This window comes from Diabrotica undecimpunctata, chromosome 11 (assembly GCF_040954645.1).
Source record: "Diabrotica undecimpunctata isolate CICGRU chromosome 11, icDiaUnde3, whole genome shotgun sequence".
Classification (NCBI taxonomy): domain Eukaryota; kingdom Metazoa; phylum Arthropoda; class Insecta; order Coleoptera; family Chrysomelidae; genus Diabrotica; species Diabrotica undecimpunctata.
In genome coordinates this window covers 3,729,788-3,801,876 of record NC_092813.1, presented here as the reverse complement: position 1 = coordinate 3,801,876, position 72,089 = coordinate 3,729,788, and the positions used below count along the sequence as shown (strand labels likewise).

Sequence of the window (72,089 nt, the reverse complement as noted above, 5' to 3'; positions counted from 1 at the left end):
CCCATTTTTTCATTTCGATAACAAACAAATTTTTACCTATAATTATAAAATTTCCTAAAACTTATTTACAAATAATATTTTCTATAATTCTTAAAAACTAACAAAAACCTCTTTCTAAAATCTTTTCTATTTGTCTCTAATCACTGCATTAATGTATTTTGGAAAACCCGGTTCCATTGTCTTTGGATTTCACTTAAAATTATGCGGGTCACTCAAGTATAACAAACAAATAATTTATGCAAAGCTTACATTTTGTTTAGTACAGGTAATCCAAGAATTTAATAACTTTCCTTCTTCGAAATGTTTGTTGGATATTATCCTACTTATCTGAATTATCTTAATGTTTTTGAACTTTAAAATATTTTTAAACAAACCAATATTTTTCTCGATTTTACATATCATAACAATATATATATATATATATATATATATATATATATATATATATATATATATATATATATATATATATATATATATATATATATATATATATATATATATATATATATATATATATATATATATATATATATATATTTATAGAAGCACTTTGATTGCTTCGAGTGGGAGAGAATAAATTATTTTCATGAGTGTGAGAAAAATTATTTTCTTCATGCAGAAGTGTATTGTGCTTTTTTTTATTGCAAATTTTACATGTGTATTTAGAGAGGCATTTATCAGTTAAATGCTAAGTGCCAAAACAGTTTCTGCAAAGCTGTGCTTGCTTTACAAAATTAAACCTTTCTCGAGAATTAGTGTCTTTAAATAAGTTACACTGATATATTTTATGACCAATTTGTTCACAAAATATGCAATTTTCATATCTAGATTTATTATTATTTATAGTGGAAATATAAGCAGTTTTTTGAGTGACTTTATTATTAAACTTTGACTGAGTTTCAGCGTAATTAAGTTTCTCTAAAACATCACAACTTTTTTCTAGAAATTAAAAAAATTGTTTGAGTGTTGGAACATTCTTAGAACCTACTTCATATTCAAAAGCCTTGTGAGAAGCAAAATCTATTTTTTCTAAAAATATTTCTATTAAAAGGAGGTCCCAATGTTAAATTGGAACTTCGAGATTACTAAGAGCTTGAAGCGTTAGCTTCGTGTGTACAAGAAAATCTCTTAGTACCTGAGGAGTGGATTTGACTAGAGATTGAGACTTTAACAGCTTTTTATAAGAGTACTAATCACTCGTGATTTGTCATCATATCTTTCTTTTAGAATTTTTATAGCGATAGCAAAATTTGCATCTACTACTTCGATGCTGCTAATTAAGGTTCTCCTTTGAGGAAAGATTTTAAATATATAAACTTTTGTACATTATTTAAACTTGAATTGTTTGTGATCAGAGATTCAAATAGTTAAAAAAATTCATTGAATTCTGAGAAATTGCCGGTAAAGGTTTTCATGCTAATTTCAGGCAGATTCGCACTGAAAACAGCTTTATTATTTGAGCTAGGTGCTTTATTTTCTGTTAAATTTAATTCTATTATTTTTCTTTGCAAACCTTTGAGTGTGTTGAAGTGTTTTTCTTCAACATTTGCTCGATCAGCTGATTGTTGGTCGCTGTCATCAGTCTGTTCGATTTCTAATTGAATTTGTTCATATTGTGTGAAAAAATTAAAAAGTTTTTCTTTCCTATTTTCAAAATCAAGTATTTCGTTTTCTGTGTCTTTATTGGCTACAAACCATTCTGAGATACGTGTAATTGATGCTTTAAGTGATTTGCGCTTTTTCTTTAAAGCTTCCATTTTTTATTTAAAAGTGAATATATTTGCAAATATATATACTGAGCGAGAAATAAGAGTGAATGATTTTGTTTAGTGTAAATGTCTTTTTCAACTAAGACGCGATTTTAATTGTAATAGAGTATTTTTACTAGAGTGATAAACAAATATTTTTCGTGAGAGCCGGCTGTGAGACAATCTGTATAATAAATAATTGTCAGCTATCTTTAGCGATATTGAGAAGAAAGATCTGTTGTCAAATCAAAGCCATTAGTTAATATGAATATTATTGAACAAATAAAGGTCGAGACAAATATCTACCAAATATAAATTATGTGCATACAGTGATTATAGAAGATATAGAAAGAGTTTTAACCTCACCAAATGTTTTGCAAGTATCAAATTTAATTACCGCTATCGCTTAGCAACACTTTTCACAAAACACACGTGTCTAATCTTGAACGAAGGTCAACTTGTGCAATCTTTCTTCTAGGGACGAGAAACCATTATTCTTACTTCTTGTTGTTCTTCGGCGTGTGTAATCCTTTTCTTTCTTCAGTCCTGTGTTATCAAATAATCTGTTCTCGATAGGACCACGAAATGAGGGAGCCTTGTAACTGGCTACCTACATTCGAGGGTTGGAAATCTTTTGATTCTAAGCCTTACTTCAAAGGACTTGTGAATGGATGTATCTCCATAGGTTTGGTTCTTCAGTGACCGTTGAAGGATAAGGATTCTTAATATGAGCAAATATAGCTCCAGAGAAATAAAATCACTTTAAGTTTGACGATTTATAATTAAATCTTTTTAAAGTAGAGAGGCCCAACACGGCCGTAGCGTACTATACAATATCAAAAAAATTCTTTCTTTATCACTCGGTCAAAAATGACCGATTTCGGCGTAGAGAAATATTTTATACGTGAATTGAGAGTGTTTAAAAATTCTGTTGCCTCTACGGCGATGTGTGAGAATGAACTGATAAAACACTACTTGATGCGTGAAAGTGAAGATTACTCCACTTTTATTTAGGTGTGAAAACTATTTAAGAGGGTGAGACGACACCAGTCAGTCGGGGTCGCGATCAAACTTGATAAAGTGACTATTTTACTTATTCTACACTAAGACAAGTCTAAAGAATTACATTTTTATTTTATATTTTAAAAACAATATGTTCATTTCTGGAACACATGTATTGTTGAAATAGCTGTTATGAAATTATTTTTAGAAACATCGATTGATTTGTAGTATTTTTGTGTTAATAGGAACAATGACTTCTAAATCTATATTATATAAAATATATAAAATTGGACTTAAAATACTTCCCTGCGGCAGGCCTATATTGGACAGTCGAGGAGAAAAAATTTTGTCATTGATTTTTAAGTAAATCAATCTCTCTGAGTACAAAGTTTTCAAAAAGGATGTTATACCTATAGGTATCCCGACTGACAATAACTTTTTTTCAAGGAAATCCAAATTTATATTATCAAAAGCAGATGATACGTCCAGAAATGCAGCTGCAGTAGATGAGTTTTCCGTGAAATTGACTTGAACTGTTATTACGAGAGCAGTTATGGCATCTTGCGTGGATTTAAACTTGCGAAAACCAAATTGAGAGTGTGGGAGAATGTCATTAAATTCTAACCAATGCTATAATCTGTTTTTAATTAGTCTTTCCAGGGTTTTAAGAAGACAAGAAGCTAGAGATATTGGGCAATATGAATTGTAATCGTCACGTTTGCCAGGTTTTCTTATAGGTATTATAATATACTCCTTCCAGCTTTCTGGAATTGGTGCTTGTTTCTGACAAATATTATTTAGAATATGAACATCGTCCTTACCTGTAAACAATTCAACAATTCTTGCTAATGGCCAGTGTAGGGGTGGAACTTTATCTTCCTTTAATAGAACTAAGTCGTTAACTTCAAGGTTCTTCTGTGATGTTAACCACTTGGGGCGATTCTGATGTTGATTAATGTAATCAATTTTCCAGCGTTTGGCAAATGATTGCTGAATCTTCATGAAGTTTTGCCAAATTGTTAATTTATTGTTAGGTATTTCCGTCACTATCTCTTCAGGAAATGACGTAATTGGTTTTCCTATTAGGAAATGTCCTGGAGACAATGTGTTAAAGTCATTTGGATCATTTGACATAGCACAAAGAGGGCGTGAGTTTAGTACTGCTTCTATTTGTGCGAGAACTGTGCTAAAGGCTTCAAAAGTTAAAGTGGTATTGCCTAAAAGCCTTAAAATGTGATATTTAGCACTTTTTATGGCTGCCTTCCAAATTCCACCATGATGCAGAGAATGGGCTACAATGAATTTCCATTGGATTTCAGAAGAGGAGAGAAAATTGAATATGGACTCAGAGGCTTCCTTTTGTTTAAGAGATAGTGCAACTTCCCTCAACTGATTTCTAGCTCCTAGAAAATTAGTGGCGTTATCTGAGTAGATAATTTGTGGACAGCCTCTCCTACTAATGAATCTTTTTAAATCAAGTAAGAAACTTTCGGTAGAGAGACCTGTGACTAATTCGATGTGCACTGCACGAGTAACCATACATACGAACAACGCTATGTAGGATTTTATTTTTGGAGCCTTTCTTAAATTGGAGCTTTTTATAAGACATGGATCACCAAAGTCTAAACCAACATTGGTAAATGGAGGGGAGAAACATGAACGTTCTTGTGGTAAATCAGCCATTAACTGTGTGGCTGTCTTTGCTTTAAATTTAAAACAATCGTGACATTTGTTAATTATTCTTTTAGTTTCTTTGAGACCATTTAGACACCAATATCTTAAACGAAAATTGGAAAGAGTATTTTGAGGGCCTGCATGACATAATCTTATATGTTCTCTATGCAGCATTAATTTTACTACGTAATTATGAGAGGGTAGAAGTAATGTGTACTTCTGTTCATATGGGACGTCTGAGTACCTTAGACGACCACCTACACGAATCATTTGCTGATTATCTATGAATGGGTTGAGTTTTAAAATTGTTCTATTTGAAATTATCTCCTTATTTTAAAGACAAGAAAATTCTCGAAAAAAGTGTGCCTTTTGCAAAAGTTTTATTATTAAATTTTCAGCATTTTTTAATTCTGAAACAGAGAAGGGTCCAACATATTTTTCATTTGGAAACTTGAAATTGTGAATGTACCTGAGAATAAGTGCTATACTGCGTTGAAGTTTTCAAAAAGGATATTATACCTATAGGTATCCCGACTGACAATAACTTTTGTTCAAGGAAATCCAAATTTATATTATCAAAAGCAGATGATACGTCCAGAAATGCAGCTGCAGTAGATGAGTTTTCCGTGAAATTGACTTAAACTGTTGTTACGAGAGCAGTTATGGCATCTTGCGTGGATTTAAACTTGCGAAAACCAAATTGTGAGTATGGGAGAATGCCATTAACTTCTAACCAATGCTCTAATCTATTTTTAATTAGTCTTTCCAGGGTTTTAAGAAGACAAGAAGCTAGAGATATTGGGCAATATGAATTGTAATCGTCATCACGTTTGCCAGGTTTTCTTATAGGTATTATAATATACTCCTTCCAGCTTTCTGGAATTGGTGCTTGTTTCTGCCAAATATTATTTAGGATATGAAGTAGATGGATTTTATGTTCATTTGTCAGGTTAGAAATCATAGAATAAGATATATTGTCTTTACTAGGAGCAGTATTGTTATTTTGTTTGAGGACACTTCTTAGTTCCCATAGATAGAACGGACGATCTAAGCAAAGGTTATCTCTAGAAACAGTGGCTATGGAGTTGGTAATATCATTCGGAACCCAATCTGGTGAAATTTTTTTGGTAAAACTCTGTTTGTTATCCATGGTTCGTCCGGGTCAATAGGTAAATTATTGGATTGTTTGCGATTTTTGAAGCAATTTAATTTCTTCCATACCTCCTTAATAGGAGTATTTTGATTCAAACTTTCACAATACTCCTTCCAGTTTTTCCTTTTCTTCTCCTTAAAGGTTTTCTTCGCTAATGCGTTCATCTTTTTGTATTCTATTAGGTTCCTTATTGTGGGATTTTGCTTATATTTAATATAAGTTAATTTTCTGCGTCGGGCTGTTTCCTGGCACGTTTTGTCCCATCAAGGTTTTGGAATGTGATGTTTGTTGGTAATATTCGTGTATTGTTTTGACAGATTCTTAATTTTAATTCTTTGTCAGCAAAAATATAAGAAAATATCTCTAGGATAGGTAGTTCGATACTATTTTCGACACAATATATTTTTGATTTATCGAACTGATCTTTATTTGCAAAAATTACAAGAAACAGATGTGATATTACCCGTTCGGAATCAATCGGTAATGGTATAATAATATATTTTCGATCTTTTACAGTTTTGGCGTGTACAATATTAATTCTTCGGTTACTATATTCCATGTTTTCTTTAAATATGTCATTCATTATTTTCTCGTGGAGTTCTTTAATTTTATTTTGTTAAAAAAAATTTTGACAAACGTTGAAGTTGTGGAGTAAAAATTATGGTTTTATTGACAGCTACCAATAATTACACTAAAGATGATGGTTAGGTAATTTTCTACGATAGACTGCTCTCGAATAAGCTCAAATCCCCAATTTATTATCTCACAAATAATGTATAACTCAGCACAGAGGTCATTGCTTCTATCATACCAACAAACTTTGAACTATGAGCTTACAATACAATTTATTCTAGGTCGTAATTGCAACACTTGGAAGTTTAAGTGGAAAATATATTATTCCGCAATTTATTACGTTGTAGGTAAATGAACTAATTATTAAAATATTACACGATATGTTTTCACAATGTTTCAATTATACACGATGAAATAAAATATTAAGAAGTTAAGAATAATGTAAGATTACAAATTAAGAGATTATTTTTTGATTGAACAATCGTCGTCTTCGTTTTCTTGAGTTTCCGTATCATCTTCATTCGATGCATGTAATGAGATTTTTCATTTAAAGTTTGCACAATCTTTGAAATGGATAATCTTTATTCTTGAGAGGGCATCTGCATTTCTGTTTATTTTTCCTGTACGTTGTTCTATTTTATAATTGTATTCTGTAAGTATAATCGGCTTCGGGGATCTCTTATCGAGAAAAATCATGTAAGGGGTCGATGATCCGTAATAAGAGTGAATTTTCGGCCATAATTATATTGTCTAAAATGTTTAACTGCCCATACGATAGCCAATAATAATTCTCTCTCTATAGTGGAATATTTATTTATTTTATGTAAATCTGTTCCAATAGGGCCTTGCAATAGAACGGCTCCAATCGCGAATGCACTAGCGTCAGTTAATAGTAAAAATAGTTTCTCAAAATTCGGATATATAAGTATTGGCTCTGGTGTAAAAATATTTTTGAGTTCGTTAAAGGCTTCTTAATAGTCAGAATTAAAAATAAAAGGCACGTCTTTCTGAAGTAATTTCGTAAGTGGTTTAGAAATTTTGGCAAAATTTGGAATAAATCTTCTGTAGTAACCGACTAAACCTAAGAACTATTTTATTTATTTGGTGTTCTTTGGTTCCGAGAAGTTTTTGATGCAAGATATTTTAGATGGATTTGTTTTTACTCCATTTTCTGTTACTAGGCGGCCCAATTACGCTACTTCTTTTCTTAAAAATTCGCACTTGTCTGTCTGTATTTTTAAATTTCTTTCCTAACCTTTTAAAAACTCCTGTTAGTCGTGACATGTGATCATGAATAGATACACTAAGCATCTTTCGTTTTATATTCCTAAGAGGATGTTGTCCATTACTCTTTGGAAAGTAGATGGAGCATTAATTTCTGGATTTCAATCTGGTGAAATTCAGAAGCCAAATCTAGTGTTGTGAAGTATTGGCATCTTTATAGTTGGTCCAATAGTTCTGATATTTCTGGTAGAGAATAACGGTCTTGTACTGTGAGTTGGTTAAGCTTTCGATAATCAATAACAACTCGCCATTTTTGTTTTCCTGACGCATCTAATTTCTTCGGTATGACCCAGACTGGACTCGACCAGGGCGAGACGCTTTTCTAAATTATTCCTTCTTCTAACATTTTATTAATTTGCGTCTTTACGTCTTCCTTATGTATTTGGGGATATCTATAGGATTTAGTGAAGATAGGATTAGCGTTGTGTGTTTCAATTTTGTGCTTGATTTCGTTTGTGAAGGTCAGTTTGTCGCCTTCGACATAAAATATATCTACATATTCAGTATATAATCTAGAATTAGTTCTTGTTCTTCGTAATTTAGATGATCAATTCTTAGTTGTTCTTTAATTATCCGTCTTCTATCTACTGCCGGTTCTTTAGAATCGTTTTTGTTGTAGGATAAGATTGTTTCCGAATTTTTGAAAGGTGCGATTGAAATGTCTGAAAATTCGATTGTCTTCGGAATAGCATTAGCATTTAGGACGGAAGTTAGGAATTCTCCATTTTCGTCTACGGACTAATGCATGAGGTAATCTAACTTTTTCTATTTCTTGAGCTGATAATATGGCACCTGTATTTGATAAGTTGCATTTTAGTCTGCATATTTTTTCGGTCCTGCTGTGAATGGCAATTCTGTTTGGCAAAAATGTATCAATATAAAAATATATAATATATCAATAAAAATGTATCAAATATATCAAATAAAAATATATCAAGAGAAAATATACCAAAAATATAGGAAAATAAAAAAATATGTCAATATAGTATCAGTATAAAATAGTATGAAAGAAATATGTTAATATCAATAATTTTAAATATTAGATAATCAACTTGTAATTTTTTTATGTATCTTGATTAATTGACTTGCAGTATAGTCAATTTTGTAAATTATTATAACAAAATTATTAACGAGATGATTCAAAATCTACTTACATAAAGAAGAACATCGGGACGCCTTGTTCTCTTTCCTCAGCTACCAGGGGCTTTACTACCTGTTCTTTCCGTAGATTGCAGGAGTGAGGTTGTTCGGAGATGCTTTCTTATTTAAGGGTCGACTTGTTCTCTCTGCTCAGCCACCAGGGTCTTCACTAGGTGTTCCTTCCGTAGATCATAGGAGTAAGGACTTCCGTAGATTCTTTGTTCTGTTAAGGGATGAGAATCTGCCGCTGTCAGTCAGTATACACGTGTTCTAGCAACGTTAACCGGATCCTACTGACTGCGCCAATTGTTAGATCACTAATCAGATATTTGACTTTTAAAAAAAATATTTATTTGTTACACATTAAATAATAAATAATAGTAGAAAATTAAATTAATTTAAAATGACTACAATAACTGGACTGGTCGAAGTTGCAGCTAAGTGTGTTTCCGGCATCTGAAAATGGTAATTTATAGGTTTGGTATCAAGTCCTGAATCGCTGTTCCCATAAATATTGACCAATAATTCGTACAAAGTTCTTCTACTGCGTGCTCAGCGGTTTCTATTGGAATGGAATGATGAAATCTGAAGTCGGCGAACTTAAGCTAGTTCAAGGTTAATATTTTTTCATATAACAGCTCCCCTTATTAGTGAAAAGTCAATGTAATTACTTTGACTTTTACAGAGTAATTGGTGTTCTCTCAGAGTATATATATATATATATATATATATATATATATATATATATATATATATATATATATATATATATATATATGTACTTCTGACTCGTTTGGAAAAAATATATAAATGTTTTGGATGGGTTGAAGTCAATAAAAGAAGCTATTGGTTAACTATTTATTATCTCGAGCTTTCAATTGTGTGAAAAAATTTTTGGTTAACCCACCAAATAAAATTAGTTTGGTTAATAAAATTGCTGCTAATATATTTCAAAAGGAATTAATAGAAAAATGTCCTTATCTAATAAATGCTCCTCTAAAATTTTAATATAATTTTGAAAACATTTTCTTAACACAATAACAAATTGAATTAATAAATAAGTTAAAATAGCGACCAATTATAAATAAGCCTCAATGTCATAAATGACAAATTAAAATTTTTATTTTTGACAATTATATTGCCAAAAATAAAATTTTGTATGAAAATTGAAAAAGGTATGTGAAAAGGTATCTTTTCTTTACACGTTATTATAAGTTCATCCAAACCAAAGTTACATAGTATGAAGGATATTTTGCTGCCCATTGGAGTGCCAAAGATTTGTTTAAAGAAATTACCATTGAACAAAACGATGTTAGAGTCAAATATAAATGTTAAAATTCTTATGAAATCATCTAATTTTAACATTTATATTTGAGCCGAGTCGTGAATAAGGTTTCTTTATTTGAGGAACTGGGAAACTAACTACACCAAAAATAAATAAAAAAATACTTATGAGATTTTCTGGGCAACAAACACAAGAAGATTTCGAAACTATTTTATTTGGACGCCGTTTAAGAAAATCCTCTTGCTGGGTAGAAACAAGGCTTATTTCACATAACCAGTTATTACAAATAAAATTATCCAAATTTATCAATCAAAATATTCTAATTTTGATCAACATTCCTTACATTGAGTTTAACCTTTAAACAAAACAGAATTCAAAATTGTAGTTGTGTACCAAATAACAGAAAGGAATAATACTGACTCTCATATAATATGTGGGAATGAAATATCAAACTTATTTGAAATACACAATAATTATTAAAGTTAACTTTATTTAAAAGGAGACTTTATTTGTCATTTTTCAGTTTGTCATGAAAGCAAATCTTTGTATATTAATGAAAAATGCTTATTTTACTTAAAAAAATTTCAACAAAAAGTACCTTGTTTCACGGGCTGTGTATTTCCTTTAAGAAAGTTTATTACCTTGGAATTGGATACAAATCAAACACCCTATCCCACACAAACTGCAAATGATCTAGATGGACCCATGAAAACACAAAATGGACTTGCGGAGGTCAAACATTTAATTGGGCTTCAGATTATCCTGGATGATAACAAAATGTATTCTTCAAAACTAGGCTGCTTAATTCTTACTTAAAACCATGTGGACCTCTTAAGACGTTGGACACGCTATTTTTCACGTTTCTTACATAGTATACAGTACAACAAATCGGTGATGAACTAATTCACTGAACAAATACTGTCAAATAGCATTTTGAGTTTAAATTCATCTCTTAACTCATGAAATTAAGCAAAAAATTGCCGGTTTTGAAAACTGCATACCGAGATCTTATCTCTTCTGAACCGAATCTGCTTCTCCTAACTATTATTACACTTTACTTTACTTTATTGAATTCTCGAAGACAAATAACGAATAACAATAACGAATTTTAAGAAGAAAATCCGGACTCAAACAATAAAACCAACTGCTTTGGATGTCCATCGTATACTGATATTATTTTCTCAAAAGAATATCTTGCCCGCATCAGCGAAAAGATTCCTGTTTATTTGACGCGCAATATCTAATAGACGGAATCAATATCAAACAAAATATCAATTAGTGTTATTACACACAGACTAAAAATTTCTATATTATGAATCTCAGCGACGCAAAAAGATTGAGAAGATTTTTCTGTGTTTTAACATATACCAGGGGAAATAGAAATGCTACAATTTTGCCTTGTTTTGTCTTGTTGTCTTCCGTCATTTTTATTTTCTCTTTTGTCTTCTTTTTCGTTACTTTAGCATCATCCAGACTGCTCTCTGCATTGCGTAGTGAATGAGATCTTCTGTGTGTAGAAATCTTTAATCCCGTTTTGCTATCACTGCTATGGGAAATACCGGTGGTATGTATGGTATCACTTTCGGTCGCGATGTTGTCGAAATTTTCATTACTCACTACCTCACTAGACACTACCACACTAGATAACTGTTAGATTTATATGAAAATTTTCAGAACTAACTAATTTGTTAACATTTTCAATATTACTATGCGACTCTGAACTATCTCCAGAGTTTAATATTGTATTCTCGATAGGGAAATTTTAATTTGAATCATTGTCTGAATATGAATCCTTATTTTCAATATCATATTTATTTTCAAGTATATTTTCAATATTATATAATATTGAATAATTATATTTAATTATATTTATTTTCAATGTCAATGTGCATTCACTAATATTAAATCGAATAGTCCTATTCTGTATAGAATGTGCATTATACAATTAATTTGATGAACATTTTCTAAATTTTTCTACATTTTTCGATTTATATCAGATAATTCACTAACTGCTTCTAGTACTTGATCATAAGACCTTTATACTAAATAATCTTTGATTAAACTCCAGCAAAAAGTTTTGTGCTCTTAATAAAAACAAGCAACTTTATGAAGAGTATAAAGATTTCTTCTGGCTCAATATTTGTTTTGTCCTTGTATATCAGATATGTAAAAAACACATTCGTTGCAATTAAGTGGAACCTTGCCAGATAAGCATAATAATATTAACAATAATTGCCGCAGTAACGAGGCGATTCGTCACAGATTGATATAATACAAAAGTAGCTAGAAGAGTAGTCAAGGTCAATAACAATAGATCACTATTCAATCGTTAATTGTAATTAAACATATGTAATCTCAATTACTCGTAGTGAATAGTCACAACAGACGAATTTAAAGTTAACCTCCTATCATCGTCAACTAAGTCTGTTGTTAGTCAATAACCGTTAATCTGTAAATAGTGAGATATAGCAATAGATGTAAGAATGTAAGAACAGATTTATACATATATTTACAACGCTCCGTATTACGAAGACTAGAACCCCCAGAGATGCACGACCGGCTTATAGAGACAAGACAAGAATACCTACCTTATCTTATGGCGTTCCATGTACAGTTGTCACTTTATCATACGTTTTTCTCTCTATTTTTCATTTTCTGAAACATGATTCACTCTACCTATGTTGCAAAGATGTTTCCTCAAATGAAAGTGCCCATTTCTCATCTCTCTTATGCTATGATCAACTAGATTAGCCAAAAGTCTTTTGTCAATGTTGTTAATGATTTTCTTTAAATGGGTGTGCTTCTTTTTTGCACTCCATTTATTTTTATACTTTTTCAACCACCTTTTTGTTTTATTTCTAACAAATTGTGACACCGTAGAATCATTCTGAATCTTGAATTAGTTATTAGTAATTAAGTTAATATAGTATTAGTTGTTTGTTCTATATTTAATACCCGTTACTATAGGAGATTAGTTAGATGATGGTATTCATTTCTCCCATGCTCTGGTATTAGTTCAACTGAAAGAGGGGTTCCTCAAATAATGTGCCAGGGATATTTGTATGACTTCTACATGGGTCCCTTGTTGGGTCTTCACATATTGTAACCTCAGGATAGTTAAAAAAGCTAAAGTTTATTTCCTTGTATCCTTATTTATAGTATTTTTGTTAGATTCTTTCATCATCAATATTGTAATACGGTTTTATGCCTACAATTTTATCATTAAATAATAATATTTTTTAGCTCTTCTGAAAACGACAAGAAGACAAGAACACAAAAATCAAAAAACAAACCCGAAAAAATGTCTAATTTGAAAACAAACACATCTATTAATCCAATATTCTCTAAGCAGCCCTCGAAATCTCAGAAAAATGTTAAAGACAATAAATACGAAAAATTTAATAAATATGAACAAAAGAGATTGCTAGAAAGTAAGACATCTAGAAGTAGATCCAATTCAAGAGAAAGAGTTGGAAAAAGACCGAGGTCCGAATCGGAGGACGAGGAACTAGCTGAAATTAGAAAAAGAAGGCAAATATATGAAGCGGAGTTTGCTGAAATATCTAGAAAATTAAAATTAGGTAAGGTTGATTATTAAAAATAAACTGTAAACTTAAAGAAATAGAGAAAGAAAGAAAATTGTGTAAAGTTGGACAAAATAAATTTTACGCTACATTTATGTTCTCTTGTATAACACATTAGGTTTTATAAATAAAAAATTCATGCGTTAATGTAAAATTATACTCCACACTTCTCTTGTACTTTTAATTCTAATTTTCTTCCGAATCGATAAAAATGTCGATTTACTTAGTGGCACATACTTTTAAAGAGCATTTTTATACGATTCGATCGTATATCGCACTCGAAAATTTTACCGCGTCCTTCGAAATTTACATTCAAATTTTATTGAAGTAGTCGACTACCTATAAGCCATCCTGCAACTAAAAATATTTGGAAAGCGAGATGCAGTAAGAAGAAGAACATCCTGGTTGAAAATCTTCAGAACCTGGTTCAACACAACATATGTGCAGCTTTTTACCGCTGCTCAAGATAACACAAAGGTTGCCAGGATGATCGCCAACATTCATCACAGATAGGACACCAAGAAATACCTTCTGTTTCGAAGTTTTTGAAATATTAGCTACTAATACATCGTATCAAACCTACCGACATTGACATCTGTTATTTACCGTTATCAAAAACTAACTAGAGCTATAGGTGTGTCGGGAGTTCCCGGTCATCTAAGATTCGACTCACCGGCTCCAGCTCACTTTAGAGAACCGCATCACTTTGTGAGGCGACGGGAGTTATAGTCGTTGACCCCATAAGCCAATACCCTAAATCCGATGCGTCACCACCTGAACTATGATCGACCTGAATATAAAAGTGCAACTTGCGAATTATTGTTTTATTTTCCAATGTGTAATGTATTTCATTTTAATTAATTATTATTCAGTCTGATTTGAAACTTTGTACAGTGAAGTCTGATTTTAATATTGTAACTTTTAAGAACGCAATAAAGTTCTCTCGCATTTGTAAATTAAATAATTATTTTTTAAAAATTGTCCCTGAAGGGCAGAAACTATCAGTGGCGCAGTCTTAGTGGATTTTTCGTAGAATTCCATTGCGGATATTCGTGAGTTCTAACTCTTTGACGAAAAAAGAACCGGTTTCCGTTTTTCATAAACTTTTCGAACTGTCAGTGATTTTGGGCTCCATCAGGACATCCAGAATTTCCAGGGATATCAGAATAAACAAGCAGAAGTACATAAATGTGGTAAGCTAATAATTTTTATTCATATTCAGACTCCTCTTTGCCTATTAAATCCTTTTGTGAAAATAATAGTCAAGAGTACGTATTATTTACTTATTATTTTTGATAGATAAGAATATAATTAAGAAAGAAAAGTATTAAATAAAAATAAAATGACTTCACCAAGTACTTCAAATGCTACTATTATTGTACCTAAGTTAGATATCGCAAATTTAGCCATTATTCCTCGTTTTGATGGCAATATCAATAAACTTTATAGATTTATAAATGCTACCGAATCAATCTTACAACATTATTTTGATACAACTAATCCTAATAGCTTTCAAAATTGTTTATTATTGAACGGTATATTAAATAAATTAGAAGGAAGAGCTGAAGAAATAATTGCGATTAGCGGCAATACTGATTGGGATGGTATAAAAAATACATTAATTTTAAATTTTGCTGATCAAAGAGACGAAAATTGTCTAAATCAGGATCTAGTTAATCTTAAACAAAAGCCAAACGAAACACCTTATCAATTTCATGAAAAGGTGCTAGATTTATTAAATTCTATTTGTAGCTATATAGATTTACACCATCTTGGTCAGGAACGTACATATAAACGAGATTTCTTTAACAAACAAGCATTGAAAACATTTTTAGCAGGTTTAAGAGAACCTTTAGGACCCATAATTCGTGCAATGAGACCACAATCTATCGAGCAAGCTATACAATTCATTAAAGAAGAAGATAATATTAAATACTATCAAAAAAGTCAAAATTTTAATACTAATAATAATAATAATAATAGTAACTAATATTCTAGAAAACCAAACTATAACTTTCATTTAAATTCCCAAATAAATTCTCGCAATGATAGACATTTTCGATCAATAATAGTGATTACCAAAATACTCCTCAGACTTCTCATCAACAAACTTATGATATTGTTAACGAACAGCATCATCAAAATTTTCAAGACGGCATCTTTCAAAACCAACCGACTTAATAGAATTAAATTTTTCCACAAATAAAAGAGAACTGCCATATATTCAGATTCATGATCCTCCATTAAAGTTACTGGTAGATACAGGTTCCTCTAAATCTTTTTTAAACCCCGAAAAAGCTAACCTTTTCTACAAAAATTATATCTTATGAACCCTTTGTTGTTTCCGCAGTATTTCAAAGTACAAAGAAAGACTTTTGTGCAGAAATCCCCATTTTTTCAGAATTTAATCAGGAAGGTAAGATTAAGTTCCATCTTTTTGATTTTCATAGAAGTTTCGATGGTCTTTTAGAACTAGATAACATAAAATATCTTAATGCTAAGTTAGATTTCGTAAATTCCCAATTAACTACTCCATATTCTAGTATACCTATAACATACTATAAATCTGACCTAAAAATAATCTTTAAACAAAAATTGGACCCCTTATCTTGTAGTGTAGCTAAAATTCCAGTTTCTCAAAAATCAGGATGTATATTTATCCCTGACCAAACTATTCAAAAATGTGAAATCCCTGCATGTCTCTCGCACGCAATAGACGGTTTTGCTCTAGTCGAAATCTATAACCGAACCCAAGATGAAATTTTTATCACCTTAGATGCTCCAATTGATACTGTTCCTTTTGACGAAAATTGTCATGAATTATTCCATGCAGACATAGTGCCTGCAGACGAAATCGAAAAATTTAATATTGAAAATTTAATCCGTACATCTCATATGAACTCTGAAGAAAAACAAAATATTCTAAAAACTTGTAATAAATATTCTAATCTTTTTCATAGCGAGGATAAACCTCGCTATGAAAAAGATTAATTTACAAATAGAGTTAAGCATTTTATAAAAACTAAGGATGAACTACCTATTTCTAGTAAATCGTATAGATACCCTTTTGTTCATAAACCAGAAGTAAATAGTCAAATAAACAAAATGTTAGAACAAGGAATTATTAGACCAAGCAACTCACCTTGGTCCTCGCCTATCTGAGTAGTACCCAAAAAAGCAGATGCATCAGGAAAAAAGAAATGGAGAATTGTCGTAGATTATAGGAAACTGAACGAGAAAACAATTCCAGAAAAATACCCATTACCAAATATTATCGATACACTTGATAAATTAGGCAGATGCAACTATTTTAGTACACTTGATCTAGCTAGTGGTTTTCATCAGATTGAGATGCACCCAGACGATATTCCCAAGACAGCTTTCAATATTGAGAATGGACATTATGAATATGTTCGTATGCCATTTGGACTCAAGAATGCTCCTGCAACTTTTCAGAGAGTTATGGACGATATTCTGCGAGGTCTTCAAGATGACATCTGTCTTGTTTACTTAGACGATATAATTATTTTTTCTACCTCACTACAAGAGCATATTGTAAATTTAGAAAAAGTTTTTAAACGTTTACAAGCTAATAATTTTAAAATACAACTAGATAAGTGTGAATTTCTAAGAAAAGAAGTAGCGTATCTTGGTCATATTGTAACTACAGACGGTGTAAAACCAAACAAAGATAAGATTAATGCAATTGTCAAATATCCAATTCCTAAAACAGCACGCGAAATAAAAGGATTTTTAGGATTGTTAGGATATTACAGGAGATTTATAAAAGATTTTGCCAGATTAACTAAACCATTAACGAAATGTTTAAAAAAGGATGCTAAGATAGAACACACTCCAGAATTTGTAAAATGTTTCGAAGATTGCAAAAATTTATTAATTAATGAACCTATACTTCAGTATCCAGATTTTGATAAAGATTTTATATTAACTACTGATGCAAGTAATGTAGCAGTAGGAGCCGTATTATCTCAACTGGTAAATGGTCAAGACAAACCAGTAGCTTATGCCTCGAGAACATTAAACTAGTCCGAACAAAACTACAGTGTTATAGAAAAAGAACTTCTTGCGATAGTATGGGCAACTAAATATTTTAGGCCTTATCTATTTGGAAGACAGTTTAAAATTATGACAGACCATAAACCTTTACAGTGGCTTATGTCTCTAAAAGAACCAAATCACGATTAGTAAGATGGCGTTTAAAATTAGAGGAATTTGATTACATAATCGAATACAAGAAAGGAAGTTGCAATGCAAATGCAGACTCCCTATCTAGAATAGAGATTCATTGTAATGAATTTTTAAAATACATGGAAAAACAAAATAAGACTCCGACAAGGAACGATGATGACGCCGTTTCGATGGCTGTAAATATCGACGATGACATTAACGAAGAAAACATAGAACAAGGAAATGACCAAGATAATGACATTGAAGATAACAATGATGATGGAGAAACTGTACATACTAGTATAGAAGATCCAATACTAGGAATGCTCATTTCTGATAAACATCTCAATGTTTTTGATCACCAAATTGTAATTGATTTTGTTTTACACTCAGCTGCCAAACCAAAAATTGAAAAAATATTTCCCAACAGAAAAAGACTTTATATCCAAATTTCAAAAAATAATATTGTACAAGAAACTATTAATATATTTAAAAATTACATTGACCCAAAATACAAATATGCTGTGTACTTCAAAGAAGACACCTTTATACCAGAAATATTAGAAACGTAAAAACACATTTAAAAATTCTGCCTACAAGTTAATAAAATGTAACAGCATCTTAAAAGATTTAGTAGACAAAGATGAACAGCATGAAAAAATAAGGTTATTTCATGAAGGAAAAACCAATCACCGAGGCATTCTAGAAACAGAAACTAGAATTAAACGTACCTACTATTGGCTAGGAATAAAACAAGATGTAACAGATTTTATAAATAATTGTAATATTTGCCAAGTAAATAAATATGATCGTAATCCGCCAAATCAAAAATTAATGATTACACCCACAGCTACGAAACCGTTTGAAATAATATTTGCAGACACTTTTCAAAGTCAAGGCCAAAAATTTCTTACTATAATAGACACATTTTCTAAATACGGTCAAGCATACCCACTTTCAGCTTTGACAAGTACTGAAATTGTAAGAGCTTTTCTAACCTTCATGACACATCATCGAATTCCTGATCTCGTAACTATGGACCGAGGCACAGAATTAAAAAACTCTGTTGTACAAGAATTCTTCGACATACATAAAGTAAAAACTCATTATGTTACTACAAATAGTACCCAATCTAAAGGATCTATAGAGAGATTTCATTCTACTCTAATAGAACACCTACGAATAATTAGAAGTAAATCAGATGGAAAAATTCTTATCTTAAATCAAATGCCTTATGCTATTTTAGGATATAATAACTCAATACAATCCGTAACTCAACAAAAGCCTATAGATATTATAAATAGACACATTAACACTAAAGAAATATTTGATATGAACATAGACCAAAAACTGATTAATAATTATATGCAGAAACATAGAGATATGACCAAAGAGATCTATAAAGAACTTAATAAAAAATTGACCGAACAAAAAGAAAAATGTATTGAATATCACAATAAGGATCGACACGAACCACTTACATACGAAGAAGACAGGATGATGTGATGTGTTTCAGTGATGTTTACAGGAAAAACACTACACTTGTACGAAATAAACTTAACCCTAAATTTATGAAAGATAAAGTTGTTAAAGATACAAAAATTAAAGTTGCTACTCAAAAAAGACTTTTACATAAACAAAACTTAAGACGACCAAAAACTAACCGGAAAAACTCTTGCAGGTTCCTAATGACAACGATGATAGTCCTGGGCCTTCAACAAGCCGAGACTAAAGACTTAATAAACAAATTTTATTATCGACAGATATTGTAGAGAATTTTAATAATACTATTTCTCTCATAAAGAGCAACCAAAAAGTAATTTTCTCTGGTTTAGAATCTATTCGTTCAAACCTTAATAAATTTATTTTTAATTTTGAAGATTTCCTTATAACTTGAAATATTTTAGATCAATTAAGTATAAGTATAAATATTATAGGAAGAAGACGAAACTCCTGGCTAAAGAATCTACGGGAATGGTATAGCTGTAGCAGCAACGAATTGTTTCGGTCAGCAGTTTCGAAAATACGTATAGCCCTGATGATCGCCAACCTTCGGAACGAAGATGGCACTTGAAGAAGAAGATAAATATTATATTACAGTTGCTAACAGAAATAGAAAACTCTATAACATTTGCGAGACTATGTATTTTAAATAGTAGTATAGTAAAGATTAATGAACTAAAGTCAATATTAACTCAAATTATGAAATATCATTAAAGAAACGAACTAATTTATCCGAATATCACATCAGACATAAATAAATATTATAATATCTTAGAAACAGAAGCGTACTACTTGACAATTGTTTTCATTGTCCATGTTCCAATAGCTTATCCCGACGAATACTTCTACTATCATTTATACTCGATTCCTACTGTAAATCGAACTACCACCCCCTAACACCTATCTGATAATGAATGAAAATTTTTACCAATACACATCTGTACCATGCTCCAATCTGAAGCCAAAATTCTTCTGTCCCGAGAATCATCTGAAAAGTAAAAATGAAGAAGACTGTCTATTCCAACTCCTTAAACTGAAATCTAATCCTACGAGATGCCAAAGAATAGAAGTTCAGATTTCAAAAAATATGATCCAACAAGTAGATGAGTCCCACTACATCGCTGTTTTGGTAACCAAAACCAAAATCCAAATGAACTGTACCAACACAGATCTTCAATTAATTTCTGGAAATTGTCTCATCACAGTTCCCTTTCAATGCCAGTTTAGCACAGAAGACCAAACATTTAGCAATAATCGCCTCATTTCTGAAAGTCAGCCACTATTACTTCCGAATATAGTTATTCCTCATCCTCATTAAGAAGAGATTCCCAAAGTTCATATCGAAGATGTCCAACTGGACCAGATTCATTTAGTTAAGAAGAAACAAGAAGAAATTAAAACATTGATACTTAAAAACTCAGAAGCTACTAGTCCTTTTAACTTCTGGAACCTATCAATAATATTTTTGATTATAATAATTTTTGCATATTTTGGTATTAAATGTATAAGAAGAACGAATTCGCAAAGAAAAGATGATAGTCCCATGGAGAGTGTTCACATCCAAGATGATCCTAAAGAAAACCTACCACAAGCCCAACCTAGGTCATTTTTCAATTCCATGAAAAATTCCAGAAACTAAGGGTGGAGGAGTTATAGTCGTTGACCCCATAAGCCAATACCCTAAATTCGATGCGTCAGCACCTGAACTATGATCGACCTGAATATAAAAGTGCAACTTGCGAATTATTATTTTATTTTCCAATGTGTAATGTATTTCATTTTAATTAATTATTATTCAGTCTGATTTGAAACTTTGTACAGTGAAGTCTGATTTTAATATTGTAACTTTTAAGAACGCAATAAAGTTCTCTCGCATTTGTAAATTAAATAATTATTTTTTAAAAATCATCCCTGAATGGCAGAAACTATCAGTAGGGTCAGTCGGGTCAGCAGAGATCATATAAAAACCAAATATATAATTTTCTCAAGTGGTCAACTTTAAACCTTACAAGACATATGTGTTTAAAGCATCCAGATAGTCATGCTATAATTTAGTTCAGTACATTTTTTTCAGCCCATTTGCTTCCTACCAGCAATAAGCAAAATTACAGAGCGAGTTATCTTAGTTAGGTTAAAAGAGGAGTTCGAGATGATAGGGACAATAGCAGAAGCGCAGTTCGGATTCAAAAGTGCATGCATACAAACTACAATTATTGAGACTAGGTGAATACATCTTAAAAGAGTTAAGGGAGAGGAAATATATAGCAGCCATTTTCTTGATGACAGCAAAGCCTTTGACAGAGTCTGGTACGAAGGCTTGCTGTATGAAATACATGAAATACAAACTAATTTGGATATAGCGAAGCGATGACATATTTTCTCTCGTCTTACCTGGCCAACAAAAGGTTCTAAGTTTGCATAGAACCAACACTATTTAAGGTCGGAAACATAGAGGCCGGAGTGCCACAGGGAGCGTTGTTGTCGCCCTACCTATACACAATTTTCACGACCGATACCGAGCCTGTACTTTAACGACACTGCAATAGTAGCTAGTAGTAGCGATCTTGACCTGACAGCGAGATACTTACAAGCGACACTTAACCGTATGCAATTCTAGTGTATTAAGTAGAAAATCGCGATCAACCCGGACAACCCGGACTCAGGTTGTCATGTACAAAAAAGGTGCAACCTAACAATACTCCAATTGAATGGGCAAATAATTCCAAATACCTTGGTAATACGTTAGATAAAAAACTAACATTCACCGAGCATATCAACCAAACGGTACATAAGGCCAAGCTTCCTAGTAGTCTACTCCTACTCTCGTCACTAATAGGGTAAAAAAGTAGACTAAAGTTCAAAACAAAGATCAAAATTGCAAATGCTATAATTCTGCCAACCCTACATATGCCTCAGCGGCATGGGGTCACACGTGCAAGCCAAATCAGATGAAAATTCAAATCGTGCAAAACTTTATAATTAGGAAGGCTCTCAATCTTCGTAGATACGTACCTTTAAAGTTCTTATTTAGGGATTCTCAACAAAAGAGAGTCCTGAAAATGAGTGAAGAACGTGCACATGAAATCATTAACAACCTTAGTCACAATCCGATCCAAACACTAAGAGCGTTGACAGACTACGATCCAAACGTGAGGACAGTATACAGACGGCCAAACAATCGCTTGATAACCTGAGGTAACCACAAGCCACCCTAACAACGCAATAACAGAAGGACTAAAAAACACAAAAAAAAATTACAAAAAATACAAAAGATCACTGCTCATTAAAAAAATAACCTTTACCACTCAATACTCTTTTCTTTCTATTAATATTTTAACTTCACCTTAACTAATAACCTTCTGTTCTTCAACTTCAACAGACAAGTCGTTGATGGCTCTCTATCCGGAACACACATGTATTTAGGGACCAGAGTCAAGATATAAAATTAAATTCAGTCAATCATAGAGAGAAAAGCTCTCTTTGAGCTACTAAAATTAGGTGGTCTAAACACTACCAAGGAAAACAGAGGATGTTCGCTTACCCAGGGCATCCAAAGTAATATCCAGTAGATAAGCCCCCCCCCCATTCGTAAGTCACATGATGGAGAGGGGTGGTGAAATAGCTTGAGGGTCAGATAGGTATCCGGTGACCGATTTTTTCTTCGGACATGTCGGTCCCACTGTTCAATGGAACACATATTTCCCTCGAGGCTGGGTTGTGCGAGTATGTGTGTTTGTGTGTGTGTGTGTGTGTTTACACCATGAGTCGATGGTTAAGTAAAAATTAAAAATATTTATAACAAAACTATGACGATGATACAATTTGTAACTATTATTTATTCTTTTAATTTAAAAATAAGTGTATGTAACATTTAGCGCATTTTATTTGCAAAACCATCCTCTACAACCTGCTAATTTACATTTAGAAGCGAAGTCTTTTTCATGTTCCGGTAAATTATTCATTACATCCAATCGTAGTTAAGTAATTGGTCTAAATATGATATTTTGTGGGTTCAAGAACGCAATGAGTTTGGAGAATTATCCAGTGTAACGGAAAAATGCAGTAAATCCATTGCAGTTGATTGCTTTTTTTAATAACCCAATTGAGTAGCTCTATTTTTGTATTCTAATCAGACGTTTACTTAGGTTAAGTCTATAGCGTGTGTAAATATCCTGAGAGTCGTTTTCTTTAAGCGAATGAAAATAATATATACATATATATATATATATATATATATATATATATATATATATATATATATATATATATAATATATATGTATATATATATATATATATATATATATATATATATATATATTGAAATGATTTCAATATCTTAAAAAGGATACAACTTAAATGGATTTTTATATGAGTTTGTTGTTCATGAATTTCATGAAGCCATCACAATGTGGGTTCGACTCTGAAATAAAAGAGAGAAAAAGATTAGTAAATTGTTAAATAAATTAATTTTGACTTACCTGGTATAGTGTTAATAATTTCTGAATATTATAGTTGCCTAGTGTATAGGTGAATCGTCTAAACCTTAGAAAGAACAAAAAAGGAAGAATTCTTAAAAAATATTTAAACATAGAAATTTTAAAAAAACGTCAGAAAACAAACTGTCAAGCAAGTCTGTGGGAGCTAAATTAATAGGGGTTTTATTAAATAAGAAATTACAATGATGTGGAGATGAAAAGAATAAATTGTATTAGCATTGTAATAGAATAAGTTTTATATCTGAACATTTTTGTTTATAAATTCCCAAATTAGATGTGATTAAAGTGATTATGAGAAATTAATGTGGATTGACAAATGTGTCAGAACAGGACAGTTTTATGGTTTAAAAAAAATAGGAGACGAAAAGAAAAAGAACGTTGGTTGCTGTTAGCAACGGATAATAGGTTTTTTGGAGAGGCCGACGAGGATTTTTCGACGAAGGGGAGCCCTGAAACTGTGGAATAGGTCGGGAGTTTTTTTTTTTACCTCGTCTAATTAGAATTTTAGTTTTTCCACAGTTTCCACAGCAGAGATATCCAGAATTTGTTCCAGAGAGTAAATTCGTTGCAGACGAATTTTATAAACAATAAAATTCGTCTGCAACTTGGGTTGCCTTTAAAAAATTTACAAAAATAGGAATCGTATAAATCTTAATGTGGTTTAGTGTCGTGACAATAAAAATTTATTACAAAATGTGGAGACTCTTTACAAGTACCTAAAAACTAAATAAATATTGCAACTTTATAAAGTGTTTTAATGAACTATAAAGAAAGAGAAAATGAACACTTTATTCCGCTGACTTTTAACTTGCATTCAAATATAATCAAAATTTCAAATGATCCCCAAAATTATTATCCAACCTCACTTTAAAACAGTTCTGATTTATTTAAAGAAAACTAACTACTCGCAAAATAATCGGTGAAACTGGAATATCAATCCTCTCTTCGGAAGTTAAGGTACGTACTATTCTATTTTTAATTTAATGATCATTAATATTTTCTATTTTTTTAAGGCCTATCGCAATTATGTTAATTCATGAATTTTAATTTTCTCAATTTAAATGACATTTCTGTACTCCAATAATAATTTATAAGTCAAATTGTTTCTCTTACTCTCTGGAACAAATTCTGGATATCTCTGCTGTGGAAACTGTGGAAAAACTAAAATTCTAATTAGACGAGGTAAAAAAAAAACTCCCGACCTATTCCACAGTTTCAGGGCTCCCCTTCGTCGAAAAATCCTCGTCGGCCTCTCCAAAAAACCTATTATCCGTTGCTAACAGCAACCAACGTTCTTTTTCTTTTCGTCTCCTATTTTTTTAAACCATAAAACTGTCCTGTTCTGACACATTTGTCAATCCACATTAATTTCTCATAATCACTTTAATCACATCTAATTTGGGAATTTATAAACAAAAATGTTCAGATATAAAACTTATTCTATTACAATGCAAATACAATTTATTCTTTTCATCTCCACATCATTGTAATTTCTTATTTAATAAAACCCCTATTAATTTAGCTCCCACAGACTTGCTTGACAGTTTGTTTTCTGACGTTTTTTTAAAATTTCTATGTTTAAATATTTTTTAAGAATTCTTCCTTTTTTGTTCTTTCTAAGGTTTAGACGATTCACCTATACACTAGGCAACTATAATATTCAGAAATTATTAACACTATACCAGGTAAGTCAAAATTAATTTATTTAACAATTTACTAATCTTTTTCTCTCTTTTATTTCAGAGTCGAACCCACATTGTGATGGCTTCATGAAATTCATGAACAACAAACTCATATAAAAATCCATTTAAGTTGTATCCTTTTTAAGATATTGAAATCATTTCAATATATATATATATATATATATATATATATATATATATATATATATATATATATATATACATATATATATTATATATATATATATATATATATATATATATATATATATATATATATATATATATATGTATATATTATTTTCATTCGCTTAAAGAAAACGACTCTCAGGATATTTACACACGCTATAGACTTAACCTAAGTAAACGTCTGATTAGAATACAAAAATAGAGCTACTCAATTGGGTTATTAAAAAAAGCAATCAACTGCAATGGATTTACTGCATTTTTCCGTTACACTGGATAATTCTCCAAACTCATTGCGTTCTTGAACCCACAAAATATCATATTTAGACCAATTACTTAACTACGATTGGATGTAATGAATAATTTACCGGAACATGAAAAAGACTTCGCTTCTAAATGTAAATTAGCAGGTTGTAGAGGATGGTTTTGCAAATAAAATGCGCTAAATGTTACATACACTTATTTTTAAATTAAAAGAATAAATAATAGTTACAAATTGTATCATCGTCATAGTTTTGTTATAAATATTTTTAATTTTTACTTAACCATCGACTCATGGTGTAAACACACACACACACACACAAACACACATACTCGCACAACCCAGCCTCGAGGGAAATATGTGTTCCATTGAACAGTGGGACCGACATGTCCGAAGAAAAAATCGGTCACCGGATACCTATCTGACCCTCAAGCTATTTCACCACCCCTCTCCATCATGTGACTTACGAATGGGGGGGGGGGGGGGGGCTTATCTACTGGATATTACTTTGGATGCCCTGGGTAAGCGAACATCCTCTGTTTTCCTTGGTAGTGTTTAGACCACCTAATTTTAGTAGCTCAAAGAGAGCTTTTCTCTCTATGATTGACTGAATTTAATTTTATATCTTGACTCTGGTCCCTAAATACATGTGTGTTCCGGATAGAGAGCCATCAACGACTTGTCTGTTGAAGTTGAAGAACAGAAGGTTATTAGTTAAGGTGAAGTTAAAATATCAATAGAAAGAAAAGAGTATTGAGTGGTAAAGGTTATTTTTTTAATGAGCAGTGATCTTTTGTATTTTTTGTAATTTTTTTTTGTGTTTTTTAGTCCTTCTGTTATTGCGTTGTTAGGGTGGCTTGTGGTTACCTCAGGTTATCAAGCGATTGTTTGGCCGTCTGTATACTGTCCTCACGTTTGGATCGTAGTCTGTCAACGCTCTTAGTGTTTGGATCGGATTGTGACTAAGGTTGTTAATGATTTCATGTGCACGTTCTTCACTCATTTTCAGGACTCTCTTTTGTTGAGAATCCCTAAATAAGAACTTTAAAGGTACGTATCTACGAAGATTGAGAGCCTTCCTAATTATAAAGTTTTGCACGATTTGAATTTTCATCTGATTTGGCTTGCACGTGTGACCCCATGCCGCTGAGGCATATGTAGGGTTGGCAGAATTATAGCATTTGCAATTTTGATCTTTGTTTTGAACTTTAGTCTACTTTTTTACCCTATTAGTGACGAGAGTAGGAGTAGACTACTAGGAAGCTTGGCCTTATGTACCGTTTGGTTGATATGCTCGGTGAATGTTAGTTTTTTATCTAACGTATTACCAAGGTATTTGGAATTATTTGCCCATTCAATTGGAGTATTGTTAGGTTGCACCTTTTTTGTACATGACAACCTGAGTCCGGGTTGTCCGGGTTGATCGCGATTTTCTACTTAATACACTAGAATTGCATACGGTTAAGTGTCGCTTGTAAGTATCTCGCTGTCAGGTCAAGATCGCTACTACTAGCTACTATTGCAGTGTCGTTAAAGTACAGGCTCGGTATCGGTCGTGAAAATTGTGTATAGGTAGGGCGACAACAACGCTCCCTGTGGCACTCCGGCCTCTATGTTTCCGACCTTAAATAGTGTTGGTTCTATGCAAACTTAGAACCTTTTGTTGGCCAGGTAAGACGAGAGAAAATATGTCATCGCTTCGCTATATCCAAATTAGTTTGTATTTCATGTATTTCATACAGCAAGCCTTCGTACCAGACTCTGTCAAAGGCTTTGCTGTCATCAAGAAAATGGCTGCTATATATTTCCTCTCCCTTAACTCTTTTAAGATGTATTCACCTAGTCTCAATAATTGTAGTTTGTATGCATGCACTTTTGAATCCGAACTGCGCTTCTGCTATTGTCCCTATCATCTCGAACTCCTCTTTTAACCTAACTAAGATAACTCGCTCTGTAATTTTGCTTATTGCTGGTAGGAAGCAAATGGGCTGAAAAAAATGTACTGAACTAAATTATAGCATGACTATCTGGATGCTTTAAACACATATGTCTTGTAAGGTTTAAAGTTGACCACTTGAGAAAATTATATATTTGGTTTTTATATGATCTCTGCTGACCCGACTGACCCTACTGATAGATACCCGACTGACCCTACTGTAACACTATTATGTGGTAGACTGCCTGACCTTATTACCCAATTTCTTAATTCCTGGCATATTCCTAATTTATTAGAATATTGGGAATTTTCTGGTACAAATTCAAATACAGTCGTGTCATGTTTACATGGAACTAGAGTATTTAATTGAAGAGTTTCATTTAGCAAACAATCATTTGAATTTAAAATATTAGGAGTGCCTAAAGAATTATGACTGGTTTCACAGCCAACACTTACATCTGTAATTAAATTATCAGTATCATTTTTTACATTAGCATTTTCATAGTTTACCTTAGTTAGCAGTTTTTCACTATTTAAGTCCTTACAAATTATTTCCCTACGTTTCTTTAGCCTCCTATAAAATTGTCTTTTGCCTACAACAGCTTTATATGGCATCATCAGTTCTATTCAATTTGATCTGTTCCAACTTGTAGTGCTTAGGAGCCCGTTTTAACCAAGTTTTCATACAGTCTTCTATACTTCTGGTAGTTGAACCTGGTATGGCTAGTTTTACAGAATCTGTAAAAATTATTACATGAAATATATGTAATCACATACATTTATTTAGTCACCCTTACCAACGATCACTTTTTTAAGTATATTGTTGTTAAAGGCCTTTTTATTATTCCTTGATCCCAAAAAGCTCCTATTTTTAGCTACTTTATCAGCCAAACAACATCTTAATGCTGAATTGGTAGCAGATACTACACTATTTTTATCTAATGTGCCCAGATACTTGCTCTAAAAATAAAATAGTTTAATAAATATAACAGTTGACATTATAAAAGTTTTACCAAGGATATACAATTGGCTTCATTTTCAGATAGAAAATTTTCCAAAATTTGAAAGTCTTCAAAAGTGTAAATTGGTAAAATTACAGGAACATTGGGCTTTAAAACGGAAGACTGTTCAATCAGTGGTCTATTTTTCAAAAGAGACAAGATTTCCTTATTTTGTTCAATTATCAGCGCTAAATGTGACACCAGCTTAGTCTGAAAACCTGTAAAAAGATAGATATATTGAGCAATCAATAAATGGCCATCTTCAACAATTAACCCTGAACTACCGAAGTGGACTAAAGTTTCATAATTACTTCAGCAAATACAAGGTTATATACTGCAAATAGTACCTAATTAACATCTACTTACTACTTTGAGACTCTGCATTGCTTTCAAGGTTTCTTTCAACATTTACTGAAGTGACTGGGGTATCACAAGACGTTCCTGTATTACACAATGTACCATAACTAATACACGAACTTGTGGAGCTTCTTGGGGTGTGTGAAGAGGTATCCTGAACAGCTGAAAACATAAAGCCTTTATAACTTATAACCATAAACAATATGTAACTATTTACCTTTACAAATTTTCGGTGGTCGTGGTAATGAATCCTCTTCAGATTCAGTGTCACTATAAATGAACCGGCGTGGTTTGATTCTCTGTCTTTTCTTCTCTGAATTTACCTCATCGACTTCTGACTGTAGATCTGATGTAACTTCAGCTACTTTTGCCTTGACCTGAGCTTCTTCAAAGCTATCTTCAGAATATTTTATAAAAATTAGCAGATCCCAACAGATAAATTAATTTGAAACAAGGTTTTTATTTTTTTTTTTTCAAAATAATTATACTTGTATACATACCATAGTATCTAAAAATACGTTTCACCGTAAATAACTGCCAATCTTCTGTGCAACTATCCCCTTTCTTTACTGCTTTATCGTAAAGCGCTTGAGTTTTATAAGGAGGCCAATATACTTCCTTTTTTCTTGGAGTGAGCCAGTTCTGGTGCACCACAGCAACAGAACCTCCCTCTTTCTCATCAAACTCTATTAATACGAAAGACATATAACTATGTACATATATAAGCCTAAAATAAAACGAGGGAAAATTTATAATAAATAATAAAGTTATAATCAGAGACAAGTCATCTGTTGTCTCTGTTATAATCATTCTTCTTCGTTAGGACTAGGAGGGAAGGCTTGGAAGTACGTCATCACCGCGCGCGATTTGAAAATTAGACTCAACAAAGGCTCAACATAAATTATATTAAGTCCTGTCATATTTTTAAATAAAAAAAATAGCTTCTAAGTAGTAGTAGGATTGAAATAGGTAGGCTAAATGTTTTTAAAAGCGAGATCAAAAACTTTTTGTTAATATTGGTATTATTTACGTTACTTTTACGTGAAATACACCTAATTTTTCGACGTCCATATAACACAGTGAGGAAAATTCAAGCAATACGTATCTAACCAACACGGTTCTAAAGTTTTGTTTTCCAAAATATTCCTCAAAATTTAACTGAAGGAAGTTATTTCGCTTTCGTGATTTTTACGTGAAATAAACGTAGCTTTGCAATGTAACCGACATTTACAACTATTATAAAAAACATGTACTATATTTTGCATTAAGATTTTATATTTATTCTAATGTCAAACATGTATAAAAGAAGCAGTAATATATAGGTGAATGATTTGGCACTGAAATACGTTTTTTTTTTTCGTCTTAAATCACCGAGTTATGTATTCGTTGAAATTCGCCGTAAATTTAACGTAATCATCACGTAACTGGGCTCAAGTCTGTTTGCTGGGTACATCGAAGGATACCCATTTTCAATTATCACAGATCATCAAAGTCTACGATACTTACAAACAATGGAAAACCCTACAGGTAGAATAGCTAGATGGGCAATGCTGCTGCAACAATTTGACTTCGATGTCATTTACAGAAAGGGCTCCCAGAACGTCCTGGCCGACGCGCTCTCTAGAGAACCAGTAGATCTGGTTTGCATAATAAACGTAGAAGATGTAGAACCCGACGAATGGTACAATAAAGCTTTAAATAAAATCCAGACAAATCCGCAACTATTTCCAGACTACTCTATCAAAGATGGACTTCTCTATCGACACTTCTGGGACAAATACGATTTAAAAGAGACAGAGGTATCCAACCCCTGGAAACTATGCATCCCAAACCACAAGAGACAACAACTCCTGGCAGAAAACCACGAGCAACCGACCGCAGGACATCTAGGAATAGCCAAAACAATAACCCGCCTAGCTAGAAAATACTACTGGCCAGGGATGTTTAAAGACGCCGCAAAGTTCGTCAGGAACTGCAAGAACTGTCAGAAATTTAAGCCGCAACAAAGCTTAACTCCAGGCCGCATGCAATCTACACAAATTCCGCCATATCCATGGCACACCGTTTCAACCGACATCATAGGACCCCTTCCAACATCCAGCAAAGGAAACAAATATATAATGACATTCCAGGACACCTTTTCAAAATGGGTCGAAGCCATACCGATCAGAACAGCAACGGCAAAATCAGTCTGTCAGAACTTAAAAGATAAAATCATTATGAGATTCGGATCACCCAAAGAGCTAATATCAGACAACGCAAGAACATACGATAACAGGGAAGTACGAAAGTTGCTAGACGAATTCCAGATTTCTAAAAGAAACATTCCGCCATATTCACCCCAGAATAATCCAGTAGAAAGAACAAACAGAGTAATCAAAACAATGATAGCTCAGTTCTGCGATAATAACCATAAGAAATGGGACACGAGCCTTCCAGAACTACTATTCGCATATAATACAGCTAAACACGATTCAACGGGTTTCTCCCCAGCCTTCCTGAACTTTGGACACGAACTAGAAATTCCAAGTAAAGTCGTAAAAACCCCAAACGACACACAACATACCGATCAAAACATAAAATGGCATAAACTACGAGAAACATTTGAACTAGTAAGTACAAACCTGGCAAAAGCTTTTACAACTCAAAGCCATTACTACAACTTACGACGAAGAGAGTGGAAACCCACAACAAACGACAAAGTCATGAAAAGGGAATACCAACTCTCAAATGCCGCCAAAAATTTTAACGCCAAATTAGCACCGAAATTTTCAGGCCCATATACTATAACAAAAGTGTGTTCTAATGTAATATTCAAATTAAAACACGACGATAAAAACCGTACAATAGCAGCTCATATCAGAGACCTAAAACCCGCATTTACCGATTTCCCTACTCCTTAATCAGTCCAAGCACTTACAGTCAACACCAAGTAGTGACAGTATATTTTAATACAGTTTACCAGTAACCTTCAAATATAATGTCAGACACGTTAGAAATATATTACAGTGACATAGAAATGGACGGCACAGTTACGCCGCCACCATACACCGTTCCAGAATTAATATCACCATTGGGGAACACACCAAAACCTAACACCCCGGGCAAAGGCTGCGAGCCCCTGATAAAGGCCATTTCCAAATTTAAAAACCTTTTCGATGAACCAACCATGGGCATCACAAAAATTCAGAAAGTCCAGTCAATTCCAGTGTCAATCCCGCTGCTTTCACTAATTCCGCCGCAGCATAAAGGAAAAAAATACAGACTGAGACTCCCGAACCGGGTGCTGAGGATAAAAACCAATAATTGAAGCCCCACGAAGGAAGACGTTTTTTTTTAAGAGAGAGGAAGAAGATTTTTTTTAAGAAGACGATATTTATTTTTTTTTTTAGGGCGGACATTTTTTATTTCGATGTATTGTAAATTTTTTTAGGGTAACCAAGTACCTTGGCAAGGAATAAAAATAAAAAATTTTGTTCCAAAATTTTTTTTTCCAGGAAGAGGGGGTGTAACGATGAGTCCAAGCCATCACCGTTAAACCAGCGTGCGCGCAAACCAACCCATGAAGTAGGAATGTATCGACAGTAGAAAGGGCAAAACTAATTACCAAGCTCCGCTATATAAACCGCAACATTTCCTCATAGAGAGAGAATCGACAGGTGTTGACTGAAGGTTCTCTTCTTCCCTACCCTGGCTTGTGGACGTGTTGAGTTCACAAGTTGTTCCGTCCCATACCGCCGTTACCCGAAGAGCGTGTTGAGCTCTTCACTACCCGTACTCTGAAGCAGTCGTGTTGAGACTGTCGAGGAGTGTCCTATTAACCCGAATCACTTAAGGGACGTGTTGAGTTCCTTTCCTTTCTTTGTACCTATCGTCCGCTGTTATTAAATCGATACAACGTTCCCGTAAAATTTCAAATACACACTCGCTTGCCGATAAGACTAATTTCATATGACAAGGTCAAACTTAATTTGGATAAATAGGCCAGGTACTGAGAAGACTAAACCAAATTGTAAATATGTACATAAGATTTTTGTCAATTTAATTTAAGGAATACAATAAAGTTTTATTTTTATTTTGAACTCTGTCTCTGACTGTCTAAAAACTACCCGGATAGTGACTCCCACGAGAGGACATCACACAATAAAGCAAAAATGTGAATAAAATAATTTAATTAATAGTGATTATTTAATCTAAAGTTTTAAATTATTAACCAAGAATAATTTCTACTATGATTTGAGGAGTTTCATACACTCTTGTCACGGAATAATTATCAATCCTTCGTGGATTAGAGGTAAGAATTCGACACTGCGACACAGACGTCGCAGACGATTAGAGTTCAAAACCCACATGTGGTTTTCTTTATTTTTTTTTTTTTGATAATTTGAAATTATGCAGAGATCGTTTTGCTTTGAATCACTAAACATTTATGTCAGTCGTTACTAGTATTAGAAGTGTTTAAAGTTAAACATAAATATCTTATTGAAAAAACAGTATCGTCTACTTTCGAAAATAAAGTAAAAATTCTTCAAAATTAAAAGAACGTTTAAAGAATGTTTAAATAAGTAGAAATTCTACAAAAATAAAAAAAATATTGTAAATAAATGTATTTACAATATGTTCAAATAAGCCCTCATTAGCAACAGAACAATAACTCAATCTATTATAAAAGTTTCGTGTAACATTAGTTAATGTTTCTGGACTAATACCTCTCATTGAATCAGAGATCTTTTCTCTTAATTCTTGGAGAGAATTAGGCCTATCGTCTTCAATTCCATATAGTTTGGATTTGATATAACCCCACATAAAAAAATCACAAGGTGCAAGATCAGGTGATCTTGCAGGCCAAAAAATATCTCCCTGGCCACTAATTAATCGATTAGAAAAAGTCGCACTGACATATTCACTGACGATGCGAGAATTATGTGCAGGACAACCATCGTGTTGAAACCATATGGAATCGAAAGTTATTGGTAAATTACGAAGGGCTGGGACAATTTGATTTTGCAGAAGTTCCAGTCAACATACCGTCTATAAAAAATGGACCAATGACATGATTCCCTATTATGCCTCCACAAACATTTACTTTTCGAGGACGCGGGGTACGAGCGACATAAATCTGACGAGGATTTCCTCGAGACCAATACCGAGCATTCATTGAATTGTGACGGCCATGCAATGAAAACGTACCTTCATCGGTGAACAAAACGTTCTCTAAAAAATGTTCATCTTCATGTGGCATTTCCATTGCAGTTTGACAAAATTCTAAACGTCTATATTGATCCCCAGGGAATTGTTCGTTGGATTTGTGAAGTTTATGGGGACAATATCCATGTCTTTTCAAAATTTTACCTACTCTAAATCTTGAAATTCCATATTGTTCTCCGAGACGAGATGTTGATTGGGTAGGGTTTTGCTCAATACTTGCACAAACCAAAGTGTCCCTTAGTTCAAAATCTGGATTTACCTCCCTTCAATGTTGTCAATTGTTTTGAAAATCATTACCTATATAGAGGAATTGATAGTAACACTGAGAATTTAGTGATGGATTTGACATTAAACAGTCTTCACCGGATTATTTTGCTTTCACAACTGAAGACTGTAAAACTGGAATTGAATTTGAATTATTTTGTATTTCTATTTTATAACATTGGAATAAGAATAAATTGTAAATAATAAGTTTTTCGAAAACTTGTTACCTAATATGTATCATATTTTCTATTATTTTTTCATTGAGTAAAACAAAAATTTTATCCTTGGTGTGAATTGAACCCCAATCATCTTGACAATAGATCACGTCTCTAACTATTACACCAATTCCACATACAATAATTGTTTTCGGACGGAACATACCTACCTTTAGTTAAGTCAAATATTTCAGTTGAGTTATTTTTATTATTAAATAAACTTAAGGATTTATAATTTAAAATCGCTACTAATTAATGTTTTTTACTATAATATATCTTAATTTATTCAATCATTTATTCTAACATCAGAAATTATTAAAATAAAGTATTTTCGAGGTCATCCGTATAATTATGACCGAAGTCAAATAGCCACGTCAAGAACTAGCTTTATCTCGTACTATCTCACAACTTAATCTGTCTTCTATCCTTTCCGCTATTTTGCCGGGTGGTAAGAAACTCCTCACTGTATATGCTTCATGCTTGGTCAAATGACCCCATGAAAATGTCCCATGGCCTTGTAGTCTATAACTATATTTTACTGTATATTTTCATTATGTACAAATTTGACCCATTGCCTCTTATTTCTAGGCAATGCCTAGTCCTTGCATCTGTCCATGTTGTTTCCCTTTTTTCGATAATATTTTCTTGGGTTCTATTTTATGTTTGTCGTGGTCTACCTTTCTTCCTTGCTCTTTGTGTTTTTGTCTGCCAAATTTCTTTCACCGGTTTTGTATTCTCCATTCTCTGAAGATGATCCCACCAACTGAGTTGCCTTCTTTTTATATATTCTTGTAATTTAAGACCTATTTATGAATTTATTTCTCATGTCATAGTATAGGTTCATCGTTTTCTAAATTCTATTATTAATATCTGTTTCCTGTTTTCCATTGTCTTTTAATTCTACTCCTTAGTGTTAAAAGTTTCGTGCTTGTTCTCTATTTACTTCTTCTATTTTGATATTTATCCTTTCTTCTTCTTCATTTTCTCCTCTCAATATAACTCTTGTTTTATTTTTATTAATTGGCATTCTATATTTTTTTAGTACTTCATTCCATATTTCTATATTTCTTTGTAGTTGTTTATCATTTTCGGCTAATATGACAACTTCGTCAGCGAATGCTCCTTTTGGTATATTCTACTCTTCTTAAATTTTTATAACTCACTTGAATTTTTTTCACTTTTACGTTACATGCCATAATTATCTCATCAATGTATATTATAAATAGCGTTGGACTTCATCCTTGTTCTTGTGTCAGACTCTGGTTTGTAGTAAATGGTTTTGATGTTCTGTTTTGACTTATGAGATAGTTGATATTGCTATCGTAGTTATTCTTAATTACCCTTATCATTTTGTTATTAATACCTTTCTCTTCTAACATGTCCCATAATTGTTGTCTTGGTATCATGTCAAAAGCCTTTTTAAGGTCTATATACGATACATTCATCTTTTTTATGTTGCTGATATTTTTATAATATTTGCTTGATGGTAAATATATGATCATGGGTGCTTCTGCCTTTTCTGACTCCGCTTTGTGATTCATCAAGTGTGCTGTCAAGTTTTTCGGTTATTCTTGTGTTAAATATTTTTTCCTATATTTTTATTGGCAGTACTTAAGAGTTTTTTTTTCTCTGTAATGTTACAATACGTTCTATCCCCTTTTTTGATAAATCGGTAATCTCTGAACCTTCTGCCAGTTAATTTGTATCTGTTCTTCTCTCCATTATGGTATTAAATATCTTTTGGATTCATCTTTAGTGTCTTTAGTGTCTTTAGTATCTTCAGTATCTTCAGTATCTTCAGTATCTTTAGTAACTCATAAAAATCATTTCACTAGTTAGTCTATGATACCCCGGTGCCTTCTCATTTTTCATTTCTGAGATAGCGTTTCGCAGCTCCTTTATGGTTATTGGATCTACAGTATTATCTGCTATTCTTTAATTCAACAGAATATTTAATTTTTGATAGAAGTGTGTTTGTAGCATCTATTAGAAATATTCTCTATATCTGTTTATTATTATATTTTGGTTTGTGAGAAGTTCGCCAGTTTTGTACTTTATTTTTTTCTGTCTTGAATTTGTCCTTTTCTCATTGATTTAAATACTCTATAGAACAATTTCTGTTTATTTTTACTGTTTATTTCCATCTTTTGTCCAAATATCTCCACTTGTGGTTTCTTGTTTTTGTAACAAATTCGTATACTAATCTTCTATATTTTTTTAATAGCTTTCTCTGCCAATTCGTCCGAGAGTTGACCCCTAAAAATAATAGGAACAAGCTGAATTTTGCACAGAATATTAAATTTGGGACCCCAAAAAATATGCAAAAACGTTTACCACTTTGACCTCCGGGCTTCCCCCTAAAACTCCCTTCGCAGGGGGGTAAAAACAAAAAAAAAGAATCGATTTACCAAGAATCTGTACACCGTAGAAAAAAATGTTTCGAATAAAATATGTAGCTGGGATAATTTTAAACAAAAATATTGATAAGCATTTTTTGTAGAATGAACCGTTCTCTAAGAAACAACACTTGAAGCGACCGTCGATTTTGCATGTCAGTTACGCGCCAGAAATCAATGTTCAATAAAATTTGTATCAGCTCAACGGTAAACATTCGATATCTTTTGTTCCAAATGTCCTATCAACAAAACTCAAGACGCATTTTAAAGACTAGGATTTTTGGCATTTTTTACGATTCTCGTAAGATCAATAAAATTGATCACTTTCATTGACCAGTTGTAGTAAAATTTCCATTTTTAGAGATCAATCTTTAGAACTTATGACATAAAATTTCAATTTTGAGTTGTGGTAATTGAAATGAAATATGAATAAAAACCACAGAATTTAATGTTTTACATTACAAACAATCATACGTCACGGGAAATGCAATTAAGAAGACGGTTTTGGGTGTAGTTGATTACAGAAGTGTTGTTCTTTTGAAAAACGTACTATAATTATAGTACGTATTATAGTGTAATTTGAAAAAAAAGTTTTAAATGTTTTAGATCGCTTGTTGTGTGAAAGTTCCAGCGTTTTTTAAGCTTATTTCGAATGCTTCACATTTGTTGCCTAAACTTAAAACTAAAATTTCATGCTATAGGTTTTAAAGGCTGTAGTAATCGAAAATTTATAGTGACCAGTCAATAAAAGGAATCGATTGTATTGATCTCGTGAGAATCAGAAAAAATCGAAAAATCGCGCCACGTTTATTTATTTAACACCTGTATAAAATCGAGTTTATTTGCGTCAAACTACAAAAACTTCAAACACAAGCTGAACTCTTTACCTTTAAAGTAATATAGGTCGCTTGAATCAAAATATATCGAATTTTTACCGTCGAGCTGATATAAATTTTAATGAACATTGATTAATCAAGTAATCGAGCGCGTAACTGACATGCAAAATCGATGGTCGTTTCAAGCATTGTTTCTAAAAGAACGGTTCATTCTACACAAAAAATGCTTATAAAAATTTTTATTGGAAATTATCTCAGCTACCCTTTTTATTTGAAACATATTTTTCTACAGTGTACAGATTCTTGATAAATTGATTTTTTTGCGTTTTTACTCCCCTGCGAGGGCGGTTTTAGGGGAAGTTTGAGCGTGAAAGTGGTAACTGTTTTTGCATCTTTTTAATGTCCCAAAATTAATATACTCGGCAAAATTTGGCTTGTCAGTATGATTTTTAGAGGTTCAGTGGCATTTTGTCTTTGACGACTGGAGTAATCTGAGCATGTTTCATTTTGTAAATTTATTTCCAAGCATTTTTCTTTCTTTCAATTTGTTGTTTCACGTCTTCATTCCACTACGCAGCTTGCTTTCTTTTATTGCTCTTCTTACTTGTTGCACGTACTTATGTCGCTGTATTTATTAAAACCTCTTTGAAGTAGTTCCATAGTTGTTCTACGTTTCGACACTTTTCTTTAGTAAGTACTCCTAGCTTTTGATTTATGGCCATCTGGTACTTCTCAGTATTTTTTTATTTCTGAATTTATATAACTTAATAGTTTCATATTCTTGTTTCTTTTCTTGCACTGTATTATTGTTATTATTATCTGACTCATTTTGTTTTATTTTCAATAACACTAAATACAATAGTGGTGACTTTCTATTTCTAGACCCCTTCTAACTTTTGTGTCTATTACTTTTCTTATGTTATTTTTTTTTTACTAGCATGTATTCCATTTTTAATTTCTCTTATCTACGTTTAACTTCTCTTGTGTACTTGTGGATATTTTTGTCTTCAAAAAATATATTAGTTATTACTAAATTGTGAATCATACAGAAGTTTAGCATTATTATGCCACTTTCAGTTCGTGCTGTTTCTTCATATTTTCCTAATGCCTCTTTATATTCCTGGTTATTTACGTCTATTTTGCTATTAAAGTCGCCTACTAAATATATATATTCTCTTTTTCTTGTTATGTTACCAACGCTAATTCTTCCCTGAATTTATCCTTATTATAACTTGAGTCGTCATCGTTTGGGCTAAATACATTTATTATCGTTTTTAAATTTTGGCTTTTTTCTTTCATCTCAACTAATAGTGTTCTTTATGATCAGGTTTCCCTGGTCTAGGTGTGCACTATTCATCCCACCCCTGCCGCTGCTCTCTTGTTTTTTTTATTTCACTATATATAAATACATGATCATTTTCATGTGTCACCACTATCTGATACATCTTATGATACAGATCAACTATCTCGAATCTAAGTTGCCAGAGAAGTGACAATTAAGTAAGATAGTATCACTCAGTGGATGTTAATATATTTAACTAGTAACAAAATTATTAAAGCACCCTTTTAATTCAACGAAATCCTTAAATCTCATTTTAGGCGAGACTGATTTCTTTATTATTGAAATATATATCGCCATTATTTAATAGTCTAATTGCATTGTTTAAATAGGACTAGTTAGACAATCCTTATGGAACAAACGTTTGACTTTTAGTCTGCCGTTATGTGGCGGCCTCTAGTCATAAATTTAAAAAACTATTAACAGAAACTTAATTCTTTGCAGGATTCTATTCGAGTATATTTTTACCTGTCTCATAATTAATGCAAACCTGTACACGGATGCCAGATTCTGAAGAAAATATAAGACTTTAATAAAATGCTTATTGTTATTATCGTTGTATGCGTCTAGTGAAAGATAACTTGACTATTTCGAGCAAATATTTCAAATTGTTTTTATACTTTGAGACTTGCTAAATCTAAATCGGTTAGTAATCTATTTAAATGAAGGAGGTAAATGCTGCCTTAAATTTTTATTAGTTTACCAGATATTTAATTTGGTTATATGATTTGCTAGAAAAGGATAAAATATTTAATTGAAATAGACTCGATTGCTATCGTCTTAGAACACTAATGCGGAGATTTATTTTTTAGTAAAAAAAGTAGTTAAAAAAAAGTTAGTAAAAAAAAATCTTTTTAAACAATGGTTTTATGTATGTCGTGAGAAAATTAAATTTTCAATCTTTTAATCTTTATCTCTTTTGAAACAAATAAACACATCGATATGCCACAACAAGAGGCAACACATATTTAGGGAAAAATTAATCTATGTGTTGGAATGAAAGGAATAATAATTAACAACACTTTAATAAATAGTATTCTTTATTTTATTTATTTATGTATTTTATAATATAAACACCATTTTTGTATTTCTGTTTACATAAATGAGAATGTTTTTTTCAATCAACTCGCTCGATTTGAGCTGTTTATTAATGAAACAATTTTAAATGACAAAGCAAAAATTAAATTCGCATTATTTTAATAGTTATATACCACTTATCAAAATTCTAATATCTACACATAGACAATATTAACGAAATAATAATTCAAGGTAAAAAAACACAAAATTGTTTACATTAATAATTATAGAAATTGATTGTAACATTGTTTTCATGAACTAAAATAAGCAATGTATGTAGTGCGAAAAACTATTGGCACTGGTTGAGGTTATTTTGCTATCGAATACGTATGAAAAACGCGTGGTGTCGTTAACAAACCTTCCTCTTCTACCTCACTAGATATTTTTGGACAAAATGCTTACTGCATAGAAATTTTTTTTTTTTTAATCGGGTAGCTCCAGACTTTCCAATGAAGCATTACCTACAATATTATTATTAATACAACTGAAAAAAAGCAACTTTCTGCACAATAAAGTAAAAAAACAATTTAAGTTCTGTATTCAAAATATAAATAACTTGGCAGTTATGCCAATATATGTTTATATATATATATATATATATATATATATATATATATATATATATATATATATATATATATATATATATGTATGTATAAGAGTAAGAAAAAAGATATTTTTTAGATAGGAAAGTAGCTATGTCATGGATGATGTTATCAGTGATTGTATCAACAATTGCACTTTTTTCATTCCTTTTTTTTAAAGATATGTAGATGATTTAGTTTTGGCACTTTCTAAACACAAAATTATTGAAATAGTCAACATTTTCAAGTATCATAATCAACATATACAATTTACAGTTGAGAAAGAGGTAGACAATTCTTTAGTTCCTTAGAGTAGGTTTCAAGTCCAGTGCTTTATACAGGTTGGTGAATTGTTTGCGGTTGGTAAGTTTGGTATGGTTGATTTGCAGTCTTGTAATAGTCGATGCTTCTCTTCTAGTTATGAAGTCTAGGGAGAGATGACCAATAAAAGATTGAAGTTTATGAAAAGTTGTTTTGCTCTTTTGTTCTAAGTTTTGTCAAGTATGCTCTACTGACTTTTTAAAATCGAATTTCGAGATTCGTTAGCTAGTTGAATTGGAGTGACTTCAGTCACCCCATGGTTGGTAGCTTCTTTGGCAAAATGATCTGCTGTTTTATTACCAGTTTTTCCGGTGTGAGAAGGCAGCCATATGAGAGAGACTGTTGCATCGTAAGCAGAGAGATTTTGGTATTATGTCATGAATGTTTTGAACTAATACGTGCTCAGTGAAAATTGTATTGACTAAATGGATATATGAGCGTTAATCTGAATAATTGACAATATGTCTGTCTTGATGTGAGATGCATTTAAAAGCCAACACAATACTATATAGTTCACCTGTGCAAACGTTGCATATTAAGGGTAACTAAGATGATCTTACAAGTTCATGTTTAGTGGCTACTGCACATCCAATACCAGTGGTAGTTTTAGAAGCATCTGTATAGAGAATTAAATTCTAAAAATGCTTTCTTTATAAAGGAGATCACTAAAATGGAGATGGGCAGGACACATAGCCAGAATGACAGATGGGCGATGGACAAAGAGGTTATTGGAATGGAGGCCAAGGGAAGACAAGAGAAGCGTCGGTCGACCACCTACAAGATGGACTGACGATTTAAGAAGACTCAATAAAAACTGGATGAGAGCGGCGCAAGATAGACGGGGTTGGAAACATGAGGAAGAGGCCTATGTTCAGCAGTGGACTCTTGAGGCTGGATGATGATGATTTCTTTATAAGAAGGTTAGAAGATTCAAGTTTGTTAAAAATAGTGAGTCAGGTATATATTGAAGGGAGATCTTTAGCCCAGAGGGGAAGTAAAGGTAGAGGAAATGAACTAGTCAGAAAAAGGTCAATGTTTTTAAGTAGTGGACAAATTAATTGAGGTAGAGGTTTTATGATAAGGTGTTGGTTATTGTTAGTGGAAGAAGACGGCATTGTGGCAATTAGGGAATGAACGGGATTAAATGGATTTGCGGATGTTGATGCAGCATACGAAAGTAGAAGTGATTATCGTCTTGGGTAGGAGAAAGTTCATTAGATTCACGGTATACACTCTCAATAGGACTAAAGCGAAAAGCGCTCAGACCTAGAAGTAGTTTTATTGGCACCCCATTGAGTATGACTGAGGGTTTTAAAAATGTTCAACCTTTTAAAACAATTGATTTTAAGTTCAGAGATTTGATTTTTCAATTTAATCTGGAGTCAAACATAAAACCGAGAATTTTACAATAATTAACAACAGAAAGTAGAGAATTGTTAAATAAAATTTGGGGTAAGGGAGTGGAAATCCCTATGGAAAATTTTATTAACTTGGCTTTGTATAAGTTTATATGAGGTTGGGACAGATTTAACATGGCAGTAAATGATTAGGTCATCAGCGTATTGAACATATTTGATGGGAGGCAAATTTCGTTGATGGCAAGAATGAATAAAGTTAAACTTAATGCAGATTCTAAAGGGACACCTTAATTTTAAGGAAGAGATTAAAAAGTTTACCCTTGGCAAGGACTTTAAAGATTCTTTCAATTTTTTTACAAATGAGAAAATATTACCATTTAAATTATAGTGGGAGATTTTGTCAATGATTGCTTTTCTGGAGATTGAATAAAATGCCCCTTCAACGTTAAGTACAGTTGCTACGACAACTTGTTAATAATTATAGATTGCTTAAGAAATGTGTGTTTGAAAAATAAAAAAGTTATCAATAGTAGACCGATTACGTCGGAAGCCGGATTGAGCGTCGGGAATAATATTATACTGTTTAACGAACCAAGTGAGTATTTCATTGATCATTGTTTCAAGAAGTTTGCAGGTAATACAAGTAAGAGAAATCAGACGAAAGATATTGGAGTTATAGATGGTTGGTCAGGTTTTTTAATTGGAATGATTATAGAATTGCGCCAAACATCTGGGAATTTTTGTGTGTTCTAGATAAGGTTATAAAAATTTCGAGAAGTTTGGAGAGAGATGTATTAGAGAGATTTTTTAAAAATAAATAAAAGAAATCATCGGGATCATCAGCAGATTTTGTACGTGAAAACAAGGTAAATTTTAGTTTATTTACGGTAAACAAGGCGTTCATAAACGTGACATCGTGTGGAGTTGACGAGATGGTGGAGAAAGATTGAGCGCGTAAAGAACTGGGAGTAAAAGCCATTATTACTTTTATTGAATCTGTCTTCAACCCCATTAGCGAGTGTGTCGGAAATGAATTGACTGTCAGAGATAACTGTGTTGTTAAAGATGATAGGAGAAATAGTTAGGATATAGGAATGAAGGATGACTAAATTCATAGGATGAAGGTTAGTTTTATTGCCTTGGATTTGTGAAACAGTTTTTTTTTATAAATGAGAGTGGAGTTATCATATCCACAGGTAACTTTAACATCCTAATATATAAGACTAAATAATGTAAACTAAATTGTAACATATAACTTTTAACGGATTTTTACCCAGATATTTAGTGGCTCAAATAATGTACACCTGATGATGGAATATGGATTCCGAAAACGATTTGTCTTCATGACATAACCCGTTTGTGTTCGTTTGTTTTTTGTAATGATCTTTCTTTTATCTTAGTATAGATTAGGGAAAGATTTTTCATTAACGATTGTCAGCGGTATGTCAGTGGTAAATTTACTGGCTTCATTTAGAGGGTCGTTTGTGCCTAAAGAATTTTCGATAAATTTTTTAAGATCATTCTAGAAAACCCTAATTTTTGTGTTTTTATAGGATTTGAGTGCAGCTTTTAGTTCGAAATAGTTTATACGAGAGTTCGGATAATTGGTATCTTGTGAAACTGAGGATGAATAATGAAAGGGCGAAGGAAGAAAAGAGTATATATGGTTAGGTCCAGATTTGTTGCAAAACTTTTATTTTAAATTTTCTGCCAGAATCTTGGCTGTCTCTTAATTGGTAAGGATAACCTTTCGATTAAAATAGAGATTGGATATTTTAAGGTTATTTTTATTAACAATTTTTTTTCCACACTAGACTTGGGCTAGTATTTGAAGTACATAAAGTTTTCTTACTTAATTAAATATCGTGTCTAAATTTGGCAAAAGATGAAGTAAAAATATACAAAGAGCAGAAAAAATGAATAAATACGAGAGAAAGAGAGAAATTCTATTTATCATGTATGCTGTGATTAGATTTGACATCAGAAGATTTATCAGAGGATGCACTTATATATACTCTTGTAAGTCGGAGGTAGGCTGTTCTTTTAACTTTTTTAAGATTCTAGTGATACGGTTTTTTAGTGACCTTTTCCTTGTACCTATGTAGAGCTGCGATAAGTCCTTTTAAATACCATCTATGTTGGAGGATTTTTAAGCTTCTTGTAGTGGGGTGATACATACAAAAGAGTTCTCAAGAAATGTAATAAGTTGCGTGGAATTGAATGTAAAATTAGTCGGATTATCTTTGTAAATCATTTTGATAGCGGAAATATAATAAGGTTTCATCGAGTAATCCAATCAAAGATTAGATTTGGACATTTTTTGGCTGGTTTGGGTGGCATCGAAAATGTCGAAGGAGGAAAAGAACTTAATAGCGCAAGAATACCGGATGAAGATAGAATGGTAGGAGTATCAGGAGGACTGTCATTGAAGTGTCCCCTTTTTTGTCCTACTGCCAACATGCGCTTTGAATTAGTACGACGAGAGATGGATAAATCCATAATGGCAGCCAGGATGGGTATGTAGTTAACGGAGATGGACTCAATTTCCGAAGATAGAAATTCTTTTGATGAAGGTAAGGATTCAGGATTAAGGACTCCTTAGAGTCAGCTGAAAATGAAGAAGAGGGAGGAGCATTAGCTGCAATGAGTGTGTGATCTGGTCAACTGAAGACTTTGCAATCAGACCCCACGGTACGACCCGTAAGCTTACAAAGAAAACACTATAGTCTTTCAGAGAATAAAAATATTTTAAAGGATGTATTTTCATGGTTAATTAACAGAGAAGATTGCACTTCGAAGTTCACCTTGTCAGGAATTACAAATGTTACCCTAGAAAAACTCCTGATATATGCCTATTGATCATCTGAAGTTCCGTATTTTTTAGGGACAGCTCGATTAGTGAATGCGGGATGGAAGGAGATACATTTGAAATAAGGATTCTTTTGGTCGCAGAAAGAAGCCTGCAGATAAAGATGACGGTGGAATTAATTATGACGTTCGGTGTATTAGTTGATCAACGATGTCGGTAAAAGTAATATTTTTTGGATAAACTATTTCACCAATTTCTTTAATATATTTAAATAAAACAGTATTCAAAATGGAGTGCATGACAATAACTTGTTCCCTTTTAGAAAACTAGAGTCATAGAGTGTTACAGAGGATACAGAAAACGATATTATCATATCATTTTCGTTCACGGCCGCCAAAGCAGGTGGCGCCTTTGTAGCTAACTACTGTTGTAGTGAAGTTTTGGGAGACATTCGTTGGACTTTCCGAGTTTGAATTTGTATCAGCCCAAAGTGTCTGATGAGGCTGGGCTAGGCCGAAATGATCATAACACTTTATTGATACCGATTCGAGCACGGGAAGTTTAACGAATTTGTCCTCCTAGGCCATATATTTGGCCATTTAATTTAATAAAGCGATAGCGGCTTTCGCTAAAAGATTATATCTTTTACACATTTCGCATAGCGCAGAGGGTACAGAAAACGATATTATCATATCGTTTTCGTTCACGGCCGCCAAAGCAGGTGGCGCCTTTGTAGCTAACTACTGTTGTAGTAAAGTTTTGGGAGACATTCGTTGGACTTTCCGAGTTTGAATTTGTATCAGCCCAAAGTGTCTGATGAGGCTGGGCTAGGCCGAAATGATCATAACACTTTATTGATACCGATTCGAGCACGGGAAGTTTAACGAATTTGTCCTCCTAGGCCATATATTTGGCCATTTAATTTAATAAAGCGATAGCGGCTTTCGCTAAAAGATTATATCTTTTACACATTTCGCATAGCGCAGAGGATACAGAAAACGATATTATCATATCGTTTTCGTTCACGGCCGCCAAAGCAGGTGGCGCCTTTGTAGCTAACTACTGTTGTAGTGAAGTTTTGGGAGACATTCGTTGGACTTTTCGAGTTTGAATTTGTATCAGCCCAAAGTATCTGATGAGGCTGGGCTAGGCCGAAATGATCATAACACTTTATTGATACCGATTCGAGCACGGGAAGTTAGACGAATTTGTCCTCCTAGGCCATATATTTGGCCATTTAATTTAATAAAGCGATAGCGGCTTTCGCTAAAAGATTATATCTTTTACATTTATAATAACGTTGATATCGTTTATGCCACAAACTTATTTAGAGGCTTATGAAAAACTGGTGAAAAACATACTTTCTAAAAAAAAAACAGAATCTTCTATGACCCTTACTAGGCAAGAGAGCATTTTATATTTAACACCAAAGCATTTTATTCCTAAAATCATACTTCCATTGTCTATCAACAGTAAGAGCTGAAAATTGAAGGGACACTAAATGAAGATCTGAATTGTGCGTTCCAACTTACATATGGCATATGCGGTAAAGAAGTAAAAATTTATAACCCGTTAAAATGATGGTATTTGTAAAATACCGCTTCGGAAAACTAGAATGGAGAACCATTTGAGCTCGGTTTTGTTTTAGATTTGAACTTTTTCACAATGAAGCGCGGTTGCAAAATTGGCAATATCTTGGCTTCTGTGGCACGTAAAACATAAATTTTTTTTAAACTGGGATAGCTCAACAAAAAGCTGTTTACATAATCGCTTTCTACGATAAACAAATCGTCACTATTTTTATTGGTTACATTACATACAATTATGAAAAAACAAAGTTATTAAAATTTATAAATTTCTGCAAAATCAAGGGTTTTTTGCAACTATTTTCGTGAATTCTTTATATATTTTAATTGAGAAACTCACAAATGGAAGAAATTTTTGAATCTACAATTTTTATTTTAACTATTTTTCTCTAAACTGGATAAAAAACGTTTATAGCCAAAATCACCTGTATATCTTCACAGATTTATTATTAACTAACCCTCATATATCTTTTAGAACCTTCAAATATCTGTATAAAATTTTTACGTGAAACCAATAATTTTTTCCCAGATGGACCTTTGTATAAATTAGTTCTCCGATAAAGATGAACTTTTCTACTTTTCAATACAATAAATAAAAATAGCTAAAGAAATACATATTTAAATACTTTGTTTATGTTTATTAACTTGATATTTATTCACTAATTTGTTTTTCCGAAGTTTATTATATCATAATTATAATACCAACGAAAACGTAAAATTCAAATTAATGCATCTCGAATATGACGCGTGCACCCTGGCGATAATAAAAAATGATGAATGAATAAAAAAATAAACATTTTTTCAAATTAATTGCGTAACGGAAACGGTGTAAAATAGAATATAAAAAAGTTTCTATTTACTTACCAGAGTGTAATATCCATCTTTGGCAAGCCGAAGGATTTTTGTCGGAAATCTGAACATTCTTAATCCATGAATTTTGTATGGTGATAAACCACATTTGTAATAACAACAAATATTTCCGGCCATCTGTAAAAACCATTTATTTTTTATGGAAGTAACATTATTTTAGTTTAAAATTACTTTTTTCAAATATTATCGAATGTATGTATTATCCGGTAAAATTTATTTCTGAATAACTAATTTGTTCATTTCTCATACAAGGTTTTTTTATGTTTTAAACACATATAATTAAAATTTTTTACTTACCTCGGACCAAATTTTTGTAATACACTTCCAAATAAAATAAAATATTTAAATTCTTTAAAATTATTTAGATATAGGAAGATTTAGAAGCCACAGTACGTTTATGTACAATTTTAGTTGACACGATATTTACTAGTTGATAGTAATAACTCTATTTTAAACGAATACGTTGTGATTCATGGTCTGTTTTTTGTAACATTTTTATTTGTAAGTAAACATGTTGCTACTATGTCAGTGAAATATTGCAACGCTGGTGAATTTAATTCAGTGGATCAAAAATGGACGTTTAGTTTAGTCCTTAACTTTTTCACATGGCACCATCTAGTATAATGTATATCAAACAAACAATGGTATATTAAAATCTATTGAGACAGAAAGAGTGGTGACATCTAGTTACTGTCTCAATTAGAATCAAACAAATTTATACATTGCGTTGGCTAACTATTCCTATTTAAACAATGCTAATTGTAAGTACGATACTTTTGTAAGTATATAAAAGTTACCAGTTTTTTTTTAGTTATAAAGGAAGAAGCAGAAAAAATAAGGAAAGATCTAATTCTCACGAAAAGAGAGAAATCAAAAAAGACTAGGTATGTTGTTTTTTGAAATTTATTATAAATATATCCATAGATAAAACTATTTTTTTATTTTTTGTAAATTATTGAAAATAATTTTCTCACTTTTAATTTGTAGTCAAATCATGACATGTAAACATCTGATATGTATTTTCCTGTACGATACCCAAAGAGAGCAAAAACTGAATTTTGTAGTCTCTAACTCATAAAAATAGGAATGAAAATCGGTTTTCCCAGTTTCTTGTCTGTGGGCTACTATGTGCATAATGTGCAATGATATAACGAATGTAAAAGTTTATTCCAATATCATTTACATATTTTCGTCAATGATTTCAAAAAGTGGGAGTTTTCTGACTTAATATTTGATGCGATCTTTTTTACTTATATTTACAGTTTTACAGTAAATATGCGTAATTATCATTGAGAATATGCAGAGTACATGCTAAGTATAGGTTTTATTAAAGTACTTAAACTTTCTATTTATATACTAATAATGTACTACCTCACATCTTTTTAGTAGTTGTTCTCTGGACTCAAGACACTCTCCCAAAGAAAAATCTAAAGGCTTACTCAAGAAAATTTCGAGTAAGCAACGAGTTTCATCATCATTTGTAGATAAATCTGAGGTTAAAGCATCACAGAAATACCCAAATGACAGTTCTACAACAGCAATGATAAAAAAGGACTCAGAGAGTAGCAGCAGTGACAGGAAAGACAGCACTGCCAGAAAAGAGAGTAAAACCAAGAAATGTTATTCCACCAAAAGTCCAATTAAGAAATCATTCGCACCCGATATGGCAGAAGAAAAGGTTAGAAACAATTAAGTTATTTATTATTTAAATTAAATTGCTTTAACACTAGAAGGGCCGGCGCTTGACGCATACCTAGAAGTGCTGCAGCCATCATTTTGACGTAGGACTTAAAAAGCACTTGTTCCTTACTTTAATTTAAGTTAACTGCAAATTATAAAAGAAAACTATATTTACTAAAAGTATAACAATAATAATACCTATAATTAAATATCTAAATTAAACAATAGTACATTTGCCACATAAGTATTTTCTACAAGTATTACATGATTAACATGTTCGATCTTTTTTGCAATTAATGTTTATTTGACACTGCTTTCTCTTTATTTACTTTTTTACTTTACTTTAGTTTTTCTCTATTTACAGCACTTTCATCTACTGTCTAATGTTCAGGTGCTTAAGAAATTTAAATACTACTGGAGTCCGCTTTCCGTTTCACATATTTTGCTCGAAGCTCGCCAATCGTTTGTAGAATAAAATCGGGGAGCTATTTGTTTTTTTTTGTCATTTCTTTAAATGTAATCCACGAATTCTTCTTCTTCTTCTTGTGCGTCTCCTATCGGAGATTGAATATCATCAAGGCTATCCTGACCTTGTTTACAGCTGACCTAAAGAGTTCATTATTGGAACAGCCAAACCACTCTCTCAAATTACGCAACCATGACATTCTTCTACGGCCTGGATTCCGTTTTCCTTCTATTTTTCCTTGCATTATATTTTGAAGTAATGCATATTTAGTTCTCTCATCAGGTGACCCAAATATTTGAGTTTTCTTCGTTTGATCGTTGACAAAATTTCTGGGTCTTTTCCTATCCTTCGCATATCCTATCTAGGAATTAATTGCTGCCAAATCTAACACGTTATAGAACACATGCACAGGTCACCTTCGGCTACCAGCTCTCATTGTATATTTGGGTGCTATTTGATCGACTATAATAACACCAAATTTTGTTGCGTTATAATATATAATATATAAGCAATCGTTTCAGGGAGCTTTTAGCATCTTTGTCAATTTCAACTTGTGGATGCATTGTACTAAAGATTAGTATATTTTTTTTTCGGTTTTTCTTAGTAGACAGTAAGGTTTGTGTGGTTGCTCGACTTTAAAATAAATGGCTCATAAAGATGAGTTCGACTCGTTTTGTATAAATAAGGTCTATGTTTTCTTGAACGACGTATCGTACCGACGATACTAGTATTTTGGCCCTTTACCTTTTTTGCCAATGACAAAGATGTAAAAAAGTTGTCGGTAGTTATATTTCTCTCTTTTTTATACAAATGGCCGAAGCAGTTTTAGAACCAGAACGTGTTCTGGTATTGACTGAGTTTTGCGTTCGTAATCTTTTCCCAAATACGGAAATCTATTACAAAGGTATTTGCTGTCAACGTCCACTAAGAGCCAAAATTTATGAGGTTTATTTGCAATGTATTGAAAAAATGGACAGTGAGTTATAGAAAGAAATAGCTGCTCGTTACCGGTCAAGTTTGCATTTGGAATATAGCAAGCACATTTAGCAATTTTCAAAAAATTCGTTTCAAACTTCTGATGCCATGACGCAAACTTATCTGTGGTAATTATCAAGGATCAAGTGTTTTTTAAGTCAAATCGTAGGTACTTCATTATGTCCTAGAGCCTATTCTTGCTTATAGTTTGTTTGAAAATTGGTGGTCCCCAAACATTGAACCACAAGAGATCAATATCCAAGTTAGAGGCAACACGAGCATAATGCAAAGCAATAAAAGCTTCTAGTTCTGGAAGAAAAATGCTCCATGTTTCATTAGACGATTGTTGGTGGGTTTCAGTCTCTGTGTGGATCTTTATGTGAAGTAGCATTGAATCTTTGATAAATAATCGCCAACATGTTAGCACATTATTCTCTTGAACATATCGTTTAACAAAAGCTGTTGAACCCGAAGATTCTCTTAAAAGACTTTGTTGATTGCGACGTCTTAGTCCATTGGAATCAATAAAGTCCACTCTGTTCCTTCACTAGAAATAAGAAGATCACCGAAAGCAGGAACTAAATTGTATGGAGTAAATCGTTGTCCGCTACGTGTAGATCGGCCAACTCGTCTAGACATTCTACCACGTTTGTCAGAACCTCGCATAATAACTTGTTGATTCAGATTATGTTCAGTGAATGAGGCAGTGGATGTGCTTGAGACGGGTAATTCAAGCAAAGATTTATCTGACTCTGATTCACTCAACGAAGAGCGCAACTTCTCCGATACAAAATCAATATCTCGTCATCATGGGACAAGGGAGTCATCATGGAAAACCGTGTTATTTTTATTATCACTCTCGTCACCTGATATATTTTTAAAAAAATTTACGCGAACTCGTATTAAAATAGAAAATAAATTCAAACAAAACAAAACTATTTAAGTCCGAATTTGGAATGAAACAAATGTGCAAAATAAAGCTACTTTACTGTAATGATAAACAACTAAACCCTATTCATTCTACAAATTCCCAATCGTCAACATAACCACGTGTAAGCCAAACAGGGTCGTACTGATGTACGACCTATGTATCATATGATTTTTAAAAATATTTACTTTTGAAGCTGTTAGTGTAAGAATTTCTTGAAATTTAATCATTATATCACAATTAAACTAAACTCTAAAAAATAACACGACCAGTAAATAACTTAACAATAACTATAACATAAATATAACACAATATAATTAACTTAAAAATCAACACGACACAATTTGAATTTAAAATGATGGCAAGTTAGGATCTGTAACATGAGAATATGTCTCGCTTACGGTAATAAATTAATTTTTATAGCCTCTTGACGAATGAGACTACGAATATCAACACGTGCTCATGTTTACTGATGGGAATTTGGTAAACGAATATACTTTATTCGAGTTACCAGGAATTTATTTGAGTAATGCCGTCAAAATGACGCTGCCGCTTATTCTACACCTCATTCAAATTCGACGTGCAGTAAAAGTAAACAAAACCAGGCTATGCTACGTAAGACTCCATAGGCGTGCGGTTTTGCTTTCATATTTTCTATCAAATTAACAAAACAGTATGTACAATTAAAGATTTGTTTACTATGAACAACGAAGATAAAATATACAATGTTAGTATTATTTTCAAGGAAATTCAAAATTAGCTTCACTACTGTAAAATAAAAAGAAACTTATGGTTTGACAAAAATAATAAAAATGTAGGTATAAGTTATTATATCCTAAAATGTAAAAGTAAAATTGGCATAATTTTTTAGTGGTGTAAAAAAAATAAAAATTAATTTAAGAGTTAATAACTATCAAGATCTTTATCATCATTGAAAAAAATATAATATTAATTGATGTTATTATTAATAAATAACGAAAGTAAAAATCCAAAGATTTCTATTGACGAAAATAAAATTTAGATTTTTGCTTTAATCTGTGCCTTCTATTACAAGCCAAAACAGACGTTGCTAAAGATGTAAAGAGAGAAATGGAAATCTAAAATTGCATTCCACAGCATATCTCGTTATATTCAGAGCTTCGGTAAATAGGCGCTCTGATGACTCCTTTTAGGATAAAATACGTATAAGCGAATATACATAGGCACTATACCAAAATCAAATTCAATTAAAATTGAAATCAAATCTTAACTGTATTTCTTTGATTATTAATATTTTTTACAAACAATTAAGATTAATGCTTTTATTTAAATTGTTAATGCAGTTTCATAAAAAATGAAATGCTAAGACATTTTGATAACTTTTTTGTTTATCGCCCAAGTTTGTTTAGTAAATATTTTTTTGCTATTTTGCATAGTGGGATATAATCCTGTATAATCCTGAAAAAGGGGCAGAAAATCCCAGAAAATAAAGTTAATTTTGTTTATATTTCTAAAATTATATACTAATATAGGGTTTTTGGAGTTTCAGATTCCAAATTTGATACTAAAATATACACATCCAAAATGGAGGATCCAATAGGTATGGAACATAAAATAATAATTATTATAACTGAATAAACTCTACGAAATTATTGAAAATAGTTTTTTTTTTTTCATTAGAAAAAATCGCATGCACCAAAAGGTTATTAGCGACGAAACAAAATATAAATGACAAAATAGAAGAACTACAAATCATGGAAAACGTTTATAGATATTAGATATTTAATTATATTATCATGGGAATACTCTTGACCTAGAGCTTCTGCTAGAGAGTTCGAGATATTGTAAGGATGTCTTTCTTTATTATATTTCAACAATTTATTAAAAAGTGTTCAAATGTTAATCGAACGTAACACTGATGACATATGGGTGGATTATTCTTTGTGAAAAGGTAAGAGTGTGTTAACTTGGTACCTATATCCTAGACGTAGACGCGCAAGCACAATTTTCAGGTTCACGCCTGTTTAGCGATGATGGAATCCATTGAGAAACATTATTTTTGATCTTATTCAGCTTAGAATTAGTTAGTAAAAACGCAACGGAGACAATTTTGGACAAATTCAAAGTATTTAAATTTTTTTGGTTTTAGCCCTATTTTGATGATTTTTTTAGCATACTGTATATAAATTTATAAATTTTAATTTGGTATAGTTGGTGTTGGGATTCTGTGCTCAAACGTTGTTGTGATAACATCTATTGCAGAAAAACTCAAGGTATTTATAGATAATAAGGCTATTACTAATAATCCTTTGTTTGTAACCCGATCCCATCGCATACATACCTAATAGTAACAAGTAATAAAGTACACGACACAGTTCCTCCAACCAAAAATGGAAACCATTAACCTTGATCCTGATAAACCTCCTGACCCCTGCCAGATTTAAGTGGGAAAAAATTAATAACCAAAATAATATATATGATTCCGGTCCGTTCGAAGTATATGTACAGGGAAAAGACAAAAATATAGGAAATTTTCTCATATTAAGTATTGCTAAAACAATATTTAATCTAAACCAACAGCAAATTATTAAATTTAACCGTAAAGGGAAAAACCGGTTAGGTGTTGCTTTTAAAGATTTTAAATCAGCAAATCTATTTGTGAATGATAAGAGATGGGAAAGTTTACAATATGGTGTATTTATCCCAAATCACAATGTCACATGTAAGGGTATAATAAGGGAATTATGTAAAGAAATATCTGAAGTGCAAATTAAAAATGCAATTGAAACAAAATTGGTCTCCTGTAAAGTAATTGACATAAATAGACTAAATAGAAATATTTTTGAAGGGGGAAAAGAACAAAACTATGTACCAACAACCACCAAATGCGTAACATTTACAGAAAAAGCACTGCCCAGGTAGCTGCTTGTGTATGGATTACCCATGGGGGTTATTCTATAATGTCAGCCCAGTCCTAATGTGTGGAAACTGCCTGTTATATGGTCACAGCAATAATCAATGCAGAGGGAACCCAAAGTGCCAGAACTGTGGGAAAAACCAACACAGAGAGGCCTTGAATTGTGAAACATACTGCATACACTGCAAAAATCATGATCATATCTCTAAAGATAAAAAATGTAAAGAACTCCAACGACAAAAAGAAATAAAAGCCCTAATGTCTTTCTCTAATATCTCATATTACGAAGCAAACATGCAAATACCAAAAAATGAAAACAGGGAATACTCTTTGAATGAAGAGAATTTTCCTGTCTTGCATACAGAATCCAAGCCTAATAATATGATAGATATCAGATATCAGAGAAAGAAGAATAGAAGCCATAAAGAATGACACAAATATACTAAAATATAACCAAATCGTCAAATCTTAACCCACCAAAAGAAGGAAACCAAACATGACAGCATATGACAAAAAACAATGCCATTACTACTATTACACCACAACATAAAGAGATGGTACTATCTTTTGTGAACAACTTGCTAAGAAACTTATCCCCTAACTCATCTAATGTATCACAATATAAAACAATTGAAAGCAGCTCAACAAATAACATAACCTATGATTTAATGGAAGATGGGACAGTATCTGATGCTTCAAAATATTAAGCCCAAACTAAAAAAAAAAAAAACAAAAATAAAGCTTTCACTCCTTTGATGATAATACAATGGAATATGAAATCATTTAATGCTAACGTGGATAACTTAAAAATAATGATCAAAGAATACAATCCTGACATATTATTGCTAAATGAAACATGGTTAAATAATAACCATATAATCAGATGCAAGGACTATCAAGTAATTAGAAATGATAGAGATGATTCGTATAGTGGTATAGCCATCCTTATTAGGAATGAAATAGAATTTTATGAAATATGTTATACAAATTGTTTCAACCTTCCTACCTAAATTCCAAATTAATCTACTTAATGCATATGTCCCTAATGCAAATACCATATCTAAACAAAAATGGATAGAACTGATCCAGGAAATCAACAAACCAGTAATAATAATGGAAGACCTGAACGCCAATCATGAGGCTTGGGGTAGCTCCTGTAATAATTTCAATGGGAGAAACATCTCCCCAACATTAGATGAGCTGGAACTAGTTTTTTTAAATGATGGTTCATATACCAGAATAGAACCACCACCAAAATGATCATCAGTGGTGGATCTAACAATAACATCTAAGGATATTGCTACCAGATCATCATGGCAAATAATTCCTGACTTAGGATTTAGTGATCATCTACCCACAATGTGCAAAATTGGTGTCCAAAAGATTACCATCCACATGCCACCAAGGAATAACAGAAACTTCAAAAAAGCTAATTAAGACCAATAGACCTTAGTATTAGAGTCATCATTTACATCATTTCCAGGTGAGAACTACTGATCATTTGCAGATTTATTAAATAAAGCTGCACATTTGTCCATCCCATTGTACAAATCAAATGTTAATAAACAGTATCATATCCCATGGTGGGATATGATAAGTAATTCCAATCAACACCCAACTTACAAAATTATTTAATAGTAAAAACAAATGTGATATAGCTAGAAGATTCCTTAAAGATAAAAGAAGGGCATCCTTCCTGATCCTAATATGGCACAAGAGATACTGAATTCGTTGGCTCCTCCCAGTATACATTTACATCAACAAAGTATACAAGCTAACAATACAAGTTCCCCTTTTACCTTAAATGAATACACATTCATAATAAACTCTAAAAAGGAATCTGCTACGGGACTTGACTTAATTTTATACTCTATGATTAGAAATCTACCTCATTCAGGATCATTGCTATTGTTACAAATTTTTAACAAATGCTTAAGTACAGGGACCATCCCGATTTAATGGAAACAGTCATTAATAATTCCAAACCTAAAACCTATGAAAGATAAAGTCACTGCAACTAACTATAGGCCTATTGCCCTCACCTCTTGTGTAGGTAAAGTTTTAGAATCAATGATCAAAAATAGGTTGGAATGGCTTATAAAAAATAAGGGAATCCTCAGACCATTGAGGCTAGGTTTTAGAAGGGGTAAAGGATGTTCAGAATGTCTATCCTTTTTGACATCTAAAATTCAAAAATAATTTAGTAATAATGAATGTATAATAGGAATATTCTTGGATATCCATTCAGCATATGATAGTGTTAGTATTGACAAACCGTACTCTACTTTAATACATTTGTATATACCACATGGTTTACCTAACCTTATATATGACTTTTTAAAATGCAGAGAACTGTTTGTCAAAGATAACTCTGGGTTAATATATGGCCCAAATACTACTAGCACTGGACTCACACAAGGATCATCATTAAGTCCAATGCTATTCAACATATATATACCTACTCATTACACGATGTGTTCCCCACAAATGCTAAAGTCATACAGTATGCTGACGATTTTGTAATTCTAGTCAAGGGAGTAAATGTTAAAAATATAATATTAAAAATAAACAAATATTTAGCCAATCTTGAGGCCTGGCTGGACAATCATAATTTGAACATCTCTGTGGGCAAATCTAAAGCTATCTTGTTTACAAAGGGTAATACCAAAATAATGCCTGGAAATATCAGTTAATAAATACCTAGTAATAGTTTTACAGAAGAACCTTAAATGGAAGGCACATATTAACCAGCTGAAAGTCAAAATTGGTAAAGCACTGAATGTAATGCGTGCCTTGTGTGGAACATGGTGGGGCAGTGGCCCAAAAATATTAAAACTGATCCATGAAGCACTTATCTTAAGTCATTTGAACTATGGGGTTCAATTCCTATCTACATACCCTAAATATATATTAAAAAAACTAGGTCAGATGCACGACCAAAGTATTCGGATTATCACAGGATGCATAAAGTCAACTCCAATCCAAGCCTTATTATCAGAGTCTGGAGAACTGCCAAAAAAATACAGAAGAGAATGGCTCACAACAAAATTTTTGCTAAAAAAGCTAAGCGTTAAAAACAACCCTATCATTCAATCAATCGTTGAATTAAAAGCACTTTGTAATACGGACAATAAATACTAAAGAAATAAGGAAAAATCCATATTGATAGCAATTATTAGAAAAATCCAACCTTATTTGCAGAACCTATATTCCAGTTTCCAGTAAACTTCTTCCTTGCCATGAATATGAACTGGAACTACAACTTCAACCATTAGGAATTCTGAATGAAAACATTACAAAAAATGAATTCAATCTTAATTATGAATTTTGTGAACTTAGTTAAAAAATTTCATTCATACAAAAAATTTTTTACAGATGGCTCAACGGACACAATGGGAAATGCGGGATTTGATGTTTTTCCCCAGATATAAACTATTGATTTTCATCTAAACTGTACTGCAGAGGTAACCGCGATCAATCATGCAGTCCAAATTATACGGGAACAAAATATCACAGAAGACATTATCCTTTCTGACTCCAAAAGTGCACAACAAAAAATCAAAAAAACAGGGTTTTCTAAAGACACAAAACATACACAGGTATTACTGGAAACTACAAGACTGACCAACTTGCCAATATAGGTCGTTCTCTGAATATTCCCATGAATATCAAGCTAGAGTTTTCAAATTTTACACTCTACTTGAAAAGAGAGATTTGGTCTAACTGGGCAGATGAATGTTATGAAGGATATGGCACAAGTAATTCATTCTATGCCAAAAATAATAAACGAATCCACACACTACCATGGTTCAATAAATTCGCATATATCAGTAGGAGACATTTAACTACAATCATCCGTATGAGAATGGGTCATTGCTCATTCCCTGTTCATCTATTTAGATTTGGAGTAAAAGATAATCCTTATTGCGAATGTGGCCAAGTGGGAGGATTAACCATAATTTATTAGAATGTCGCTTAAATCAAAACCCACACTTCGACTTGTATGCCGAATTAGCTAAAAGTAAACTTCCCACCCCCATAAATATTTGTACAATCCTCAAAAATATTACCGAAAATACAATAAACACCTTATGTAACTTTATTTCTACCTTTATTATTAAATTATAAACTATGATATTCCTTCTTTTAGTCCTGAGTACTTCTATTTTATCCGTCGGTAGCATTTCTGGTGTGTGCAAAGCTTGGATGCTACCCCCGAGCGAGAAAAGTTTATACCTTTGTTGTGTTGTCTTACTAATATTTTAGCCTGTGAAGAAAAAAAAAACAGCACAAGTATACTGCCCTATTAAAAAAGAACCCCGTATCTCCACTATAGCGAGTTTTGAGAAAAACGCGATTAAAGATTTTTGTTTAATCCCTTGTGCTTTTAGTACAATAATAACACAAAATCATTTAGGGTAGGGTGTGTAGTATCGTAGTTAACTTTTTTCAAAAAAAAAATTGCAAAATTAACATATCGACATTAGTTATGCGACATACGGGCTAACAAAGCAAAGAATTATGTCAAGTTTACTTAGCTAAAACCACGTATTATCCAAATTGGTCTTAAGCTTGGTTTTAACTATGTAATTATTATAAAATTTATATGACTGTCTCGAAAGACAAAACATTTAAATATTTTAATAATATTTTTTATAAACATTTGCTAAATAAAACATAAGTATTTACGAAAAATGTTTATTTAAAAATACAAAATTAAAATTATTATTAATCGGAAGTTGGCAATTCTTCCCAAAATTGATGGCGGTTCGCCGGTATAATTTGACCTAAGTTTTTTAATATTTGTTCTTTTCTCTTCTTAGCAATCCCAGAAGGTTTCATCACAGGTGTGGGGTCCTTTATCCCAGATTTTAACACTTTGGCTTGCAAAAAGTCCACCTCTATCAACTCCTCGCTCTCGTCAATCTTAACAAGTAAAATCTTGCTCTCTCTCTTCACAATTACTTTAACAATTTTTGATAGGTAAATGCGCGACTCTGTTTTTTTTTAATTTTGACTGTGATGACAAGTCTTTCCAGATAAAAAAATCGGAAACCCCCATTTTTTTCACCACCACACGATTCAAGTTACACGTTTTAACGGCCTCGACGAAATCATGATAATCATAAACTTTCTTCTTTTTCTTTAACGATAGTTCCACTTGGTGGTGGAAACTATCGGCGGACATAAATGTATGGCCCGGTTCAAAATAATTTATAGTTATATCCTGAGCTACAATTTTATTGGAATTTATTATATATATTAAAAAAGAAAAAAAATGCCCAATTTTTGTTCTGTGAGGAACAGTTATCTACCCAGAATACAAAATGCTCTGCATCTCGATAGTGCAACAGAAATGAATAAAAAGTACTAATAATCGCTTCCTTGCTTCTACCTGATGTTGCTTCATGCCATAATGCTGCAAAGGGCTTATTTTTTCCCAATGTTCCCAATGGTACAAAACTTTCGTTATACACCACTATTCTTTGGGTGAATAAAACCTTTTTAAACATATCAATGCGAGGAAGCATTATTACTTTTTCGAGATCTGCTGAAACTCTTACCGTACTTGGTTCAGGAGCTGCTTCACAATCTTGTCTATATAATTCTCTAGACCTGTTTGCTCTTTTAATGTGTATTTCCCATTTCTGGCATACTCCACAATTTTTGTCTAAAGTTGTATCAATTTTATGTGAGTTGTCGTGTAATTGAAATCCTTCACCAAGCTCACATTCCTCGTGCCCCAATTTTGTAAATGAGATGTTTTTACTTTTAATTACCTTTCTATAAACTTCGTATGAACATTTCATATCAGGATGAGTTTCTAGAAAGTTTTTGTACATTGCATTAATGCTTAGATCACTTGGCAAGTAGCGGCGATTTGGAGCATGTTCCCGTCTGTAATGTGAAATTACTGGGTTAAATAACTCTATGTGTTCTTCTATAACTTTTTCAGAAATTTTAAACTTAGATGCATGTCTACCACGTTTATCGGAAAGGGGGGCGATTTCTAGTTTTTTAAAAACATCTTTTTGTACAAAACCTTGGATCGCCCAATCATTGTTTTTTTTTATACCCAAGAGTCGTCAGAAAAAATATCTTGCACACATTTTGTGTTTGACCATCTGAATCCTTCAAAAAGTACTTAAAGCTGTTCTGTTTTGTTGAAGATCCTGATCTTCTTCTTTTTACCGGAGACCTGTTGATACAATTAAGAACGTATGTTTTCTTCCCCATCCAATTTAGATCCCAATACATTTTATTTATTGCTATTCGTCTATCTTGATCGATCTTCTCAGAGCATTTTGTATTACATTTGCTGGCGTTACATGGTATTTGAACCTTATGTTTTTCTTTTATTTCCAAACATTTTATCTTTTTTTTTTTCATCTAACGATAGGTCAAAATTCTTCCTTTCTCTAATTTTTCCTTTTTTTGTTAAACTTGGTCCACCTAAAAAAATATAATATTGGAAAAAAAATCATGAGTTATAGAGAAATTACACAAACCTTGATCTACATCTATTGGTGGCTCATTTTCTACATAATTTGGTGTTTTTTGACTAGTTTCGATAGTGTTGTCTGTTGTTGAATGATTTAATTGGTTTACTTCTTGTGAACCTATAAATGTATAACCGTTTTATATAGAATTTAAGTAATCGCTTGCAGACTTACCGTTACTTGTAATAGGCTGGTCTGTTGGTATTAAAATATTATCGTTAATTTTAATACTAGTAGGTTTATCTAAAAAGTTTTCATTATCATTTATGCCAAGATCTATATTATTGGTAAACATGGTTAATTCCACATTATCATTTTCAGTCGTACTTGGCTGAATACAAAAACCATCAATGTTAGGCGATATTTTAATAAAACACCCATCGGTGTTATTTGGTTCAACCCTGTCTATTGCTTCTGTGAAAGAAGTTAAAGGATAAGATAATGATTCCAGAACACTTAGCTGAATATCATCTTCTGTGTAAATATAGGAATCCGACGTTGGGTCCAATTCAGTTATCTGTTGCGCCATTGCAATAATTTTCTTTGCCCTCGAAGACATATCTAATAAATAATAGTTCTATATAAATATTTATATAAAGGCCTATATGTATATAAAAATAAACATATCAAAAACGAACAACCTACAAGCAAAATACCCTGTAAGTCAGTAACGAGCCATATTTTATCTAAGTGATTTGTGTTAAATTTTAATGTTAAGAGCTCAAGATTCTACACATAAAATATTACCAATTGTTAATTAATCACACTGTAGTACATATTATAAACACACAACATACGTTAATTACAAAAAAATATTTTTTGTGATTTTACTAACAAAACCATTGTTAAAGAATTTAAACATTTGAAATTAAAAAGAGGATTTAGGTTACCTCTAATATAATAAAAAAGTATTATAAAAATGTAAACTTACCAAACGAATTATTTTCCGCCTTTTGCCGTTAATAACAACACTAATAACGACACAACGTCTTAACAAGTCGAAACAAGATAATAAAATGCCAATTTTGCGTCAATATGCTTAGATAAAACATTGTACTGACGGCGCTATTAACGGCGTTGCTCTATTCCTTAGAAAAAACCTCGCATATTGTTTTATCCTACGTTAAAAACCCGTATCTGCTGAGCATATACCAGGTTTTTACTACGTAGCGGGTAATGCCAGGTTTATACTAAGCATAATGGTCATTTTTGGCGTTTACGGGGAAACTATTTTCCTTCATAAAATGTTTAGAAATGTAAAATACGGGTTTTTCTCTATGTGAATATGTTATATAAATCATAACTATTCATATGGTGCAAATATCTCAATTTTTCAAATTTTGGAGATACGGGGTTCTTTCTTAGTAGGGCAGTATACATGTAGAATAACCTAAAACAAACAAAGGAAGAATATAAGTGTAGGTAGACACTGATTGCTGAAGCAAGACAAAAAGTGTCTACCCTCGAAGTAAACTGGGTAACTTGTCTAGTACATAGCCCAAAAAAAGAACAAGAAGAAGAAGAAGAATTTGGTATAGTCAGTTTTTTGAAAAATTTTTTATATTTGACTTATTGTACAGGGTTAATAATTAAAACGTGGTTTTTTTTTCCTAATTTTGAAACATCCTGTAAAATAATTATGTTTGTGAACTTTGGCAAAACCTTATTTTTCGGTTGCAACCATCTCTCCTAAGCATTGTGTTTTTTGTTTCTTGTCAAAATATGCCTGGTTAATTTTTTAGAGCCAAATGAATTTGCCACCCACAATTTAGGACTTTTTTAATTATGATTATTTTGGAGTTATGTTGTAATACGACGAGGTGGCTTTGGTGACTGTTATCATTATGTCATATTGACACTTACATTTTGTTAACCCATGATTGATTATGGTTCTTAGTGTCGAATATTGTGAGAAAGCCGTTGCTCAGCGTTTGCGGGATCGTCATTTAACAGCGGTGCAAACAAGAAATCAGCTTTAAGAGGTTCGAGGCAATAATGTAATTGTATTTAGAATTCAATATGTATATTTAGAAGTTTTAAAAGAGACTGGAGATGTCGGAGTAAATGTTATGCATATGATCTGCAAAAAGATTTGGGAAACCGGAGAGTGGCCCAACGACTGGACAATATCCACTTTCATCCCTATATTCAAAAAAGGAACTTCGCTAGATTGCAGCAACTACAGAACGGTAACCCTAATATCCCATGCAAGCAAGGTTCTACTTCATGAAATATATGAAAGACTAAAAGCTTTTCTATTGCCTCATATATCAGAAGAACAAGCGGGATTAGTCCCAGGAAAAGGCACAAGAGAACACATCCTTAATGTCAGACAGCTAATAAAAAAACTCGTGAATTTAATACTCCTATGCTTATGTGCTTTGTGGATTAAACAATGGCCTTCGATAAAGTCAAATGGCAGCAGCTATGGTTCATACTAGCGGAAATGGGAACACTCCACCACTTAATTTAACTAATCAGAAGTCTATATGAAAATAATAAGTGCACAGTAAAAATAAACAACACCCATTCCGATCATTTCAGAACAGAGGCAGGTGTCAGGCAAGGATGCATAATCTCGTCAACTCTGTTTAATATCTACCTACAGAGAACATATTATGCGAAAGTACTAGACGAATGGAAGGGAGGAATATCAGTAGTAGGTCAAAAAATCAATAACTTGAGATATGCAGATGACACTTTAATAATCGCGGCAAATCAAGAAGAAATGGAAGACATAATGAGAGGTATGGAGGAAAAAAGCAAAACATGTGGACTACAGCTAAATAGGAGTAAGACAAAGATCATGATAGTAGACAGAGCTCGGAATAATCTTCAACATATTAAAGAAATTGGGGCCTTTGAAGTAGTAAATAGTTTCATATACCTGGAGTCCCTAATAACAAATGACAAAGTATGTAACAGAGAGATACGTAGAAAGATGACTATTGCTAGAACAGATATGATGAGACTGGTAGCAATTTGGAAAGATTTTAGTATAACAATACACACATAACTAAGGCTGGTAAGGGCGTTCATTTTTCCCATAGCAACATATGCATTCGAAACGTGGACCTTAAAGAAAGCGGATAAAAATAAACTGGACGCTTTTGAAATGTGGGTATACCGCCGCATGTTATGAATGTCCTGGATTGATCATTGCACTAACGTATCGATATTAGAACAACTTAAAGTAAAGGATATATTGCTTAAACAAATACAACAGAGATATTTGCAGTGTTTTGGACACATTGCTAGAAGAACAGGTACGATGGAAAAACTATTAGTCGAAGGTAGAGTTGAAGGAAAGAGTCCTAGGAGAAGATCTCCGAGCCGTTGGGTAGATCAAAAAAAAATACTTATTAACCAAGGGTTACATGAAGCCGAACAACTAGCCCAGGACAAAAAAGGATGGAGAGAAATTGTGAAAAATCTGTAAAGGCCTGATGGTGTCACCACATCCCAAAAGGGATTAGGACTGAGGGGGAGGAGGATTTAGATTTCTTTGAAGATTACATGAATTTGGTTTGCAAAGTTGCAGACCAGCAACTGGTCCCAAATTATTTTCACGGCACAGAGTGGCTAGACTACAATTTTCTAGGGAACATTTACATTGGAATTTAGGACAATTGAGTAATGTTATTTTTACGGATGAGTCGAGATACTGTCTTCACTCATCAGATGGGAGAGAACGAGTATAACATCGAACCGGAGAGAGATTTGCGGAGTGCGCTTTTAGTCCCTGCGTTAGCCATGGAGGGTGTTCGGTGATGGTATAGGCAGGAATATCCCGAGAGGCGCACACTGAATTGGTATTTATTGAGGTTTCGTTGACTGCACACCAGTATATTGAGAAAATGTTAGCGAATCACGTAGTTCCTTTTTCTCAATATATCGGTGATGATTTTCTATTAATGCCAGATAATGCGCGACCACACTCTGCAATGTCTGTCACGCAATATTTAGAGAAAGTTGGTATTGATAAAATGAACTGGCCAGTGTGTTCGCTAGATCTGAATATAATAGAGCACATTTGGGACTTGCTTGGTAGAAATATTAGAGGTCGCGAAGGCACACCAGCCTCAATTAACGGACTTCGCTTGGTTTTAGAAGAGGAATAGCAAAACATCCAACAAGATGATATTCGCAACCTCATAGACAGCATGAGTCGACGTGTACAGGCAGTTATAGAGGCTAGGGGAGGCAATACAAAATATTAAGTTATTTTTTAGTAGTTTTTCTTTGTTATTTGCGTACTTAGGTTAAGTATTATTATTATTATTATTCAAGTGGATTTTTTTATGTTTTGTTATTGTTGTCATTGTTCATTAAAATCAAGATCATGTCGTTGCTTTTAATCATTACTAACATTATACAGTGCTTCTGTGATGTCGATATGATATCAGTCACCAAAGTATCCATCGTCGTATTACAAATTAATACAAAAGATAATGGTAATAATAGGAAAAGTCGTAAATTGTGGGTGGCAAAGTCATTTCGCTTCTAAAAATGAGCTAATCTATATTTTCAAATGAAACAAAAAACATAATACTTAGAAGACATAGTTGCAACCGAAAAAATAGATCTAAAAATAAAAAAACTGAAATACTTTGAATTTGATCAAAATTTTCTCTGTTGCGTTTTTTTTTTGCATCTGAGTATATATATATATATATATATATATATATATATATATATACTAATGAGAAAATCAAATAAATGTTCTTTAACATACAAAAGAGAGGATCTAGATTAGGGCATAGCGGAACAATAAAGCCATATAATTTTAAAAGATTGCAGCGTCTTAGATATTGTAGTTAACGTTGTTACATAAGAAATAAAAGGAAATATTCAGGTAGCTAACTGATGTATATGTATATATAACCCTCTTTTAAATCCAGAAGTCTAATTCGAATCCATAAAATTAGGGTATATAAAATAGTGAGCAAACCAGTGCTAATATGTGGAGACGTGACGAGAACGTATTAATTAGACCAGGATTGCTAGAAAAGCCATCAGAGGTATTTTCCGACTTACAGAGGTCCGAGTACTAACCAATACCGAACAGAACTAATTCCAAGATCAAACACATATATAAAGATAGCAACGTCGTACAAGAAACTAAATCTCAATGCTAAAGTTGCGCTGGCTTTATCCAAAGACTATAATAACTGCATTTCCAAGTTAAATTGGGAGGATGCCCCAAGAGAAAAAATGTCCTTAGGACTTCCACAAATGAAGAGGGAGGTAACATATGGTCAGATTTAGGAATAATGAGACTATCTACCGACCCATCATATTTATCAACACCTGCTATCCTACCTACAATCAATACTTATCTGTTGTGGACTATCAAATCAATTACATATAATCAAACGAACTAGGCTTTAAAAAATTATCCTAGAAAAGGCACTTCAGAAATATTGACATAAATTTTAAAAACGCCATTTACGTGGCTGTATTTTCAAAAAGGCAATAGAATCTTGTTGCGTTCTGACTATACGATGACGATGATCTTTATATAGAAAATATAGAAAATAAAAGCAAGAGAACTATAATTATGAAACGACAAGATTACGAAATGAAAAGATTATATAAATCCCTTATATTTACACAGACTGGTTTACAAAAGGTAACCGAATGAGCATAAAAACACAGCTGTTTTAAAAACTTAATATTATTAGACGAATTTAGGATCAATTTCACTCAAAATATGATATGCTAAAATATGATATGACAGAAAAAAAGGCAATGACTTTTACAGCTGATTGCCACATAAATATCAATGTAAATATGATAATTGAAATATGAAACCCAAATATGATGATTTTGCCACAGCATATGAATATTGTCTCGTACTCTTATACAGCAATTTGTTGTCACATTTTAACCTGTTTATTTCCTTATTATCCATATACGAGTTGTAAACCGATATTACAAGCTCATTTACTTTTCACAAAGAGACTATATAAGTACAGTTATTACTAAACAAATCTGACTCGAAATATCGTCTATAAGTAACAGTATGCAAAATTTAAATTTTTATGGAGTTCAAAGTAAAAGCCTTCACGAAATTTGAAGTTACAATAAGACCACCGCAATCGAGCGTACTCTTACTCTGGATAATGAATAATTATTTAATCGGTTAATTCTTCAATCACTCGTTCAATATGATGTTTGTCAAATCGGTCCTTTCTAGGACCAACTATTCTACTTATGTCTATAAATAGTAAGGACATATCTACAGATACACACACTCTACTTTACTTAAGCTTATCAGACATATACGCTTAACACAAATGTGACGTATTTCTACTGCAGGAAGCAAATAGTGGGCCAAACCTAGGGTATTTGGTATTAAGCTAATCGCTGAAAATAACGAAATAAACATAATAAATGCCGGCAAAGAAGCAAAGAAAAACTTAAAATAAGAGAGGACAAAACCAGTCAGCTGAGGAAACCTTTCAACGATGTTGAGTTTGGATCCACTATCCACGTATATTATGAACAATATTACGGCTCCTGACTGAGGATCTAAACACAAAACTAATTATAAAATTTGGACAAAAAAATACAACAGTGGCTAATATCCAAAGTCTGTAGACAAGCAAAGTAAAGACAAAGTTGTTGCCTTGCTTAAACCTGACAAAAACCCCAACGACCACAAAAGCTATCGGCCAATATATCTATTTATTTTTTCAGCTATACACAATACTTCTGCATATGATCCTTAATATAAACCGATAATAGAAGGAAAACTTAAATTTAAAGATAAAAGTGGCTATATATGACAGGGTAGATCATGTTCGTCACACATACTAAATCTTGCCCAACACAACGAAGACGGATATAAAAAATATCAGACATGAGGAGTGGTATTTGTCAATCTAAATTCTGCTTACGACACCTTAAATTAAAGGACATTTCTCCAAAATCTATGTGATATCCCCTTAGGTAATAGAACAACAGAAGATTTTCCGTATCACTCAATGGTAAGAAAAGATGAAGATTGAGAACGTAGAAGAACGGTCTCCTTTGGGGTACCGTAATGGCACCTACACTATATAACATTTACATAACCCATTCCAGTAAATACTAGGACTTTTATTATGTAGACGATACATCTATTGTTGCAGAACCACAAACTTTTGTTGCTGAAGTGGAGAAAAATCTAAATCATATCTTAAACACAATAAAAATAGATTATAAATTAATTTTAAGTCAAACCCTGGAAAAAGTCAGGTGTGCTCCTTTAATGTCCCTAACAGAGACGCTTTCACAAATTTGAACATATACCTGAACCAATAGTGTCATGAAATCATTAAACACACTTTGTAATTTACAGAACTTTGTTTAAAACTAAATGGCAAACTAGAACCAGAAAAATAGTATTCTCCGCGAACTTGTCAGCTAAAAACGGGAAACACATCCTTTCACTATTAAAACGTAGACGCTTAAACTCTATGCTTCTGCTGCCAAATATACCTAGCTTGTATGGGTGACATCAATACATACTTGACACGTAGATTTAGCTATAAATTAGTCAGCCAAATTAAGCGGATATTAAGACTCTCATCCATACATAAGCTCTACAATATCGTAGTTATCAATCCACCTAATATCCGAAGATAAGTAGCTAGAGAACAAAAGAAACAAAGTCTAGATTCGTAACATTCACTCCACGAATAACAACCCATTTTATGACTAGAATCGAGGAAAAACTGGCTAGATCAACACATCTGCAAGATATACAAAAAAAAAAATAAGCTGCTTCTCGCCATCTGAACCCTCAAAAGGAACTTCCTTATGGTAGTTATCTTCCTTAAATCTGCCAGGAAGACTCTTGCCTGCAAACAGCGGTTAACCTGTGTGAATCTGGGGTGATAAAAGATTCATTACACTTTCTTCGTTGACTTTGCCATTCAAATCGCTCTTTTCTGAAGGGACAAGCTTTATTTATTTGAACTCAACATGTAAAGTACAGTCAGTAAGCTATTACTTATAAAGATCATTGCAAATTTAACACTAGCTTCACTTATATTGACTACATATTACCCCTAAATAGGAGATAAAACATTCAGAAGTATGTAATATGGGTGAAGTGGTATAATTCTTGTTAGATAAATTAAGCATTCTTCCCTTTTTTGTGCACTACTATCCATTTTTACACAAAAATATCTATTTAAGCAAATAAATATTTATTTTGAGATAACCTTCTATCCAGAATTATATGTAGTACACAGATAAAACCAGAAATAAAATAATAAAAATCTGTATACAAGATATCATAAAACATTGGATGAGATAAAAAAAGTTCTTACTTATCGAATTCTTAAATAAAACGTATGAAGACATACTCACGTTAACAAAATACATTAGGAAATTTCCGCATATGAAAAAAATCCAATTTGGTAACGAAATCCTTTTGTATCTATAAAGCTATTTTTAGAAAAGCACGTACCTACCAAAAACAGGTAGTTAATAGTATACATATCTGTTACACACTGTAATGCGTATGAACGATAACAAAAATAAGGAGTCCATATCAACCGTTCAGACTATACGCGAGAAGTATACAGCTTAATGGCAGAGTTGCCAAACTATCAGAGCTTACTTAAACCGATATACCTATGGTTCCAATATACAGTGAAAAAGATCTGAACGACCCCTATAAGATATACACGTAAACTATGCAATATACATTCATGATACAGGGGTACTTAAGGGCTCCACAAAATTTTTAAAAATTATGAAACTATACATGTTGACGAATCGACAGAGCCAATATTATGGAATGGTCAAGTGAGCTCCGTATATCGGTGTCCAGTTGACCACGGAGCTCACTTGAACCTGAATTTTAACGTGGGCGGAGTCCACTTTATGCCGTAGATATATATATATATATATATAAATATATATATATATATATATATATATATATATATATATATATATATATCTACGGCATAAAGTGGACTCCGCCCATGTTAAAATTCAGGTTCAAGTGAGCTCCGTGGTCAAGTCGACACCGATATACGGAGCTCACTTGACCATTCCATAATATTGGCTCTGTCGATTTGTCAACATGTATAGTTTCATAATTTTTAAAAATTTTGTGGAGCCCTTAAGTACCCCTGTATCATGAATGTATATTGCTTAGTTCACGTGTATATCTTATAGGGGTCGTTCAGATCTTTTTCATTGTATATTGGAACCATAGGTATATCGGTTTAAGTAAGCTCTGATAGTTTGGCAACTCTGCCATTAAGCTGTATACTTCTCGCGTATAGTCTGAACGGTTTATATGGACTCCTTATTTTTGTTATCATTCAAACGCATTACATTGTGTAACAGATATGAATACTATTAACTACCTGTTTTTGGTAGGTACGTGCTTTTCTAAAAATAGCTTTATAGATACAAAAGGATTTTGTTACCAAATTGGATTTTTTTCACATGCGAAAATTTCCTAATGTATTTTGTTAACGTGAGTATGTCTTCATACGTTTTATTTAAGAATTCGATAGATAAGAACTTCTTTTATTTTATCCATTGTTTTATGATATCTTTTATACAGATTTTTTATTATTTTATTTCTTGTTTTATCTGTGTACTACAGATAGTAGTGCACAAAAAAAAGAAGAATGCCTAATTTATCTAACAACAATTATACCACTTCACCCATATTACATACTTACACCCATATTACATACTGAATGTTTTATCTCCTATTTAGGGGTAATATGTAGTCAATATAAGTGTAGTTAGTGTCAAATTTGCAATGATCAATAAAGTAATAGCTTACTGACTGTACTTTACATGTTTAGTTCAAATAAATAAACCTTGTCCCTTCAGAAAAGAGCGATTGGAATGGCCAAAGTCAACTAAGAAAGTGTAATGAATCTTGTATTACCCCAGATTCACACAGGTTAACCGGTGTTTGAAGGCAAGAATCCTCATTGCAGATTTAAGGAAGATAACTACCATAAGGAAGTTCCTTTCGAGAGTTCAGATGGCGAGAAGCAGCTTATTTTTTTTTGTATGTCTTGCTGATGTGTTGGTCTAGCTAGTTATTCCTCGATTCTAGTCATAAAATGGGTTGTTATTCGTGGAGTGGATGTTACGAATCTAGACTTTGTTTCTTTTGTTCTCTAGCTACTTATCTTCGGATATTATGTGGATTGATAACTACGATATTGTAGAGCTTATGTATGGATGTGAGTCTTAATATCCGCTGAATTTGGCTGACTAATTTATAGCTAAATCTACGTATAAGTATGTATTGATATCACCCATACAAGCAAGGTATATTCGGCAGCAGAAGCATAGAGTTCAAGCGTCTACGTTTTAAGAGTGGAAGGATGTGCTTCCCATTTTTAGCTGACAAGTTCGCGAAGAATATTATTTTTCTGGTTCTAGTTTTCCATTTAGTTTTAAACAAAGTTCTGTGAATTACAAAGTGTGTTTAAGGATTTCATGATACTATTGGTTCAGGTATATGTTCAAATTTGTGAAAGCGTCTCTGTTAGGGACATTGAAGGAGCCCGCCTGACTTTTTCCAGGGTTAGGCTTAAAATTAATTTATAATCTATTTTTATTGTGTTTAAGATATGATATTTAGATTTTTCTCCACTTCAGCAACAAAATTTTTTGGTTGTGCAACAATAGACGGTACGGACATGTCAGAAGAGCAGACCAAAATCGGTGGATAAATAGAATAAC

General features: G+C 32.4%; 2 protein-coding genes across 3 annotated transcripts; one reads left to right on the top strand and one right to left on the bottom strand.

Annotated features, from left to right (window-relative positions):
* Positions 1-13,147: 13,147 nt before the first annotated feature.
* On the top strand, positions 13,148-53,557 carry LOC140452589 (uncharacterized). Of its 2 annotated transcripts, none has more exons than XM_072546906.1 (4): positions 13,148-13,443; positions 48,734-48,806; positions 49,312-49,600; positions 53,500-53,557. In XM_072546906.1, the coding sequence occupies exons 1-4, from the start codon at positions 13,164-13,166 to the stop codon at positions 53,548-53,550; spliced, it is 693 nt and encodes a 230-aa protein (XP_072403007.1). In that variant the 5' UTR covers positions 13,148-13,163; the 3' UTR covers positions 53,551-53,557. The 2 variants fall into 2 exon arrangements, with proteins under 2 accessions (XP_072403007.1, XP_072403006.1); XM_072546905.1 differs by having other exon boundaries at positions 49,309-49,600.
* LOC140452928 (uncharacterized) lies at positions 28,700-29,764 on the bottom strand. The gene is made up of 4 exons (XM_072547250.1): positions 29,560-29,764; positions 29,277-29,456; positions 29,069-29,221; positions 28,700-28,920 (listed from the first exon to the last, which is right to left on the bottom strand). Exons 1-4 carry the CDS (start codon positions 29,762-29,764, stop codon positions 28,700-28,702), a joined length of 759 nt encoding a protein of 252 aa, XP_072403351.1.
* Positions 53,558-72,089: the final 18,532 nt, after the last annotated feature.

Excerpts from the sequence above, each read along its gene's own strand:
- LOC140452589 (XM_072546905.1), top strand. The coding sequence starts at position 13,164 with ATGTCTAATTTGAAAACAAACACATCTATTAATCCAATATTCTCTAAG. Across the intron at positions 48,807-49,308 it reads GAGAAATCAAAAAAGACTAG|TAGTTGTTCTCTGGACTCAA; the intron begins GTATGTTGTTTT and ends ACATCTTTTTAG. Across the intron at positions 49,601-53,499 it reads CCGATATGGCAGAAGAAAAG|ATTCCAAATTTGATACTAAA; the intron begins GTTAGAAACAAT and ends TTGGAGTTTCAG.
- LOC140452928 (XM_072547250.1), bottom strand. The coding sequence starts at position 29,764 with ATGTCTTTCGTATTAATAGAGTTTGATGAGAAAGAGGGAGGTTCTGTT. Across the intron at positions 29,457-29,559 it reads ACGTATTTTTAGATACTATG|ATAGCTTTGAAGAAGCTCAG; the intron begins GTATGTATACAA and ends AATATTCTGAAG. Across the intron at positions 28,921-29,068 it reads CAATGCAGAGTCTCAAAGTA|GTTTTCAGACTAAGCTGGTG; the intron begins GTAAGTAGATGT and ends ATCTTTTTACAG.